Source organism: Callionymus lyra, chromosome 3, assembly GCF_982586985.1.
Source record: "Callionymus lyra chromosome 3, fCalLyr1.hap1.1, whole genome shotgun sequence".
Classification (NCBI taxonomy): Eukaryota; Metazoa; Chordata; class Actinopteri; order Syngnathiformes; family Callionymidae; genus Callionymus; species Callionymus lyra.
In genome coordinates this window covers 39229143-39293212 of record NC_141820.1, presented here as the reverse complement: position 1 = coordinate 39293212, position 64070 = coordinate 39229143, and the positions used below count along the sequence as shown (strand labels likewise).

The following is a 64070-nucleotide window of genomic DNA, read 5'->3' as shown; positions in this document are numbered from 1 at the left end:
CGAGAAGAAACAAACGCATGGATTACAAGCTCCAGATCATGTTCCGACAACATTTTACTAAATTTAGAGATTTTTCTAGTTGTCACCTAGTTTTGTTAACATACAGGATGTACTTAAAGCTAGCATACATGTCTGTTGTTTAAAAGCAGGGAAGGTTATAAGAGAAGTCCATTTTTTATACCACCTGTGCAGGCCATAGACTTTACACTAAACATTATATAGAATTTAATACAGCTTACTTTTTATGTAATCCAAAATCAGAAAAAGAAAAGCTTGGAGGGTTTTTAAATGCTGTAAAGTAAGACAGCTGGGATTCAAATGTTTTCGTCAATGAAACAGATAACTCAATAAAACAGCTTCATGTTTCTTATCCTCCTCGACCATCCTTTCATTATCTTCCCTAAAACACTTGAGAGTTGATAAAGGGATGAGCGAGTCTGGTGCCACATTCTTCCAAATAAAGTTCATTGTGACCAGGACTCTTTCTTCCACCCTCTCGTCTCCTTGTCCCTTCACTGTTTCTTCTCTCACTCTCTTATCAGGCCGGGCAGAAGCCGACAGTGACTTGAATTAAATGTTGGATTGAAGAAGGTGGCGAGCTGCTCAGAGCCGATAACAATACAAATGGATTTTCTCAAACAGAGGAAAACAGCTGTCTCCATTATTTCAATGATTCACCTTTTCCCGTTCCATTAATTGGCTTTTTGATCACAGGCAGAGGTGCACACTTGCTGATAAGAAATAGGTTATTAGTAAAGTAGCCTAGAGGGGCCAGAGGCGATGGGTCGTTGCTGGGCTGCAAGAGATGAGATAAAGGCGTGGTAATGCCTGTGTGAAAAAGTGCCAGTGAATGATAGCACATTGCAGTTTGGACCGCTGGCACCTCTAAGCGAACATGGCTTACTGGCGAGAAGGAAGACACAGCTGCAGCAAGTGGGCTAAAGTAGGACTTGATATCAGGGATAAAAGTGACTGAGTTGAAGACATCTCTCTTTCACACAATATAACATGAGTCATATGGGCTCGAATAGGTTACAAATTAATTCAAAAAAATGTATCTTAAAGAACTTGTTGGTGAAATATTGTTAAATCTACAAAAGTGCTAATTTCTATTCATGGTTTGATGGTATTCCATTTTAATAAAGACACAGTTTTGTCTTAAAATGAAAGATGGTCACGGTGGCATCATTATACTAAACAACATTTAAAATATATGAGACAGATGATAAGTAAGTAAGTAAGCAAGCTTCATTTTTAGAGCGCCTTTCAGAGACAAGGGTCACTATGTGCTTGAACAATAAGATTTGTATCATTTTGTAAATATAATATTGTATACCTTATAAATGTAATCATTTTTGTGTCACCCATCATGAAGGTGTTTTTTTATACCTTAAATAAAATGGTCAAAACCAACTCAGACTATTGTCATACTTCTGACTCGGTCTTCTACTTGTTACATTATCTCATTGGTTTTATGTGGTCAGATTAATGTCTGAATACATTTTTGTTTCCCCTCCAGAACAGCACCTGTTGTTCGTTCGAATTGTCAAATGAGGCATTGACTATTACAAGAACAACAATCCAACATCTATTAAGGAGAGATTGAGCCATCAATTAAGCCATTAGGAGCAAGAGAAGACAAATTCAGAGATTAGTTTTTAGTGGCTTACTGTGTTAACAGCACATAAACTCTACCTTTTCCAAGTTCAATCATAATAGTAAGTAAATTAGAATACAATATTTTGTAACAGGATGCAGCATACATATGTGATCCCATTTTCATATTCACTCAGTTTTGTTTTCTGCAATGATTGGTTTCATTTTAAAACAGTCATCATTCAAATAACTTTTTATCATGTCTGAGTTTCATGTGGCCACCAAACTGCTTTATAACAGTGAGTCAGGGACAGAGATTTGATATGAAGTACTATGAACCTTTTGTAAGGTACCAGACAAGAAACTGACATAACAAGATCCTCTCTCATTTTGTGAACATATGCGCATCCCTAAATGACAGCGACGCAACATAGGTTCCACAACATGACAGTTACACTGTTGGGACACCGGGAGAAGCCAGAATAAATATTTTAAAACTTGCATATTTCTCTCTTTAAAAGCTTTAGCAACAAAAAGTAAAAACTCTGCTCTTTAAAAAGTTGTTTGGCTTAAGAAAACTCACATTTGGTCACAAGTGAGTTGTCAAGGAAGAGACAATGTTGTCCATTTTATCTGCTATGAATCGTGAAAGGAATTCTAATGATCCAGTAGCGCTTTACTACCAGAATCGTCAAGCATAAACATATTGGTTAAAATCAAAATGTCAAGTTAAATAAGTTGATTGGTTCAATTCAGTTTATTGGCAATTCTTTTATTTTTTACGAAATAATTTACACTCGCCGTGTGGTCCAGGGGCAAAAGGCTAAATGAAGATAATTTCCTGCTTTTATGTCCCTATCAGAAAGGTAATGTAAGGGGGATGTAGATTGTGTTGAAGTTTGAAAAAGGTTTGATACTCTGTAATGTATTCCGAGCATTACGGCATTCATGTGCTTGTTGCTTGCCTGTTTCCCAGTCGTAAACAAGGCCTGGAGAAGCAGAAGAGAGCAGTCATTTCTAAGGATAAATTGATGGTCAACTGTTCTATGATCAAGAATTGACCCCATGTTTATTTTGAATTACCAGAACAACAGCTGAAGTTTAAAAACATGACACAAATAATACTGATACTTCAAATACTACCCCCAATTTTGTGTTTATTTGTTGTGTAGAGTTTAGTGTTCACCTTAACACCCCACTCCTCTTCTTTTCATCATACGATGTTTCACCTTTCACCCACTAACACACTTAAACATCCGCACACACATCTGACAGAGAACAACTTAGATTTACTGTTTGATGAATATGATTAGGTCTACTACCTGTAATGTGTGTGTGCTTGGAAATCAGGCAAAAGTCATACAAAAAGATCAACTAACTAAACTAAATCCAGACTCACGGAAACTAACCTGCAGTCATGCATTTGGCAAGTAACTCCAGACAAAGTGGGATAGCAATCGTAATGAATAATACAATTAAATTCACATTTGAAACTTCAATCGCAGAGCCAGCTAGATATGCCATAATCAATATTTCTCTGGAAAATAAACAAAATATGACCATAGTAAGTGACCAAGATCTCTTCCACACTTTATTCTCAAATCTAAATATTCATCCAGCGCTGATCTGATTATAGGAGGTGACTTTAACGCTGTGCTTGATCCAGGACAGAACCAGTTCAGTTACGAATACCAGACCTTTGCTCATCATCGGCAGCTATAAAACAGTACATGGAGGAGTTTGAACTGGCTGATAGCTGGGGACAGAGAAATCAGCATGAGAGAGGATTTTTCCTCCCATCCCGCTCAAGCAGACCTGGCAGTGTCAAAGCACTGGAGGTTATCACTGACACCATCTCAGGTTTGTAACAAAGGGATGCCATTGCTTCGCCTCTTTGTAAAAAAAAAAAAAAACTGTGCTGAGATAGAGAAAGTTTACAAGTTTTTAATAAAAAATCACTAAATTAAAATGAGCTATTTAGGGTAATCTTTTTGCTTACATGTTCATATTTTCTCTTGCATCCAACATTTTCAGGAAAAACATGATAACAAATGTAATTTCCTTTATTTCTGAATCTGAATCTATTATTTCTGTACTCTTACAATGACATTACATTTTAAATCAATGAACTAGTCATTTATGATGGCAAGTGATCGTCAGCAAGTTATCTTGTAAAAGCTTTGTTTTTCCAAATGTAGGCTCACAGTGTTTTATTTTGAAACGGACACTTGCATTTTCCAAACAAGAAAGACACAAGGAAGCAACTTTCCTGAAGGACACTGTACAGGGTACGTCTTTGGCAGGCTGCTAGGGTGAGGGTCTGCTCATCCAGACGGTACTGCACATCGCCGACAGATGTTCAACCAGCCATGCCTGCAGTGCTGCAGGCAGTGTGTGTTCTAGAAAAAGCCGGAGACCAGATGCTCCTACCTGGTGTCCCACCCGCTGCACAGCCATGCTCCAGTGGCCATCGTGTGACCTTAGGAAATACCGTCAATCAGAATGATGGTCATCTACTGTGATGCTTGAAACAGTCATGGCCTTTTGAATCAAGCTGATCATTTATGGAATACGTATGAGACTTTTACATCTAAAGTTGCCAAAGAGTTAAAATGAATCAGTCATCATTTGATGATGATGATGATGACGATAATGATGATGAGTCCATAACTAGTACAAGCAGAGAAGACAGGAAAACTGTTAACCTCAGTGGCAATTGTGATCTTGACTGTGTGGCTCAGTGAGTGGATGATTCATATTTCTGAACATCCAGCTCGTTCCATCACCCACCAGCAGAGGAACACAATGAATCTCCCAGTCTATGCACCACTGCTGTTAGCTCATTTTACTTTTCTTTTCAGGAAAAAGATCAGAAATATTCTACCCAATGAGGTTTATTGAAGCGGTCAATGCAGACAAAGACAGATGCCCACTAAGGGTTACGATAGAGAAGGCTGATACACTCCGTATTGATACATGTTTAATATTTTTTCACATTCCTAAATAAAACAAGTCTCTATTTCCAACATTGTGTCACCATTAAAACTCACTCTATTGACCATGAACTGTTTGGTTGAGCTTTTTAGATATAAGGCTTCAATTAGTTCCTGATATCAAGATGAGAGTTTCTGACCCTAAATATTGTTTGGAGTAATTTTGTATTCATGTGTTCATGCAGACGCCCATCCACTGTGTAATGATCAAGCAGAGAATCACACTGCCTCCTAGTGTTCAGAATGATAAACATCAGTTCCACCACCTGTCCCAAATGAGTGCCTGACAGGGGATTCTTTTATCCGTTTCTCTGCATTTTTATAGAAACATTGGTTTCAATCAGCTTTATTTTTTAGTTTTTCAACAAAGGTGCTAAAGTTCTGATTGTTTTTGGTTGGTCTGATAACACAAACAAACATGTCCTTAACATACTGTATATCTTTATCATATTTCTGACAGGGAATCTTGTTTCTTGACCAAGAGGCCAAGAGTTGTCTTGCTCACTCACTCAAGCTTTTTTAAAGTGAGATTTGCTCCAGAGAATGAAAGTATGACATCAAACATTCAATACTGTTGTAAAGGAAAAACGAATGATCTTGATTGTCAACCGGAGTGAATGTGTTATCATCTCCAGGCTTTCTAAGGAAGGCAGGCCATGGGAGACAGACACTTCCACCGAGGGCGATAGTGTCTCCCAGTAATTATATTAGAGCCAGCCAACGGTTCATTAGCATAAGTGAGGCATGTCGGGAATTTATGAGCTTTTTTTCCAGATGTCTCCTGTCAGAGCACCAGTCTCACCCGTATGGTGTCTCCTCAAAGATGCAGCCCCTTCATTTGCATACACGTCAGTCAAGGGAGCATGTTTACTCTTGACAAAAGGGTTCTTTAATATCTTTTAATTACAACATCTGAGACTGGAATGAAAACAATTCATGAGAAGGGAAATCGATTTTGATAGTGTGTCGACTTTTTGTTTGTTTTCCTTAGACGTTGCTGTGGGGACGTGTAGATAACTGATTGATAAACACCAGACAAGTCCTCCGGCCACCGAGCTGCTGCAGCTCCATCGCTTCAGGACCAAACATCTGCTATGTGCACACGGGCAAATTACCATCAGCCTCTCAACCATAAAGATTTAGAAAAAAAAAGCATGACCCACTTACAGACCAGGCAAACACCTGAATAATACCATGACATTACACTTGGGAGCTGTCTTGTGATATTGCTGATGCTCAAGCATTGTGTTGAACATAACAACGCAGCTGCAAAGGCCTTCAAGACCCTTGACTGACAGAGAATATGGAAACTTATTCAGTCAGAAATTTTCAAACGGTTTTTAATTCCTTGCTATTACAAGTTGTCTAGCTTGGAAACATAATTGATTATGAAAAACTTGAGATAATAACACGCCCATGTATGTATTCAATATCAAATTATATTATTTTATATTTTCTTTTTTTTTTTTTACATTACATTACAACTGGCTTAAATTGCATTTTTTTTTCTCATACCTTCTGTTTGAAAAGCGCCAATCATTAAATCATGTTTTTCAACCTTAAGTCATATATGGCCAATATTACTAAACAAGCACTATAACGCACTACAACAGTCAAAGCGTATACACAAAAATGTTATGGAAGCCAAGGGTTTATATGAAATCATACTATATTCAATTTCAGAAAGTTTTTATTTTAATATTTGAAAGTAACTTAAACATTTGTATTTATTGATCATTTTAAATAGAGTACTCCCCAGTCTGTAACAATCAGTAAGTGGCACCTTAAACCCCCCAGGACACCGATATAGAACTCTAAGATGCTGACGAGCTAATAGCAACCCCGAACAGAAGGCCCAGGTCAAATAAAGCTACGTATTGGCTTGAATTTTTATTTATAAATGTGTTTTATAAGTGTTTTTCATTCTTTCTGTTTCATTCTGTCCTGTCTTGCCAAATAAAAAGTGCTTTGGAAAGGGTTTTCCCCATGGGGGACAATAAAGTCTAAGCCAAAATAATTTATTCTTAATAATGTAGAGGAATATACTGTACTTGGGTAATAAAACAGAATTTCCGTGTAGTGATATTTAATTTTTTATTTGTTACATTGTCGTATAGAATCCGTGTGTATACACATTTAATTAAAAATGTATCGACAATATAAAGTAAAAATGTGAACTAAAGTAGAAAACATTAAATAATATCTTCTCTCTCGCATGACTCACATTTTGTTGGTACATAGAAATTAGTGCATGTTGATTTTTTGGTTTATGTTCCAGGTTAAGTCCTGGAAACGTTTTTTTTATGATGTGTGTGCCGTCTTTCAAAGATAAATAGTAGGCTATATTGAATAAGGGAACTTATTTTCAGAATACGTCGGGTTCACGGGATCGAGTGTCACCATAATGACCTCACGAGAAATGTCTATTTTTGTTAGCATCCTGCTATATTTTTGACCTTTCTTGTTCATTGTTACTGGCTTTTCTCTTTAAGTGCACTTTCGCCCACACCACTTGGAAATGGACTGAAACTAAATGTCACAATTATGCCTTGTAGCTTGCCGCTTCAATTATTCATCAATTAAGGACTAAGCTGATTTTTTTTCTTTTCTCTGAGCTGATTTTTCATTCAGTTTGCAAGAGACGTATAGCTCCCCTGCTGTTAACCAGTCCAAAGTCATTAGTTTCTGGGTTTGCAATTAAACCTGATGCATTATGCATGAGGCTCCGACTCAGTAGACACATGCAGCAGCGTCTGCAGCGGTGAGAGAATAAGCTTGCAGGCTCTAGAGGTGTGGCGGAAATTAATTTGCTAGAAATTAAGTTCTCTTTCTTTTTAATCTCTGTGCATGAACAGATGCCTCCACTGGAGATGGAGGAGGAGATAGGCTTGCTGAAGGATGTGGAGCAGACTCCCAAGATGTTTGTGTGTTGCATCACTCTCTGAGTAAAGCAACAATGACATATAATGAAACAAAAAAAAGGTGAATTTGGAGAAAACACAAATTTCATTTTGTAACAATATAGTTCTTAACTTGATTTAATTAATATTTTAACAATATAATGTAGTTTATCACAGCAGTTCAGAGAAGAAATTAAGAAATACATACATATTATATTAAGACAAACTGTACAGATATTTAAAAATAATTATAAAAACAATAGTAAAATAATAATGATAATACAATAAAAATCATCATGTGAAGATAGTAACAAATACTGTATATCAACAATAAACAGTAGTACACATGCACACACTGCAGAAGTACAAGAGTGTGGGAAGGGGGTTATAAACTCTTATTAAATATATTTCTTAAATGACCCCACCTGCATTGGGCAGAAAATGGGGGGACCTCACCTTCCTGCAGCGCACATGAATAAGTCTGGTACTGAAGAGGGGGACAGGTGCATCATCATCACAGTCCTCCTGTCTCCAACCTCCTGAGTCCAGAGAGCAGCCCTGGACAGAGATTGGCCTCTTCACCAGGTCCTCCATCCTCTATCTGCCTCCGGCAATGGTTCACTCAGACCAGCAGACAATCCCACAGAAGATTGCTGATGTAACAACAGACTCATAGGGTGTTTCATGCAACCAGAATGACCTCAACCTTCTCAACAGGAACAGTCTGCTTTGTCCCTTCTCAAAGAGAGCCTCTATTGCCAGTCCTTTGATCAGGTGAACAGCCATCAACTAATATTTTGCCATCAGTTTCCATACACTGGATGTTCAGTGGGGAAATCCAAGACCATCTTGTTTTACCTGCATTAATCTGAAGGTGGTTTTGTTGACACCAGTCCACAAAGTCCTGCATCAGCTCCCTGAACTAGCTTTTAGCCATCTCCGTTAATAATTGTATACTCCAATTATCTTAATATCATTTTTATTATATTGGAACAATCTTGAAAATGTTCTGTTAAGTTATGCACTGTTCCCTAACAATGTGTGTGGAGTGACAAGCGGTGTGGGTTGTGTCCATAAACAACAACCTGTTAACGTGAGTTTAATTTAATATGTACTGTATAAAATCGCATTTTAATTTGTTTAATGGTCTCTCTTGTTTTTTCATACCCCATGACTATTAGACTGTATATATGAAACATAATTATCTCAAGTAAGTTAAAACACACATTGTGATTCCATCAGGGACGGGCGGTCAGGGGAGGCAGTGCCTCACCTCTAAATGCGCAATCCATAACAAACTGCAATTGACGGGCCCCGGCTGCCGTATCTCTGAATGTCGCCAATATAATGCACACATGCACGTTTATTTGGCTTGATTTTCCAGTCTGGCTAATGCCAATAAAGTTTCATGTTTGTAAGTGTCTTATTTAGTTTTGCTGATCGAACATCTCCAGGCGGAGAGACTTTTAAAACTAAAGGAAATAAGGTGGACTTTTACAACAAAGTAACGGAGGTTTGTGTGGCGAAGGATAGGCGCATCGACTTTATTTACAGGTAAAGGTAAGACAAGAAACGTTTTTAATTTAAATCATATAAAAAACATAAGACTACGAAAAATACGATAGAATATTTAAAAAATACAATCTGGCCTTAAATTAAATATTCTGTTTTCTCACGCTTATATTGACCCATTTACAACTCAATATTTATATTTTCATTATAATAAACTGTAGTCCTTTTGCGTAAATCTAGCCAATCACAGAACGCATTATTAACAATCAGAAGCAACATAAGAATGTCTGTCTTTTATTTCTAGTTAACTCTGACAATAACGTGTGAATGGTTCATCGTAACTTAACATTTGAATACAAATACAGCGCTGATATCATCAGCTAACACTCGCTCGGCCGTCTTCACTCCTGAGCCTAAATAAATGTGCAGAGTTCCCGCTAAACTTTACTTTAATTCCCCTCAGAAGGAGGAAATAAACTCTCAACTTCAGAGCATTGAATGAGCTGCTTCTTCCTTGTAATCCTTTATTATCACAGTCCTACTCTGTACTGTTTAAAATCCACGTTAGCTAATCCTTTTTTAATTTTATTTATCAGTTTATTCATTGTTTCTATATCTATTGATTTTTAAACGAATTTAGATTCATATTTTCAGCTAACTGAAAGGTCTCAGATCATTAAATATGGCAGTTTAAAGATTTTGAATATAGAATTTTAAATAAATCGATAATTGAAACAGAATCTTGTCAATGTCAAAGGTAACCGGTTTATGATGCTATTAATCAATATGTATCCACAATCGATGACTGCAAAAGATCTGGAGGATGTTGACCACAAAATATCACATTAATTCAATATATACTTTTTGAGAACATATTCTTTTTTAAACCATTTCAGACATATGATATTGTCAAAGATGGCTAATGAATGATATGACTTGCATGACGGTGAGGACACCAGTCTAATAAAATCATTTAAATCATATTTTAATAATTTCCGCCAAGACCGTGTGTGTGAGTGTGTGTGCGTTCGTGTGCGTGTTAGAGAAGAATGCTGATGAGCTTTGCAATAACCAGTAACCAATTGAATAAGTTATCCTTTTATGCTTTGGAACTGTGCAGGCTTTTCCCTGATTTTCTGAGACACCTGTGTTTGTCTTATGTGTCTTGGCCTTTTAAAGTATATGTTTTAACTGTGTATTGTATTTGATTGTTAAAGCGCTTTGTGACCCTGGTCTAGTAAGGTGCTTTACAAATAACTATTACCTACTTGCTTACTTTTGGGTTTATATACTTGTAAAACTGAAACTAAATGAGTCAGTGCCTCACCAACCATGAACCTCACTGCATTTCATAGTATTACATAGTTATTAGTGTTGTTAGTGTAAACATAAGATTGTGGAGCATGCAGTTTATATGTATTGGTTCAGTACAGGTTTTTGTACACAACACTTTTCTAAGTGTTTTGTGTGTCGCTGGTAAGGAGTATATAATGGGCCAAGACTGCCACCTATTGACAATTAAGTCAAACACACAAGACTTTGCCATACGTTTCTGCACAAACAGATGCTCACCTAAAAACTATTTCTCAGCAAGTTGTATCCTAAAACACATTGTGTTTCAGAGGGGATGAGCAGGCGTATGGAGACTACAAAGAAGGGAGTTAGTGAGCGGCGTTAGTCAACACTGATAGATCAGCCAGATAACAGAGCAACAGAACCATTACTCTGGAGCAGAGAGCAAGAGTTTTTGTTTATGCACTTGACACATTTATTTTCAAAGGGCTCATGTTCATGGTTCTACAATTGTCATTGAAACTTTTTTTTAATACAAAAATGTCCGAAATAAATGTTTTACTATTTAAAGCTACTTAACCTCTGCACATTAATTTATGGTCATATTGACTAGATCAGCCATACATGGTAAAATAAAAGTTGGTAGAGCCTTCCTCAAGTGTTGAAAACTACCAATTGCACACTTAAGCCACCCATTTGGTTTTGCATTTGAGTTGAGGATAAAACAGATTTAGGCATCACATCTTCAAATTGGACAGTGTGAGTGAGAGATTAAAAGGATTCAATTTTGCTAAAAAAAAAAAAAAAAAAAAAAAAAAAAAGGTAAATTAGGAGGATTAAAAACCCTTACTTAAAGTTTCTTCAAATGTTACACGAAGAGAATTGCTGTACCAGTCAGTGGGAAAAAGGTAGGCAAGTAAGTAAATAAGTAAATTAATGGTTATTTCTAGACCAGGGTCCCATGTAGCATAATCTTTAAAACTTTGTTTCCAGAATTGTAAGGTGATGCAAGTAGATTTACAGTTCAATGACCTTGACTTAATGAATATATCACAAAAACTTTTTTAATGGAATATTTTCATGTTCAGGTTGAGCTTCAAGCCTTTATATTTGTCGTTAAAAAAAAAAAACATTTTGCTGTTGTGATAGTTTCAACAAGGAGGATGTGAGCTCAAATCTGGGCTTATGGTAACCACCTGCATATTTGGGTCAAGATGTCTGTGTTGTCTCCTTCAAACAAATATAATCAGAAGAAAAACAGAAGAAACGCATCCATTCACTCAGGTGGCCCTTGTGTAATTTAATTCCCAAACAGACTTTTTCAAAAAGTCTTCAGGTGGCCTAAAACAGCTGGAGCCTCTTTCAATTCATTATTTTCCTAATTCAGCTCAGTGAGTGAGCAGAACACACAAAGGAGAATAATAAAATTGTGCACCTGCTCGGTGTGTAACATTTCAATTGTTTGCGGCAACGTGATTTTCAACCAAACGCTGTTGAATCCATCTGATTAGACTCTTATACATACCAGACCAACAAGCTGATATTACGCAAATCTGCCTCTTAATATTTAACTAGTCTGTGTGATTGGCTCAATTGATCATGTTCCGATGTTCCAAGTGTTCCGATGCAATTAAAATAATTGTCATGTTAAAATCTATTCTATGTTGGTTTTAATCCGGATCCCTTGGTTTTTATACAAAAAACATTTATGTTGCTTTGCTGTATAGAAAGGTTTGTCTAAGCACTTAGCAAGAGTGGAGTTTTAGTCAACTTTTTGCGTTACCTTTTTATAACAAACTTTTAACCTTGTGCTTTCTGTACACTCACAAGTGTAACTTAAAGAAGGGCAATGGCATTGCCTACTTCTTTCATTTCTTTTAATTTATGCAGTAAACTGTAGTTCATTTTGTTCTATGAAGAGAACACTTGTTCTTGCTTCAGATTCTCACATAAAACACCATTTTATACACTGTCAACTACGATCAGTTCAATTCATTTCAAGCCTTCCATCATTGTTTACTAGAGGGCTAGTTTGATCTAGAATAACCACAATTCATAATAATATTTAATTTAGAAGGCATAAGATGTTTTGCACAAGTAGTGAAAATGAAACTTACATGTTTGTTAAAAGTCAAAGGATGATTTTTTGATAAAGGCTTAAGTATCGTGTACATCAGAGGTCACCATCTTTGCTACCAGCTTGTACTACTTCACAAGCTACTACTATACAACTTTAATAGTTCATGTGGGCTACCTGGTGTGAGTAGGTCCAACATAGGTGACTTCTAGTGTATTGTAGATGCTGGCAGTACAACATATAGTTTAAATTCATTTACATGATCTCCTTTGTAATGATACTGGACGACACTCCTTTTGTTCATGATCTTGTCATTTTGTTCAAGCGACCACAGAATCTTGTCCTGCCATGTCTGGAATTTGTATCTAATTAATTCAAGAGTTCGATAACATTTCTGTTGATGAATAAGAAAAGGTTGACAAGCACAAAGCTGCCGGTCAGCTTTTCTCTTGACAGGCGGACTCCTTTAATGGCTCCACAGAGTTGTAGTGCTCTCCAAGACCAAAGGCATGATGCATGTATCTGCAATGACACACGTGTTTAGTTTTAGCTTATATCATATCACATCACATCACTTGATCACTAGATTTCTCTTTCAAATATAGAAAAAATGTAAGAAATAAATGTTCCTACACAAGGACAATGGGGTCGTTGTCATATTCTTCTCCTATTTTGATATTGGAGGAATCTGCCTGTATCACCTCAATAGGTGATTGAAGAACATGTGTCAAAGCCCTCAGCTGTAAAAGAAATAAACGCATTAGACCCATATGTGACAACATCATATGTGACATTAACATGAAAGGAATTTACTTCCAGCTGGCCGCCCCAAGCGACTGTAAACTCCACATCATTGCAGTATTTCTCAAACTCATCTGGTGAGGCATAAACAAAGAAACCGTTAATTTCATTTAATAAGCATTTTGCAAACAAATACTTAACTATTTTTTTCTGCCTTATGCTGAGCATGCACAATCAGGCTCATTTCTAGTTTGCAACACTTACATGATCTGTAATGAGCAGTTACCTGTAGTGAACATGTCACCAGTGTTTGGATTGATTAGAAATGGCAGGAAGGCATCAGCATGACTCCTTATGTGTTTGGCAGTGTGGCACCTCAGCTCTGTCACCCGCATCTGTGACTGGAATTTTAAAAAAAAACAACTTTCTCACACAATTTTTGAATCTGAGCTTTGTCAGAAAAAAACAGGGGTTCTCCTGGCCCTTGATGTTAGTCTAGCTGAATTGAGTATGATTAATTGGCTTTAAAAATGTGGAAAGGCATGTGTCTACAGTATACAAGAGCTTGAAGATCACAATGCATATCCAAAAAACAAAGTCACATAGATAGTTATCTGTAAAAACAAATAACGTATTTTTAAAAAAGCTTTTTTAGGAGTGAGAGGGAATTTCCAACAGAGCTAATGACACTTTGTACCAACATGAAACATGTATATTACCAAAAAGCTTTCACCCCAGCGGAATGTGTCCGGGGTACAAGTGACGACGACACCGATTGGCTGAACAGTGTCACATGCAGCTTATTAAACTAACAAGTAATCAATACATTTTTCAACAGTTTTCGTTTTATAATCAGAACATATATCTATTAGGCAATGTCCATCACTCATTTTAATGTTTATATTGCATTGTACGGTTAAAAGTGTACTATATTAGTCAAACATGTTTCAGCAAACCAGCGGCGCTGAAACTTCTGGACCAGACACATTCCGCTGGTGTGAAAGTCATGTATGTTGTCAGACCAAGAAGTGACAGACGGACAAATGCTTCTAAAATGATCCAGTTAACAAAGATGGTTAACATACATGTTTTATGTGCAGTACAAAGTGTGCTTCAATCGCTCAGTGTGAAATCTGTTCACTCATTTTAAAGACGTTTGCGTTTCAAATCTTCAATTCCAATATTTTCCAATTGATAGCCTTTCAACAAGACGCGAGTGAATTTGACACCTGAAAATAGCTTTCCATCAACATTCAAAATCTAACCCGATTTATCAAAAAGGTCTGCACTGTTGTGTTGTTTTTCCTTGAAAGCTTACTAGTGGAAAAATAACTTTAACTTTAATACTTAAAACTTTAATAACTAACTAACTGTATTTAATGACTGGAATATACTGAAGAGTGAAAAATACTGAATACTTTCTTGAAGCAGATATACACTTTCACACTGATGGGTTCACAATTCCAAAACATACCTTTGAACGCTGTGCAAGTTGATCTTCGATGGCTCGGTACATACAATGGCCATCTGGTGGGATTTCCTTCATCTGGAGCTGAAGTTGGGACAGCTTTTGGGCCAACTTTAAACCTTCCTGGTGCCTAACACCCTGAAGGTTCAGCACCTCTGCCTCTGCTATTCTGAGTTCTCGCTCCTGCTCCTGAGCAGCCTTTTTGTCCTTAAAAAGACAAAGTAATAAGAAATGTGTTTGGTACCATTGTAAAAGCATCCGCCCAGTTTGAAGAAAAAAGATCACCCACTCTTCTCTTCTGAGCCTTGGTCACACGGGGCTGTTGGACGTCCGCTGGTTCCTCGCTCTCAACATTTAATGTTGCTACTCCATTTACCACCTCCTGCAAAAAAAAAAAAGGACTGCTTAAAGTAACTGAGCATTTCATTAAATATTAGTGTAGGAGAGTATAAATATAATTTGACAAAAATAAACATCAATATCATCCAGTGTCTTATTTCTGAAACCGATTATATGTAACTTGTATAATTTCATTCATGAAAATGGACATATTACATTGTATCTCACTAACTTCAAAGGGCAACTAATGTTTGATTTAAGTGTCTCTTAAATTGATTTTGGACCTCTCAATGTCTGTTTGAACAAAACTTCCTTTTAATTGAAATATTTAAATTGGAAAATGTGCTAAAGCCCCACCTACTGAATTTGCTTGGTTTTTCTTGGGCTAAAATTGTGTTTACCAAAACCACACTCACTCTGCTGTGATTGGTCAAACTCAAGGTTTGTCACACAGCGACATCAAGACCATCATAACGGGGCTCCATCCTCGTAACTTCTCGTTCCCTGAGATTTACTTAATAAAGCAATAACTTCAAAACAGTGCATCTTCATGATGAGGGACTTACTGAATCTTTCTGAGGAAGACTTCAACATTTAAAACATGTGAGTACGTCAGGAGAGTTGGGTTTTGTCATTTCTGACCCACTGTGTACATTTGATACCATCTCCAGCTAGAAGAAGATGGGGAAACCCTCTCTTTTCTGGAGCGATATATTTATATATGGTTAAAGGGTGAGATGAAGTGGTTCACCTGTATGCCTGTAGAATGGAGCTGCTGGAGCTCCTCCTCATGTTTTGTATTCAGGTCACCCTCTAGCTTGGAAATCTCCTCTGTCAACTGCTTTCTCCTTTTTTTGTCATTCTTGGGGAAAGCATTTTTCATGCTCTGGATTTTAGCTATGAAAAGAGAAAACAAATTAAAGTTCACCTTGGTCGTGACATTAATAAAACAACTAATATACATTTAATTACATTTCGTTGTTTAATCCCACAGAGAGCAGAGTACCATCAAAAGCTACGTACACCTAACACATGTGTTAACAAGTTGAGATAGTTATTATCAGTAAAAGGAAGTGATACAAGTATATGTATAGTAACACGAGATAGTTGATATGGTCTATATACAACATTTTTTATAAGAACTTCAATACATTAAATACCTTGCAAGTCCTTTTTTTCTTTGCGGTGCTGCTTCAGTAGAAGCTGCTCTGGTGTTTCTTCGTCCATATTTGAACGAAGAGTATGTCTGGCTAACTTGATCGAATCCCAGCACGTATTGACCAAAATAGCAGATTCAATGCCGGTGTCAAAACGGAAGTGAAGAACTTCTTCGTGTCCATGTCTGTCGAGCGCCATCTGTCGATCAGTGTCTATCGCTACAGCCATAATGGAGAAACCATTTTTTCAACCAAATTAAACAAGACAAGAAAAAATGTAGTTTTACATTTTATATTTGCATATAGAAGTATGTGGGATGGCTGAAAAACTACGACACATATTTTTGTAGTACTGAACAAGATTATTATAATGTGTTTTCATTATAGTCCATTGTTTATTGCAATTGGCGTGTAATAATAATAATAATAATAACAATAATAATAATTGAAAGATATGTAAGAATAATATAATAATAATAATAAGTATTATTATTTGTAGCAGTAGCATGCGGAATATAAGCATGAACTGAGCGTCAGCTGGTGTCGTGTGACGTGGCGTGTCCAGGAAGAGATGTTTTTGTTTTGGTTCCAGGGGGAAGTTGCGAGGAGAAAGAAAGGAGGCGACAGGACGGGATTGTCGGGACAATTGTACTTCTTTCACGACACTGGTGCCTATTGACAGTCCAGCCGTGCTAGAGCACCGTCGCCGGGCACCGAGGTAACGTAGTGGCGTGAAGTTTCTGTTAGCTCAGTGGCTAATGTTAGTATCAAGTTAGCTGTTTAGCTAACTGTCCTCAGCGAGCCCCGCTGGTGTTTTCATGTCTCTGGTCTCCTGAAGAGAGCTAGACTCGGGTTCTAGACCTGCACTCTTATCACAAGGACTGGATGATCGATGCTATTGCTGCGTTCCGTTTGATGACTTCATCTTAATGTTCTCCATTGCTTGTGCAGAGGCGAATAGTTTGACAGAATATATTTAGTAAATTATTTCACGTTACGACAACTAATAATGGACCTGGTCACTTGGCAAGAATGTCACGTGACTTCTGACCTGTCCAAGAAAAAGCTGGAAATCCAGTGTTAAGGTGAGTGTTGATGGAGTCGGACTTGTATGGGCGTTCCGTACTATTTCAGAATCGGCAGCAGATACTTTTATTATTGTAAACACAACATAGATCACTGGTAAGGCATATTTCCGCCAAATGGATAGCAGAATTCAAAATACGTTTTTAGATTTATAATACAGCACTGTAATTTGTACATATACTTTTACCATTTTTATTTGTTGACTACATTTAAAAAAGTCAATTTAGTTGACATGTGTTAAACTCAAGGGCATGGGACCAAATCCAACCAATTTGTATTATATTTTATACTGCACAATAGGGGCACATTGGCAAGAATCTGGCAATAAAAGGAAAACAACGCATGATAAAGCGATATATTGCGATACTGTAGGGAAATGGATATATATGTAGTGCTACCCAAGTACAGGACTCTGGTGTTGCAGAATTTACAGACAGCATGACTCAAAGTCGTAACTGCCTTCATTTGTTTGAAAACTGAAATAAGTCCAAATATCTACCTTAAAAGCTGTATCATCTCATGCTCAGTCATTACCAGGATTTGCAGGACTTCATTGTTTCTTCAGCTGCGGAGGATGTAATGAATTCTGCCAAATGGCGATAAAGTTTAATTGCAACACAAAAAAAAAAAAAAGGCTATTTCGATTTGAACGGTAAATGAAAAAATTGAATTATTGAACTGTAAACCATTAGAGATAGGTGCCGAAGAATGACCGATTTGATGCCTAGTTCTTTTTTTTATTTTGTTTATTTTGTGTGTTTTATTTCTCATTTCATTCTTTAATCTCTACCATAAATAGTAAGTGAGAAATAGTTATTGTAAAGCGCCTTTCTAGACCAGGGTCACAAAGCGCTTCAGCAACCAAAAGCAATACACAAAATGCCTACAGATTTAAAAACTTCTAATGACCAAGACAATATAGAGACAAAAACAAGAGTCCCGGAAGATTAGGAAAAAAGTCTGCACAAATAAAACTCCATCAAACAATAAGACATGGAGTCTTATGAACGCTGAGGTAGAGGAAGATCGTACAATACTATACTATACTATACTATACTATACTATGTTGTGTTTACAACACTGGCATTAAAATTATCTGATTCTGATTCTGGACTATGGTAAACAATAAAATATGATTCGTAGCTAAAAAAAATTTTTTTTTTTAAATGCCGATCAATCCCTGTATCAATACTTTCCTTCTACACATATACATTTGACGAAACCTGGGCAGAAGTTTTTGCATATAATTCAATCGTGAAAAGAATACCTTGAGGCGATCTGCAGAAAGTCATGGGTTTTGCAGAATTTATAAGAAGGTAGGATGAATTGTGTCTGTTAATCTGATTCAACTATGCATTTTCTAAACCTGTCAAATCAATTTAATTTATATGTTTAAACGTATTGTTCAAAATGATTTTAAGATGTTATAAATGCATTGTTTGCTCCCTCAGTGACAAATGGTGTTACTGCAATGTTGTGGCTCCTCTGTTGTGCACTTGCCACATAATGCATATGCATTTGTTTACTAAACAAGGAAAGGGATGTTGTTGGCTCTGTTGCCCTGAAATGTTGCTTAGAGCATTGTTACATTACATCATGAATATTTAAAATAAAAAATTTAATTACAAAACAATAAAAAAACAGTAAAATATTTATTTATGTATGTTTGGTCGTGCTGCTTTAAGAAAATCTAGAAAACTACAAATGTGTTGCAGACTTGTGCTTAGCCAGTAACTTTATAATGCATTGCATTATGTGTGGTATTTATTGTCTATATCTGCCACTTTTTTCCAGAACAATAGGATAAAGCTGCTTATGTTGTGTCTTATTGCTTCACAGTGTTTTGAGTCTGTTTCTATTGTGTATGTAGATGGTTTCATTTTAAATAGCTTCAAGCACAGTTTTAAGTAAAGGATCTGGTTGATAACTTTTCAAGTGTCTTATCTAGCCAAAAAGCAAACTTATGTTTAATCCTGCATTATCTTCTCTATCTGTTGTCAGTTGTCCTTGTCCACACATTATTATATTTGGGACGGAAGTCTAATCTGATTGTCAGTCTTTCTTTATGAATCTGGCCTCATCCTGATTCTGTATGGCTTTATTAGATTATGGTTACTAGTGCCTTTATTGTCTTTGTTTATTTCACTTGACTTTCAAATATCTTCCTGCGTGCCGTCCCAGTTAAAGTTAAAGTATATATATGTATGTATGTGTATATATACAACTAATGCCATACTTTTCAGTGGCGTTTAAAACATTTTCAATGTCTGTAATTCAGGCAACCTTTCCTGAAATAATAATAATAATATAATAATAATAATAATCTCTATTTATATAGCGCCTTTCTACAACATTTACTTTAGTGGGCAGGCTTACATCTACCACAGGGTGAGTTTCATCGCAGTACTTTGGCAATGAAATACGTTTCTGGCACCCCCTACTGTAACAACGGTCTATTTGCAAATTATTGGAAAAACTTGGTAATATCTAAATACGCCCCAACAATACACGTTTGCATTTGACTTCAACATTCTCTCCTGACTTCAACCAAGATGTGAATCAATGGAAACAAACACTATATCCCACTGCCATAAAACTCCCATGCTCTCTCAGTGCCTCTACCAGTCAAAGTTGTTTTGAAGAGACATATTAAATTATGTTTAGGAAACCACATAGACTTTGGACTTAAGACTTTAGACTTTAGACTTTCTTTAAAATACGAAAAATAAATATTTAATGTAAAAGTCTTATCTAGTTCTTAACTGAAGATGTTTAATGTTTTTCTTAATTTAAGACTCTGGTATTAAACGTGTCTAGTGTGGTGTATTTGCAATTGGCTAAAATCATGATCCTTGACAATACTCAATTACATGATAACCTCACCACTGTCAGTGAGATAAAACAGAAATATTCAATTGAAAACCCTCATTTGGGGTTTCACGGATTTGTGTCAATACAAACAATTATACTTCTTTGTCTGTTGCTATTTCCTTTAGGTTTTCACAGCAGGAAGGAATCATCTTATTGCCATCCCATTCTCTAGAGATGAAACCGACTCTGTTTTGACTAAAGTTTACCAGTGGGACTTGTGAGGGAATGAAGCTGTTCATTAGTCTGCTTGTTAAACGCTGGATTCGCTAAAGCATCTCCCCAGAAGAAGAGTGAAAAAGAGTGCATGTGCAGAGGTTTTGTGGACTCTTGTGGTGGCTCCTCTTCTGCATCTGCAGCTCTAAATGTGCATCAGGGGGGGTGAAGCTCCTGATAACCCTTTTTTTTGCCTTGTGGAGAGTCTTGTGCTGCCATGCCACAAACAAATCAAACAAAAATCCTTTATTCCGTTTGTAGTAGCCACTCTGAACAATAGAAAATTAACACTGAGACACTAAACTGCTTTTTACCCCCCACACCTCCTCTTTTTTAGCATGATTGCAAAACATTTTTGTCGAGCCTGTCAAAAGACAATGTTCTGTCACTCATGACGGACAAGTTTATCCATCAATCTATCTATCCAAATATGTGTGTGTATATATATGTATATATATATTTATATATATATATATATACTATTATATTATAAGTGGGCCAAAATACAGCAAATAAAATCATCAATTCAGAAACAAACATGCAAAAGTTCGGCCCTTTTCTGGACCAGTTTGACACCCCTGTCCTAAATGAAATAATGCATACTGTGCATAGATGCATGCAACTCAATTGTTATTTCCTTGAAAAAGAGGAAAAATTGAATTTAAGTTTATCCTAAGAAGAATATTTGTTTGAAGCAATCAGGTGATTGTTCAATGAAAGTAAAAAAAAAAAATTATTATATTCCTTTCAAACATGGGATTTCTGTGAGCTGTTCAAAAATGTTTTATTAAATCATCACCTTTCACTACTGTCTTGCAGAACCCACCCTATTGTGTCGTCACATACACAGTCGGAACCAACTAGGTCATGGCCAATCGGACAGCAGCTTCCAGACCAAGTGGACCCAGTGCAGGGAACAAGATCTGTCAGTTCAAGCTGGTGTTGTTGGGAGAATCTGCTGTGGGGAAGTCCAGTTTAGTGCTTCGCTTTGTAAAGGGACAGTTTCATGAATTCCAGGAGAGCACAATCGGAGGCAAGTTCAAAATGTAGATGGTTTCATCTTTTTTTTTTATAAACTGAAATTGTGCTACTTTCTATTTTAAATACATTTGAGTTGTTTTATGCTGTTACTCTAGAGTTTGACTTTCTACTTGCACTGTAGCTCATACTACTTACATCATAATGTTGCATCAGAGATTTAATCTCTTTTTTGCAACACTTCCATCATATCCATATGGACTGCAGATATTTCATCTTTATGATCACATTTAAAGAGTGACAGTGATGTGAGGCTCTATAAAATACTTTTTGTTTTGAAGAAACGCAAGACTGATTCTGTTTTCATATTTCTTTCACCCTGTTCTTCCAGCTGCCTTCCTAACTCAGACAATATCAGTTGATGACAGGACGGTAAAGTTTGAAATCTGGGACACTGCTGGTCAGGAACGTTACCACAGTTTGGCCCCAATGTACTACAGAGGGGCCCAAGCTGCTATTGTTGTGTATGACATCACAAACGAGGTTTGTATGTGAACCTTAAAGTGTAAATACTTCAATTATTGATTTCTTGTAATACTTTCCCAGGAGTCATTTGCACGGGCACAGAACTGGGTGAAAGAGCTTCAAAGACAAGCAAGCCCTAATATAATCATTGCTTTATCTGGAAACAAAGCTGATCTTGCCAACAAAAGAAATGTGGATGCACAGGTGAGACGAAAAAGCTACTCCTCGTTACCTCTTTGCACGTCATGTGATTACACTTGATTACACAAAGATTTTACATTTTTAATGGACACCATTATTAAAAGGTCGACCTCAACTATGAAGGATATGCTAGGTGTGGTTAATATTGAGATAAAAGTGTTTAAGGGGATTATTTTCTGTGAGCTATAGACAAAATTAAGTGACTGCTGAGGAGTTTGTCTGCATTAAAAATCATTGCAGCTGACTCGGATGTTGCCTTTGTCATTAAAAGGATGCCCAGTCCTATGCAGATGACAACAGCTTGCTTTTCATGGAAACCTCAGCAAAGACATCGATGAACGTCAACGATCTATTTATGGCTATAGGTAAGTTTCCCTGTCGTTTCAGCCAAAATTTCGGGGTGGCCCGGAAACACAAGAACCAAAGTCCTCTTATTGATTTGTTTCCTTTTTCCACAGCGGAAAAGTTGCCGACAAATGACCCGCAATCCGGAGGAGTGAACAGTGGAAGAGGCAGAGGGGTTGACTTGACGGAAGCAGCCCAGCCGGCAAAAGCTCCATGCTGTAATATCTAGCATGAAGGACAACTGAGCACTACACCTGTAGAGCAGTTTCATGTAGATGTCCTCTCAAATTCCACTGTTGTTATTGATATGGAAGTCCTGTCTGTTAATTATCTTATCTTAACAGAGATAAGATGGCCTTTGCCTCTCTTTCTTCTACCTTTGTGCTGCTACTCAGTGAGGCATCTTTTTTTTCATTTTTCACTTATTTAACACATATTTCACTATTTTGTCTGAGGACATGGTCAGTTTTCTCTTTTGGACATTTAAAGATAACCTTCAGATGTTGTTTTCTGTCAGTTTCAGTGAATTTTATTTTTTTCTATGAAATTATTGTGGATACACATGAGTTTAGATCTTGATCATGTATATATGTGCTAGCTTATGGGTGACTTGCAATATGTCTATTTGCTATATAATCACTAAAATGATAAATTGACCTAACATGGAAGTGCTTTACAGATCCCTGACCAACGATTGCTCCATCTACTGTTTCTAATGCGGCTTCTGTCATTTAATGGTTAGATATACTCTAGCCATTACACCTACACCCTTATACTCATTTGATTACAGGTAATATTTTGAACACTGATCTCTAATTCCTCTGAAACACTACCATGACTATTTCCTGCTGGTATTTGTGTATTTATTGAAATGCATCAGCTGTAATGTGGCTATTCTCACTATGCATTATTGCAGAAAATTGTGCACTTGTTGCACACAATGTTGAATTAACACCTTAGAGAATTCTTCTTCGCTTTCTGGAGACCAAATATAATCGTCATCCTTACGTAATGTAAAAGTAAATAAAGTTTAAAGGGCAGACGACCATTATATCTCTCTTACATATTGAGTGCCTAATTTTACTTCTTACCATCTTGTATCCTGAAAAACATTGACAGTTTCGTATCCTTACTTACGTGTTTTTTGGGCAATTTAAGTATGCACAAATGATTGCTATATTCATTCAAGATTATGATATTGATGCTGTCATATATATATATATATATATATATAAGATTTTTGTCTTGTTTCCGCTGTCCGCCTATGCAGGGCCTGTCATCATCATCATTAATGTCATATAAGTCACATACCTAGTTTGAAATTATTCATTTATTTTCACACATTAACACATTAAGTAAACACATTATTAGAAGCTCACACACTGCTCCCCAGGTGAATGCTTTATCGTTGTATTCATGCCGCACACTTGTGATGCTTGTTTATATACATTTATATTACCATAAATATGGTGTTGCTGTCGAATCTTTATGTATTCAACAGCCAGGTTATTATCTTATAGTTTCATGTACAAATGCAGGGAAACGTTGAAAAAAAATCTTATCTGAACCTGTTACTTGATCTGACTAGAATAGAGAACTACCTACTTGAGATATATTCAATGTCTTGCCCAGCCTTAATAGTGTTATGACAAAGGCATGCATATATTTGGTTATATTGTAATATCAACCATGAAAGTTTCTTCATTAAATGATTATTTTATTGTGGCATCCACAGGTAATGCTTTGCCTTGTAAGTATAGATAAAGTTTCAGTAAACTATTGAAATCCAATCTAATTTCCATTGTTTGTTCTCTTAAAACGGGTCAATAGTACTGATGTTTAAAGTGTAGTTATGTTGAACATTTTCAGGGCTACTGAGATAATTGTTTGTTTGTTGTGTCAAATTGCTTGGTTAAACAATAGTCTGGAATATCCAGTCGGCAAAAGAGAAAATGTGTGCAATAATATAAAGTCAATTGCATTGTTTAGACTTTTGTGAAAGAGCAAAAAGCACATAATGTATCTTATTTGGAAAAGGTGGAGTCAAAGTTAGGATGACCTGATTAGATTATACTAAGAATGAGGTCTGATTCAGAGGCTAACTTGCTGTGACGAACCCCTCCCTGAAGAAAGATGCACGGGACTAAAGAAATGTTGCAAATTCAAGTTTATACTTGGATCATATATCTCAACAAAAAAAAAGAAGACACGTTTTGTTCATATTCATCATGTATGTATGGGGTTTAATGGGGAGAAACAACTTGATTGATCGTGGGCCCTTGAGCAAGGGACAAGTTCTGGCTAAATGGCGCCTAAAAATGCCGTCAATGTGACCGTTATGGAAAGGTAAAGAAGAATACCTTTTACAGAGAGAATGCTACTCGGCTCATCACTTGGCTTACACAGATTGTGTTCTTGAACCGAGACTTGCTGGCATCATTTAAAGATGGTTTTATTTTTAGTGACCTGAAGTAACTATGTGTCTGTCAATTCTTGCAATAATGCAGTGGGCCCCGTGTCCTGGTGCTGGTCAACGAGGAGTTTGTTACTGGGCCACACACACACACACACACACACACTCACACAGTATTCCATTTCATTTGTATTGATTATTACTGTCTTAAAGGATTCAATATGGGAAAAGACTATTTTAATGTCATGTCAAGATGATTGTGTTCGTAAAAAAAAAATAAGTGAAAAGAATAAGTAAAACACATTTTTGTTGTAAATAAATCACTTTTAATGTATTCAGCGTTTAGCTGTAATGGCTATTTTATTTTTCCTTTTTTATTCACTTTAATATGTACAATATCCTGTTAATCAAGTGATTGTGACTGAATGTAGATGATTGATTACAGTCAAATTGAAATGTTCCCCTAAAAGTTAGCAATACTTTGCTGTTTGTGACCTCTGGTAAATCGAGGCTCCACTACTTGAGCCCCCTAGTGGCGGGAAATGGAGCCACAGTGAGAAATAGAAAATAATAATGAGCGCCATGTCTGCTCCTCCGCTGCTGGAGTAGAGCGGGGCAGCAACGCAGACATTTCCCGGGCGGGAGTTCCCGTCGGGGGTTCTTCATTGAATCATGGCCGACAGCGCGGGGATTCAACAAGGTTCCCCGGCCATCGGCGCCGCCGGCCTGGTCCCGGCTGCTCCCGGGGCAGCGGGGACGGAAGGCTCCGGCGCGGCTGGAGGATCCGCGAGAATCGCAGCGAAGAAGGAACAACTTCGATCCTCGCCTCGGCCGAAGAAGCTGGAGAAGCTCGGAGTGTACTCGTCCTGCAAAGTATGCCATGTTTAATCGTCAGTGGAAAACATTAGAATCGGCAGTGTTTGGACTGCAGGATGCAATAGTTTGTAGAATGCAAGCGCAGCAGAGGAAGCCATTGCAGCGCTTAAAGCTTTCATTTTGCATCGACAGAAGCAAACACTGATCGACTGATCGAATGCATCATGTTGGACGGGACATGTCAACAAGGGAGGTAGTTTGGATGCCTGGAGCGTCCGGGCTGTTTATCGTGACAGTGTCTGCCTGGTGGGGGGTGGGTGAGCGTAAACACTGGTGCTGCTGGAGGAGAGCAGCTTCAGTGCCGTGCGTGTGCGTGCATGTGCTCGGGCTTCAACAGCAGCTCGACATTGACGTCTCGTATGAAGGTTTTGTGCAGTATTTCATCCGCAGACAGGGACGGGGTCTTTGTTTTGACAGGGTGACAGCTGCTCGAGGGGTGGAGTTTGTTGTTGTTCCAATGCGCATGCTCAGAGGAGCAGCTGGCCCTGACAGGCCGCAGACCCCGAACTGCTGAGGTCAAGTTGATGGGGTCTATGATGGGAATATGATCACTGAAAGTGGATCAGATTAAACATTAAACCCAAAGGAAGACCACTGATCATCAATGTTATAGTCATATTGTATTATAATTTCAATTTTTGGCTGAAAGAAATGGTTTTATATTAATGAAACATTATTAATAGGGAATAATAATAATACATACGTTTTGTATAGCGCTTTTCTGGGTACCCAAAGACGCTTTACAAAGACACAGAACAAGAAGGATACAGAGGGACAATACAGTACATACAATACAGACATGTATACAGACAGATATGCAAAAAGAACAATACAAAGAGAAGATAAGGGGGGGGGGGGGGGGGAGTGGTTTTTCAGGTGATTTGGCAGGTGTTGTAAGTGATGTTGAAAAGATTGGTTTTTAGGTGATTTTGGAATGTTCTTATAACGGTGGAAGGATGTTAAATTATATTGGAATGTTATGTAAAATAATGATAGCAACCACACTTCTTAAGAAATTATAAACCTGTAACCATGATTTTAACTATTTTAGAAACATGTTTCATTTTCTGGATCCTCATTGAGATCAATGTTATTCAACAGCCACAAAGGACGGGTCATTTGAAAAAACATCATTGCAACATCAGTGATTGATTGCTTATAGTACTTTTTGAAGTAACTTTTTTTTTTAATGCAATTTCAGGCAGAAGGAGCCTGCAAGTGTAATGGCTGGAAAAGTCAGAACCCCCCTCCAACGCCCCCCAGAACAGATCAGCAGTCCAATGCAGTTAATCTGCAGGAACCCTGTCGGAGCTGCTCTCACACTTTAAGTATGCGCTGTACTGATGTTATTTGATGTGCCATTGTGTGAGTAAGCAGAAGCCCATATCTTTGTTTCTCAGGTGATCATGTGACCCATTTGGAAAACATTTCAGAGGATGAAATGAACAGACTACTGGGTATTGTGCTAGATGTGGAGTATCTCTACACATGTGTTCACAAAGAGGAGGATGCTGACACAAAACAGGTCTACTTTTCCCTTTTTAAGGTAAGTGTTTGCTCATTCATATACATATATAGTTGATACTGCTTATATTCACCAAATATCAAGAATCGAATATAAACAGTGTTATATTATTTATTCATTCTTTTTTAAGTTTTCTACTGCCACCACAGAAAATCCTATGTTGTGTTTACAACACTGGCAATACATGTTTCTGATTCTGGTACAACTAATACATTCCTTTTATAACATTTTGATAAATTAACTTAACGATACACAAGAATAACAACTCATGAACTAAGGTGTTCTTCCACAACAGAATAGCTTCAAGTATACACATTAGTGATGTCTTTTGAATCATCATTGTTACATTTTTTGTGTCATTCAAAAAGTCAGTTCTACATCATGATGCGAGACCCTCCAGCCAGGCTTTGCTTGTGGTTTATACCTCGGGGCTCTGTCCCACCACTAAGGAAAGACAATTTACCCGCCACCCAGAAGGTAGCAGTGTCCCCTTACCTATAAAAAGGAAATGCTCCTATGACGCCACAAAGGTCTACTTGTTTCTACCATAGACTTATTAGACACCGCGTCGACTGCTGCCGCTCACTAGAACGGTGTGCTGTAGGGCGGCCATCTTGGTACAGTGCCACTCGCTCCAGTGCATTACGTCTATAGAGGAATGACGTGTTTACACTATAAAAGTGAGCATAAATCGCTCTTTTGCCAAGCTTTTTTCATGTGGTTTGTTTTTCAAACCTCAGACCAGATAGACAGACATTATTAGAAGGAATATTTTACTATATAAAAAAAACATTTTGAAGAGATAGATGAAACAAATATGAAAGGTATGAGGATAATGTCATGGTATTACATAATGTTTTAAAATGAAATATTCTTTTGAGAAAATGCGGGATAAAATTATGATTAGGATCACTGCAATGTAATAACAAGTGCAGCGTACAAATGACAGATTGTTGATACTACCTCAGTAATAGATTTTTAAATAAAACCCTCTAAGAAATTAAACTAATTTGACAGAAGTTACTTCTTCTGATGCAACTGGAATTGGGACAATAGATTTACAGAAACAATTTATTACAAAAGAGCTAAACATTAATAATAATGATTAATTTAATAATAACCTGCCCATACTATGTTATCCCTTAATTATATTTTACCTGTGAAAAGTGATCCCACAAGATCAAGTACAATATTCCGCTCATTAGATCATCCATAAGGGTTTCTTTCTTCCATTGCGATGTAGCAGGATCCCCATTGGGGTAAATTGACTTTTCTCAGTGGCGGGCAGAGCCCCGAGGTATAAAGCACATGCGAAGCCTGTCTGGAGGCCCTCCCATTTATTCTTAGAAATGTGGTTACGTTAGGTAACTCGGGTTAACAGTATACAAGCCGTAATTCTCACATACAGTATTGTTGTTCTGCTCGTAATGTTTCATTTGTCTTTGTTTATCCAGCTACTACGGAAGTCTATTTTACAAATGGGTAAGCCGGCATTAGAAGCACAGGATAGTCCTCCTTTTGAAAAGCCCAGCATTGAACAGGTATTTAAATGTCAACAAATTCACATTTCAGGACAGCGAGCAGCAGATCTTTTTTAATCCATGTTGATTTTCTTTAGGGTGTCAACAATTTTGTCCAGTACAAGTTCAGTCATCTTCCATGTAAAGAACGTCAAACCATAATGGAATTGGCCAAAATGTTTCTCAACCAGATAAACTACTGGCAGCTGGAGACACCATCTCAACGACGCCAACGGTTGACCAATGATGATGTTGCAGGATACAAAGCCAACTACACACGGTACTAGAACTAATAAATAACATTACATAAAGGTGACTTTCTTTTCAAGGAAAACTCGAAAGTCCATACCACAACAACTCAACCTTTATTTTAAAAACAGGAAAGATAAACATTTAACAAAGAACCCAAAGAAAAATAAAAAAAATAAAATTATCATAATCTTCTGTTTTTGTGTTTAAAGTTGTGTTTTCGAAAATGGCCTACCGAGTAGACAAATTTAAGGCCATTTGACGAATATTTAATACTATTTAATACATATGTATAAAAGATGTGTTTACAACCATAGCCAAACAAACTTACACTGTCACCTTGAAGTCATAGAATATTACACAAATACCATCAATCTATGTAAAAGTCCATTGTGACACCTTCATTTTGGTTAATCAACAGATGGCTGTGCTACTGCAATGTGCCTCAGTTCTGTGACAGTCTGCCCCGATACGAAACTGCGCAGATCTTTGGCCGAACTCTGTTGAGATCTGTGTTCACTGTGATGAGGAAGCAACTGTTGGAGCAGGCCAGACAGGAGAAAGACAAGCTTCCACCCGAGAAACGTACACTCATTCTAACACACTTTCCCAAGTGAGTTAAAAATCTATTGTCAATGTCTGTAAAACACCCACATATCCAAGGATACTGGTTATTCTTATACTTGTGCTTTTTCGCCCAGGTTCTTGTCAATGTTGGAAGAGGAGGTGTACGGCCACAATTCTCCTATCTGGAGTCAAGAATTCTTAGTAGCAGCTTCTGGAGGGCAGATTCCAATTCACACAGGTCAATTGCTCACTACAAAAATGTGATCCAGTCTTACACCAAGTAACGTGAAAATGATCAACACATGATTTTTTTTTGCCCATTTAAAGTGGTAACTGGACTCCCTGTGACCAGAACTTTGCACTATAGCACCAGCCCTGCATCAATGGAACCAGCAAACTGTGGCAGCAACAGCCCTCCCAGGAAAACAGCACCCGTACTTGAAGCTACCCCAGGTAAGACAAACTGTAGCCAATATCAACTTTGATTGAGACTGCGTTGTAAATGTGGCAAATATCAGATCAATTAATTAAAAATATTCTTCTCTTTTTTTACTTCTAAGTAGGGGAGAAGCGCAAACCATCAGAACCTCTTTACCACAAAGAAAAGAAGCGACCAAGAGTGGTTGGCGACATCCCCATGGAGCTTATCACTGAAGTCATGGCAACCATCACAGACCCAACTGCCATTCCAGAGGTAACATGATACAGACAAATTTAGTAAATTCATATCAACAAAAGTGCTGCCGTTATGAAACAGATGCATAGATAAATAAAGCATCATGAATTTACTTTACCTTTTTTTACCACTTCTGCAGACCAGTCTGCTAACGGCACACTCAGCACGTGACGAGGCAGCCAGGATAGAGGAGCGAAGGGGAGTTATTGAATTCCATGTGATTGGGAATTCTTTAAACCAGAAGCCTAATAAGAGGATCCTAATGTGGCTCGTGGGGCTACAGAATGTGTTTTCCCATCAGCTTCCCAGAATGCCTAAAGAGTACATCACACGGCTGGTCTTTGATCCGTATGTATGGATGGTAATGCATTTCCTCTTGGAGTTCGTTTTTTTAAGTTGAATACTGTTCTGCAGGAAGCATAAGACGCTCTCACTAATCAAGGATGGGCGTGTTATTGGAGGGATCTGCTTTCGGATGTTTCCTTCGCAGGGATTTACAGAAATTGTTTTCTGCGCCGTCACGTCAAACGAACAAGTAAAGGTAAGATCGGAGTCCTTTTAACATGTGATGTATCTTTGAATTTCAAAATCTTGATGACTGGATGTCCGTGATTAATTGTTACTATGTTTTTGTAGGGATATGGCACTCATCTGATGAACCACCTGAAAGAGTATCACATTAAGCACGAAATCCTCAACTTCTTAACCTATGCTGATGAGTATGCCATCGGGTACTTCAAAAAACAAGTATATTATCTTTATTATTTTACTCCTATTACAATACCAACATATTCACTAACTGTTGGAGAATATTGGTGATACATTGCTCTCATCTTTTTAGGGCTTTTCGAAAGACATTAAAGTTCCCAAAGCCAAATATGTGGGTTACATTAAGGACTATGAAGGGGCGACACTAATGGGCTGTGAACTAAATCCCAGCATTCCTTACACAGAGTTTTCCATAATCATCAAGAAGCAGAAGGAGGTGGGTTATTCTTAAAGCTGAACACAAATGTGTTCTTATGTAATTCAATTTATTTTACAGCTGAACACAGATAAATATAATACAAATATCCAAATGACAAATGGAAACATCAACATATTTTTGGTTTCAGTTATTTTGTGACTTGCCTTCCATCGATTCACGTTTGATTAGTGTCGATATTACAGATACATTTTAACTGACTGTAAATCGGCAACTAATATGAATGAAAATAAAAAATAAATAACATTGCTTTAGGAATTGTATTATTGTATATATTTGTATGTGTCTTGATGTTTTAATAGTGTTGGATTTGTAGATACCTAAAGAAAATGCCTGGTTGCTTTGTTGAAACATGTTTTTTTAAGATAGATTCTTGTTTGAAATGTATTCAATATTCCAATAATTTCGTCCCAGATCATAAAGAAACTGATCGAGAGGAAGCAGGCTCAGATCAGAAAAGTCTACCCAGGGCTTTCCTGTTTTAAGGAAGGAGTACGGCAGATACCCATAGAGAGCATTCCTGGAATACGTAAGCACCGTGCACTGAATAAAGCTCAGCAACACTCAATGTTGAAATACTCACACTGTTGTAACCTCTGTATTTAAAGGGGAAACTGGCTGGAAACCTTTAAGCAAGGGGTAAGTCTGATCTAATGTTATATTTTCTACATTGACAATAACACTATGTTGCGATCTCTTCCTGCTCTGGAGCTCCTTGTCCTTTGTGTGGTCCCTGGGTCAAGGAGAAAACAAATTAGTTTTTTAGGTATTCCTTGTGGTACCTCTAGATCAAGGAAATACATGTGCAGAGGCTCATCCAGAGGTCGCATATATACCACAAACACATTTGTTTGCAGTCTTTGGGTCAAGGCGACCCAGAGGCTGCACAAGAGTTAAGAAGAGGAAGAAACTTCCAATAAACATACCAGTAATGAAAAAATAAAGCAAAATACACAAGAATCATATGTTGCAATTTAAACACTGAAATCTAGTATTAATGTTTTATTTTCTAACAGGAAGGAACTGAGAGACCCAGATCAACTGTATAGCACTTTGAAGACCATTCTTCAACATGTCAAGGTACTATGTTCATAAATGACTTCTCAAGCACACTTGATGACATTCTCGTAAACTCCCAGAGTCATCCGAACGCTTGGCCTTTTATGGAACCTGTAAAGAAAACTGATGCGCCTGGATATTATCAGGTCATCCGCTTTCCAATGGGTATGTAGTCTCTTTTACATCTTCCATATTTCATCTACCACCACAAAGCCACTTATTGAAGAACATCTTATTTCTCATACAGACCTCAAGACTATGAGTGAGCGACTGAAAAGCAGGTATTACACAACACGGAAGTTGTTCATGGCTGACATGCAACGGATTTTCACCAACTGTCGTGAATACAATCCTCCTGAGAGCGAGTACTACAAGTGTGCCAACTTGCTGGAGAAGTTCTTCTACACAAAGATAAAAGAAGCTGGGCTAATAGATAAATAGTTGAAAGATAAATGCATCCATCAAAAGAAATGATGTAATGGGCATGCATAATGCAAGTAGGATCTACAGAAAACAGAGAATGTTACAATTGGTACTGGAGATAAGAGTTTTCGGAAAAGTCTTAATGGGGTTGTTAAACATAAAGATGGAGCACTACAGGTCTCTCTGAAGGAACTATGTCTAAGAACTTATGTTTAATGAACAGATGTTCTGGTTGATGACAATAGTGCAGCAAGGTTAAACATTAATTCCCACAATTACAAAGGTAGACAGCAGACTTTTGCAAAATTCTGAATTTTAATTTTTGGGTATTACATAATATTTTTTTATATTTCATATATTATTACTGTGAACTTTGTTTTCACATTGTTTTCTAATATAATTAGAGCAGATACTGTTCATTGAATGAATTAGGATTATATACCCAAGACAAAAAAGGGCAAAAAATCTGTCAAGTATTTTTTTATATTTACGCTACTTGGCAATATTTTATTTCTCTGTGTATCTGTATCACAACCTTCTTAATTTATTAATTTGCTTTAACTGAGTTGAAACAAATTAATCTCAAATTCCATCCAAAACTGGATTTTATGATCCATTCCTGTAACCACAAAAGCACATTGTCTACAATTTCAGAAATCTGCAATTGCCAACAAGAAAGATTGAGCAGCAATGTTCCCAAATCTTGGTAGTAGCACCGATTATTTTATGGTTCCATTCAAGAGCATACCTTCTGCACTAAAACACACCATTCTTATTGCCCCAGTTATTCTGTGCACTAATATTACCCAAAGATGAGGAAATTCTGATGAATCTATGTGTCCCTTTCTGCAAGTGTAAGCTGACTCAGGTACTGACAATAATGAGCAGTCTGTTAAGTCATTCTCTTATCAAGTGTTACCATCCAAAAGTGACCGCAAACGTGAAGTCAAAATTCTTTTTAAAAGAGTAAATAAGCTCAAAGTTTGTTGAGTTCATCCTGCCAAAAAGGATTCTGTACATTCAATTTGTACAGATTTTATCTATTTCAAAAGATTTATATCTATTATAAACTGTATTTTAGATGTGTATAAGCTGTATTTTTGTTTCATAAATTGAAAAATAATATTTTCCTTGATAAGTGAAATAGGGCAGTTTTACAATGCACTTTTATTAGTAGTATTTACTACCATCGATAAAATAATTTCCCCTAGATTTTGTTTGGCAAATCAATGACTGCTGTTGAATAAGGACTAAATTAAGTATCGAGAGAGTATTCTTATTTATGTGCTGTGAGTAAAGATAAATATGAAAAAAATGACAATGTCTTAATTTATTCTCTTACATTTGCCCTGCAGATGGACATTGATAACTTTATACTTTGGAGATGAATTAATAGATTGTGCAATACTAAGTAGTTTTGCCATTTTGTAAAAAGCTGTTTGTACTTTTCAGACTCAAACGAAATAAATTTTGTAAATGTCTGGTGGTTTCTTAATACCTGTGTCACTACTTCATTGAATATCAGGTTCCATGATGGTGTTGTGAAACATCTGTTAATAGATATATAGAATATTTGTATATAGCTGTTGTATAGGTTTAGAGCACCACAAAACAATTGTTCTGGAGGAACAATAGCAAGGGTTCTAAGAGGGATAATCTGTCATTCGTAAAATTACACATGGAGGAATTTAGCATGGCAGAAGACATTCAGTCTCAAGTCACAAAAGCATCATGGGCGATATCTTCATCATGACTGAATGAGGGAAAAAAACAAAACATGCTAAAACACTGTGCAGCTAAATATTCACATCACCATGACCTGATCATATATGGAGACAGGATAGCAATATCAGCAGCTTGTGAGGGCCACAGTTCGGTAAGCAGCAGTTTAAAGCAGGGGTCACCAACCTACACCCAACAGCTACTCCAAGGGCACCGTGTGACCCGAAGGGCTACCATCAGTTTTATACACACTTCTGAAGTATCTAAATCTATATTTTTATGGATGATGAATGATGTTTCTTTAACACCTTAATACAGTATTGATTTTTCAATAATTACCTATGGAGAGAAAAGAAAAGTAAACACAAAATCAAACATAATAAGAGTTTGGCATCACAGAATCACGCCACTACGACCCCTGCTGGCAGGACATATGGGGAGGCCCCTTCACATGTCTGAAGTTACAGTCTCAAGATAGAGTTCTCCAATGTGTTAAAAGTTTCTCCAAAGCTGGCAGGCGTTGGCTCTGTACTCTGAGGACCCTGACTAATCCCCACGTTCCATCCGAGGTAGAGGGACATCTGGAGAGGTGTGGGATGTCCAATTTTCCTGATCACCGAAGAACAGATCAAAACTCCAGCAGAGTCGAAGAATGTAAGTAAGTAAGTAAGTAAGTAAGTAATATTTATTTATATAGCGCTTTTCCAGACCAGGGTCACAAAGCGCTTAAACAATGAAAACAATACTCAAAAAAGTATATACTTTAAAGATCAAGATAATACTGAGAACAACACAGGAGTTCCAGAAAATCAAGGAAAAGCCTGAACAAATAGAAACGTCTTAAGATTTTCCTTAAAGGAGTCAGTAGACTCCATCAAGCGCAAAGAGAGAGGAAGATTGTTCCAAAGCTTAGGAGCAACAGCCTGAAAAGCTTTCTCTCCTCTGGTCCTGAACCGTGAGCGTGGAACCATAAGTAGATTCTGATCCACAGACCTCAGAGCCTGAGCTGGGGTGTAAGGCTGGATCAGATCAGTGATGTAAGGAGGAGCCTGACAATGAATAGCTCTGAAAGTAACCAGAATTTTAAAGTTGATCCTGAAAGAAACTGGAAGCCAGTGAAGAGTTTTAAGGATCGGAGAAATGTGAGTTCTTCTACTTGAGCGGGTCAGAATTCTCGCTGCAGAGTTCTGAATCAACTGCAGGCGAGACAGCTCCTTCTTGTTAAGACATGAAAACAAACTGTTACAATAGTCCAGACGAGAAGAAACAAACGCATGGATTACAAGCTCCAGATCATGTTCCGACAACATTTTCCTAAGTTTAGAGATTTTTCTCAGTTACTGTGCTCTATTTTGATGATGTAGATGGAGGTCGGAAGCCTGGAAGTAATGCCTCTGTCTTTCTCGACTGTGTTCACTTCAAACAAGGTGGCTGCCAGGTTAGGGTAGTCAGTCCTCAGTGTGAGCTGGCCTTGAAGCCTCTTGATCAGCTCCGAATGGAAATTTTAAGTTGTATGTCAAGTGTGTTTATTGGAGGTGTACAGTCATTTGTGTCCTTATGCCTGATACAGCGTTTCGTTAGAAGTTCACCCCATGCCTAACTTGGACCCAGACCAGGAACATATCCATCTGTTGTGTCCAGTGAGGGCACATGCCTGTTCTTGCAGGTGGTGGCTGTGTTTCAGATGCTGTAAAGCGTTGCTGATGTTCTTGTTCTCACGAGGTCAGGTCATCTGCCATTTTCCGGGCCTACCAGGACCACCCGCGCTGTGGCTTCTTCAGTGGCCCTTCTGCAGGTTGTTGAAGCAGAGGACATCTGCTTTCCCCTCGACATTGACCATGGCACAAAGGACCACATGATAATTGATAAATTGTTAAAGAAAATTTCATTTTAATTTTCTTGCAGAAAAAATATTCTACTGCAACTGAAAAAGAAACCACAGAAAGAGCAAAGCAACATGTTCCTTTTTTTTATCCATGTGAATTTTTCATCTTTCATCTGTCATTTTTCTTTAACACAGAAGCCAGCCAGAGATATCCGATATTTGACATCTCTCCATGTCTCAATTGACAGACCTGGAAGCTTGTGGCAGGTGGTAAGAATGACTTCTCTAAATACAGGTAGGATCAACTCATATGGGAAAACATCTTAAATCTTAAACTATATTATTATAGGGGATACAGATTGCGAAAATTAAATAGGCCTTGGATTGGACACATATATAATTCTAAATTGAACATGAAGACATGGGTTGCTATATAGATCAAAGTCGCACGTTAGTGTCAGTATCAGGACCAGAATGGCAGCAAATTATCGGGTATTGTTTTGATTGTTTTAGCACTTTGTGACCCTGGTCTAGAAAAGCACTCTACAAATATTACTTACTTACTTACTATGTGTTCGTGTCGGGAACCTTGGACCAGAAACCCGTCTTTCTAGCAACTATCTATAAACCCAACTGGGATGACCAGACATTCATGAAATATTTATTAGCAGTTATACCAAATCTTTATACTCAGTGGATTATGGGAGGATGGCTACATAGACTCCTGGAGGTTCAAATACCTGCACACTAAAAAAATGTATTTTTCTCTCAAGTTCATTTACAAGACTGTATTACTTCATTCTAGTATCATCTCATTACTCATTAGTTTTAGATCTAAATTGTATTAAGAAACCCCAAGAACTTTAAGTATGGTGCATTGAACCCATACTTAATGGATCATGCTGATTTGTATAAACAAATTAGAGATGCTATTGATTTATTTCTACTGAGACTAACACAAGTGATGAGACCACAGCTTTCCTCTTATGGGACACTTTGAAAGCGGTTATAAGGGGAAATATCATTCCATACTCAACTCACAAAAATAAGAGGGAGTGAATGATCCATTTAGAGAAATAGATCAGCAAGCAATAAACGATCAACCTCCTGCAAACAAAACTAAAGGCTAGGATAGCTCACAACCAAATACAGGATGAAACTGGTCAGATCGAAATTACCTTTCTAGAATAAACCGTGTATATTTTTTTAATTCTGATTTAATCCGGCGGGTTAAAAAATAATTAATTACTCTAAATGTGTATAAGAAGTATGGTCAGTTGTTACTATTAATAATCTTTCTGTTTGACCTTTTATGGTCTTTTGTTGATGTTGGCTCTATATTCCAGTCGGATGTTAGAAATTACAATAAGATCTAGTAAAAGATCTCATTGATGTGATTAAAAAAAATAATTAAAGTGATTATCTCTTTAATCATGCATGAAGGAAAAAAACATCAAATCAGTTTAGCTCTCAGCTCAAGGTTTATTAAAAAAATTAAAAAACTGTAAATGTACACAAGAAAATGTACATATACGAAGGAAACGTGTAAATATCTGCATTTATCCATAACTTTTAATTTTGTAGACAAATTCAAAGAAAAGTTTCATCTCCTCAAAGAAGGTGCCAGAGTTCTCACCAGGACCTTTTCACAGTGTAGCGGGACCTGCACGATGCAATACTTTAATTAACCACTAAATATTTACATGGATGCATTTTTTCTCCGAAAAGGAAACCTGACAAATTTTTGGTCTGTGAAACTGTCGCCTCTTCTGAGTTTCCTGTAACAATGACAGACATATGTATGAGAGAAATAAGATGTTTTCAAACACTACAAAAGTCAGGTTTTACATGAATCATTAATTATGGGAAACTTTGCATCAACTTACGCCTTTAATGATGGTTCTGCGTAGCTCACCACATCTGTATGACGACGTTTTGGAAAAGGTCGATCTAAGACGAAGTGAAAAGGAATTCTATTACATAGATGTGCAGAGAAAACACCCATTATTTAATACAAGATTAACTGATTATAATCACCTCTGTTATATTGGTTTGTAGATATTGAAGACTTCTGTTGGGGAAAAATGGGGTCTAAATGAAAGGAACAATAGGTTAGAACCACAATCACCTAATATTATTAAAGGCTGTGAAAAACAAATCTCACTCGAATTTTCCTTTTGCTCAGGTGGGTCGTTAACAGGTTCCTTATTTTCAAATGAGTCAAATTTATCATCCACTGTAGGCCGAGTCCTATTGTTGACGGAAGAAAACATGTTTGCAAAGAACCTCAACATACCTCAAGTCGTTATTGCAATTACTTCATTTCTGCCATTACTAGATTTATGACAATCAACACAGACGGACTGATTGAAATCCAGGGTGTCCAGATGAAAATACAAAAGGGAAGCTACCTTAGAGATCTGTCATTTGTGTGTGATTCCAAAGGAGCAACTGGTGCTGTGTTCTGAAAAGGAAAATATGAAATGACTTGTGCAACAATTAAATTACTTCACTAATATTGGTCATGCGTCTCATACCTTTTCTTCTGACCTCTGCCCTCTCTTAAGCATGACAATTTGCCAGAACATCAAGGCATTTTCTTTCTTTAGCTGGTAGATCTGATCAGTTGCAAGTTTCAAAGTATTCCTCTCTGCTTGCAAAGCTTCAGCCAGATCCGTATTGTTTTGCTGCAAAGTCTGAAGGAGAGATGTTTTGGATAAAGCTGTGGAAAGAAACATTGAAATTGAGGTTAAATGCATGAAAAGAAACATACTGTTAGTCAAACTAATAGATCGAAAGGTGGTTCGGTGATATGAAAAATGTTTTTAAATGAACTCACCAGTGTGTTGAGGGTGGTGTTTCTTTCGAGGTGTAACTTTGGATAACCGCTGAGCCCGTTTTTCCTTGATCCTCTCTTTAAGCATTTCCAGGCTCTGCTTGCAGGACTTCTTTTGCACCCCTTGTCTCCCCATGTTTCAAGACCTACAAAAAATAATTTATATAAATGTAGGTTTAATGAAATTACCAAGTATGACTATAATAGTTAGATTAGATAAGCTAAGGAACATTAAATTCATTTACATGGATATACAAACAAATTATTTATTCAACACATTCGTCGACGCGTCATGTTCACTTCCCTCGACTTCCCGACGTTTTAGTTTAAAACAGCCAACGTGTCTAAGTAGCACCTCGAGAAAACACCGCGTATGTTTACGTACACAATTACTTTAAAAACTCCTCACCCGGGGTTAGTCCAAATAGAGTATGGGCGGCATCCAGATCCAAGCAAACAACATCAACAACATAAATGGCAGCTCAGGAGTTTGAAAGTCGAGCCTTTCCGCTCTTGAGTGGGCGTGGCGATTACGTCATTTCCTCTTTGAACAACTGCTTTTGAACGCTGTTCCCGACGTTATTCACGAAACAGCAGTCATACAACAATATATTCGATCATGTTTAATATTTTATATAATGTTTTGAATCGTCGCATTAACTTAAAATAAAAAACCGTACTTCTCAGCCATTAAGTGCGCATTCGAGAAATGACCACAAGATGTCGCCAATTTTAAGGGAAGCAATCTCCTCAGCTGTGAGCTCAAACTTACCCAAAACAAAACTTAAATATTGTAGCGTTTCACACCGAGAGAGACAGTGTACATTTTAAAAACTTTATTAATAAAATGCCAAAAACAACGAACACTTTTCTTGCTCCGTCTCATCTCAACAACAAGCTGTGCGTCTTCCTCTAGCACAAGGGTTCCCAAACTTTTCAACCCGCGACCCCCAAAACCCCTGAGTTATCTATCATAACCTCAGGTTCTACGAGTTGGTGCGAAGCCCTCCAACAGCTTCGCTATGGGTTTACCCCGAGGCACCGCCTCGTCTCTGAGAAAGCTTAATGAACTCGCCACCCAGCAGGGGGCAGTACCTTCCTATAAAGGCGGGAAGCACCCGCCGCACTTTCTCCAACTGAAAACTCAGCGAGAAGGGCGGCCGCTGGGCGACGAGGTTGGAGGGCTTCGCACCAACTCGTAGAACCTGAGGTTATGATAGATAACTCAGGGGTTCTACGTCATTGGTGCTCCGCCCTCCAACGGCTTCGCTATGGGTTTACCCAAAAGGCGAAGCATGACGGGATAAATGTACCCCCAGCTGGACGCCGCTCCTGGAGCAGCATCACTAGGGCCCCGCCGGCCCAGGGTCCAAACCCACTTGAGCCGTGGGCCCTGAGGGGGGCACAACAGCGCTCAAAACAGTATGAGCTACTGATCCCGCCGTTACGTCGAGGAGATAGGCCTTAGCGAAGGTAGACGTGGACGCCCAAGAGGCAGCAGAGCAGATATCCTCTGCTGCCACACCCCGCAAAAGAGCCACTGAGGCTGCCACGCCACGGGTGGAATGTGCCCTCAGACCGCTAGGAGCGGATCCACCCGCTGCTCGGTAGGCCCGGATAATGGCCGATCTCACCCAATGAGAGAACCTCTGGGGGGAGACCGCCTCTCCCCGCCGGCATCTACCGTGGCAGACAAAAAGGGCATCAGAGCGCCTAAACTCGGCCACCCGCCGCAAGTAACAGGCCAACGCCCTCACTGGACACAACAGGTGGAGACGTTCCTGACCCGGGTCCGAGTGAGGCGGCGGGTGAAAGGCCCGCAGCGTGAAGGTCGTCGCCCGGAACAAGGAACTCAGAATCTTCGGGCGGAACGCTGGGTTAGGACGCAAAGACACCGAAGACTCCTCGACGCCAAAGGAAAGACACTCAGGGCTAATGGAGAGGGCACAAAGCTCGATTGCTCTCTTCGTGGTTGTTAGGGCCAGAAGGAGCGATATCTTGAAAGACAAGATATCCAGTGGGACTTGGTCAAGAGGCTCGAAGGTCGGGCCTGTGAGAGAGTCCAGTACCAACTGGAGATCCCACTGAGGGCTGGAAGGCCTTGCAGGAGGTCGAAGCCTGCAGGCACCCCGCAGGAAACGCGCCACCAAGGGGTGGGCGCGAACCGAAGCACCCTCAAAACTGACATGCCTCGTCGCTATGGCTGATGCGAACACTCTCAGTGTCGCCACAGTCCGCCCGTTATCCAGCAAATGTTGCAGGAAAGACAGGATAGCGGAGACCAAACAAGAGCTGGGGTCCAAGGACCTGTCTGAACACCAGCGGGAGAATATCCCCCACTTTGAGGCATAAAGCCTACGTGTCGATGGGGCCCGGGCGTTCTCCAGCGTGTGGAGAACGTCCGGGTCCAAGGTCCCGATCAGCTCGTCCCATGCAGGATCCACACCTTGAGAGGCCGGCCCAGCACCGGGGGCGCTGTCAGAGTCCCCCCCGCCTGACACAGGGAAGCGGGGCCCCAAGGGATGGCCCACGGGGCCCCGACCGCCATGCGCACCAGCTCTGGGAACCAGAGCGCCCCCGGGGAGTCTGGTGCCACTAGAATTGACCTCAGCCCCCCCCGCCTCGTCCTCCGAATCAAGGGGAGAAGGAGCCGCGGAGGAGGGAAGGCGAACAGCAGACCGACCGGCCACCTCGAATGGGCTAAAGCGTCCACGCCTAGTGGGGGGCGATCCGAAGCCCTGAGGGAGAACCAAAGAGGGCATTTGAAGTTCTCCTTGCTGGCGAAGAGGTCTGCAACCGGGTGACCGAATCGAGACCAGATCTCGCTTGCCACTGCCTCGGACAGACCCCATTCGTCCTGGACGGCCCCCCTCGACAGTCTGTCCGCTACTGCATTCAGCTCGCCCGGGACGTGCTGGGCTCTGAGCGAAAGCAGGTGACAGTCCGCCCACAGCCAAATCTTCCTTGCCACACACAGAAGGGCTGGGGATCTGACTCCACCTTGGCGATTTACGTACGCCACGGCGGTGGAGCTGTCTGAAAATACTAGGACGTTGGACCGTGACAGTTGGGGAGAGAGGTGAAGCAGGACATTGTGAATCGCCTTCAGCTCTAGCCAGTTTATGTGTCTGAGCACCGGACTGCTCCAGACCCCACTGGCGTAGGCCTGACCCGAGGTGCCTCCCCAACCTGTCAGGGAAGCGTCTGTAAACACTTGAGTGTAACGAAGGACGCAACCCAATGGAACTCTCCCCCTGAGGTTGGCGTGAGAGTTCCAAAACTGGATGTCCTGCAAAACCCGAGCGGGAAGGCGCACTTTCCGACCTCTTTCCCGCTTGAGGTCTAGCTTGAGACGACCAAACCATCTCTGAAGCTCCCTCATGTGCAGCAAGCCCAGCCGAACAACCGTGTGGGCTGCCGCCATGAGCCCCAGGAGGGACATAACAGTGCCTGCTGTTGTCACGTGACACCGAGCTTCCAGCAACTGTGTTGTCAGTCGGAGGATGGGCTGGATACGCACGTCCGGGAGGCGCGCGTATCCTTCCTCCGAGTTCAACAGTACCCCCAGGTAAACTAACTGTTGAACTGGAGTCAGAGCGCTCTTGCTGAGGTTCACTGTGAACCCCAGGGTGGCAATATGGCTCAACACCTTCTGTGTGTGAGCGTAACTTTCTGCCTCTGACCTGGCAAGGATCAACCAGTCGTCCAGATAGGTCAAGATCCTTACCCCACTCACTCTCAAAGGCTCCACTGCCGCTTCCACACACTTGGTGAAGGTCCTGGGTGCCAGAGAGTAGCCGAACGGGAGTCGAGTGTACTGAAACACCCGACCCTCGAGGGCGAAACGCAAGTACTTTCGATGTCTCTTGACTATCGGTATGTGAAAGTACGCGTCGGTCAGGTCGATAGATGTCATCCAATCTCCTGGACATACACCTGAAAGCAGTTTCTTGACCGTCAACATGCGAAACGGGCGGGTAGCTATGAACTTGTTCAAATAGCTGAGGTCCAAAATGGGCCTCCAACCCCCGGTCTTCTTCGCCACGAGGAAGTACCGGGAGTAAAACCCTGTCATCATCTCGGCTGCAGGGACCAGTTCTACGGCCTCCTTCTGCAGCAGAGTAGACACCTCGTTTCTCAAACAGGATAGTTTCTCCTGCTCCGCCATACGCGTCCAGAGAATCCCTGAAAAACGCGGGGGTTGACGGGCAAACTGTAGCGCATAGCCCCGCCTGATTACTCCCCCCAGCCAAGTGGGTCCTAGAAGTAAAACCAGGCGACTCCAAGCCGAATAATGTTCTGTCAGAAGCGCAGCCCTGGCGAACCTTGGGTAGTCCTCCGGCCCGCCCCCCAAGGACGGGCCGTAGACGAAAGGGCATCACACAAGCCGCGTCTCTATCTCTTGAATCCACAGAGCATGTACTCGAGTTGGATTCACTAGAACCCCCACTCTCATACATAAAAGCCGGCTCTGTGGGAGAAGCGCGCAAGTGCGCGTGAGACACCTCAGATGCGCGTCGTGCGTGTTCCCTTCCCCCCCCGGAAGTCTTCCCAACTCCCTGAGCACTTCTTAGTGTCACCGGAGCTGACAAAACCCGCGATGTGGAGGAATGCGCTGGAGAATTAACCCGGAGCTGAAGTGAGTTAGGTCGCGCGCGCGTCGGCACCGCATCACTCACCCGGTCCCGTACATTCTCCAGCGCCGCTGGCGGTCCCGACCTGTTCGTCACTCGTGAGATCCGACCGCCACGCACCTCTCCAGTTGATCGACCAGACGGGACGGAAGTTCCTCGCCCTCACCTGGTCTCAGAACGGCGAAAAAACTCGCGCGTAAAAGCACCAGGTTGCGTCAGTTCCATGGCGCTTCTCCGCCGCCAAACGTGACGTCCTCCACGGTGCCAGTGATTGTAGACAGCGCTGTGGGGGAAGGAACAACCTCCGGTTAACATAGACATGTCCGGACAAGTTCCACTCACCTCATCAGCTGTCACGCTCTGTCGGGCACAAGCGCTGGTCGACGCGGAAGTAAACACAGCTGATTCAGCCGGTCTCGCGGACCTCTGCTCGTCTGTAAACAAAACACATGTGGTTGGAGTCTGCCCCTCATTCGTGTGGACAGACTCCGTTATTGCAGTCTCGGTATGACCCGGACGAAGGGGTTTAAAACCTCCTTCGGACTGTGTTATGAGAGGAAAATCACGCCGTCTATGACCGGCGGAGCATGTTAGCTTAGCATTAGCGGCGAAAGTTTCTAATGACGCCTGTGAATACGTCACACTCACAGGCGGAAACACATGCACGCTACCAACATCTCTCTCAGAACGAACCACAGAAACGTCATACGTTATTTTGTTTTTATTTACATAGAGCCCTTTGAAAGAGTAGGGGGGAGGAGGGCTCCCCCGAGACGAAGCCTCGACGCCCCTGCGTCCTCGCCGCTGTGGGTCCCTACTCCGCTGGCTCCGCTGCGGCTGCTGGCTCCGCTGCTGGCTCCCCGGCTCCTGCTGCGGAACCCGGCGACGCTCGCTCGTCGCCCGCCGCGGCTGTTGCCGTTGCTGCTGGTGCTGCTGGGGCGGCTGGCTCTGGTGACGCTTTCCCCCCGCACCAGCTGATGGGGCCGACGAACGGGCTCTCCGTCTCCGAGCGCCGGACCCCCGTCGCGCCTCGTCCTCACGCCCATGCAGGTGATGGCGGAGCTGCGCCGACTCCTGCTGCGCTGCCTCCTGCCGGGCCACGACATTCCGGAGCTCCGGACCGAACAGGGAGTTCTCCGTTATTGGTCCGTCCAGGAGGAGCCTCCGGTCTCTCTCCGGCAGCGCTGTGGCCAGGTCTAGCCACAGGTGCCGGTGGCCCAGCTGTCCAGCGTCGCGTAGACCCCCTCCCAGGATCGCGTACGCCTGCGACATCCGGAGGAGCGCAGCCACCGAGTCCTTGACTTCCTCCAACTCCGAAGGTCCAAGGTCGTCTCGGTCCACGGTGAGCCTGTCGAGCGCACCGCACAGGAGAGCCATGTTGTTCGCGAGGGAGACCACCTGCGTCCCCCCCTTGTAGGATCGGTTGAACAACATTGCCGTCAACCTGTCTTCAGCTCTAGGCAGAGCTACAGGGCGGCCTGGCCACAGTCGAGCCCCCGGGTCGAGGGCGGCACGTACCGTATAGAATAGAAAAGCTTTATTCATCCCCAGAGGGGAAACGCACTTTCACAACAGCGCAGTTGAAAAAAATAAAGTGCAAGGAAAAAAGAAATAATAAAGAGATAATACAAAATAAAAACGATCTTAAGAATATACAAATTATTTACAAAATTAGAAATTTGACACTATTAACAAAATACAATAGAATAAAAATAAAATAAAATAGAATAAAAAACGGAAAAAAAAATATGATAAAAAGCACACGAGAAGAAAAACACACTACGGATTAGCATCAGGATATTTAAAGTAGAGAGTTAAATATCCTGACACCAGTTGGGATGAAGGACCTTCTATAACGCTCCGTCCTACACTGGGGGTGCCTGAGCCTGCCACTGAAGGAGCTGGCCAGCTCCTCCACGGTCAGGTGCAGTGGGTGAAGAGCGTTGTCCCTGATGGAGGATAGTCTGGAGAGTGTCCTCCTCTCTCCCACCTCCTCCACCGAGTCCAGCGAGCGGCCCAGGACAGAGCCGGCCCTCGTGACCAGCCTGTTCAGTCTCTTCCTGTCCCGGTCCGTGCTGCCTGCTCCCCAGCAGACCACAGCGTAGTGGATAGCAGAGGCTACCACAGAGTCATAAAAGGTCCTTAAAAGTGGTCTGCACACTCCGAAGGACCTCAGTCTCCCCAGGAGGTGGAGGCGACTTTGGCCCTTCTTATACACGGCGTTGATGTGTGTGGACCAGTTCAGTTTATTGTTGAGGTGAACACCCAGGTATTTGAAGCTGTCCACCAGCTCAATGTCCGAGCCCTGGATGCTCACCGGTTGATGTGGTGGGGACTTTTTCCTGAAGTCAATCACCATCTCCCTTGTCTTACCGGTGTTTAAGCAAAGGTAGTTGCTCTCACACCAGTCAACAAAGTCCTTGATGACTGACCTGTACTCCAGCTCGCCCCCCCCAGACACGCAGCCCACAATGGCCGAGTCGTCAGAAAACTTCTGGAGGTGACAGCTGCTGGAGTCATAGGTAAAGTCCGCCGTGTAGAGGGAAAAAAGGAAAGGTGACAGCACTGTCCCTTGAGGCACCCCGGTGCTGCAGATGGTCACCTCAGACCTGCAGTCCTGCAGCCTCACATACTGCGGCCTGTTGGTGAGGTAGTCCATCGTCCATGCTGCCAGCTGTGTCCCAACTCCTGCGTCCGTCCTTCTTCCTTAGCAGCGCCGGCTGGATGGTGTTGAAAGCACTTGAGAAGTCAAAAAACATGACTCTCACAGTGCTACCGGCGGCTTCCAGGTGAGTCAGTGCCCGGTGCTGCAGGTAGATGACGGCGTCGTCCACCCCCATCTTTGGCCTGTAGGCGAACTGCAGCGGATCCAACGCAGAGCTCACCGTCGAGCGTAGCTCGCGGAGTACCAGCCTCTCCAAGGTCTTCATCAGATGGGAGGTCAGGGCGACTGGTCTGAAGTGGCTCGGCTCCTTCGCGTGTACCGCCTTGGGAACCGGAACCACACAGGAGGTCTTCCACTGGACCGGGACCTTCTCCAGTTTGAGGCTCAGGTTGAAGATGTGTGTGACCAACTCACAAAGTTGATCAGCACAGTCCCTGAGCAGTCTGGGGCTGAGTCCATCTGGTCCAGCAGCTTTCCTGATCTTCAGTCGCCTTAATTCTCTCCTCACCTGTTCAGATGTAACAGAGAGAGGTGGCTGTGGGGGGTTGGGCAGCTGAGGCAGTAGGGCGTGTTGGGGGGGAGAAAGGTGGCTTGGAGGTGAGAACAGTTGGGGGGAGAGGGCTGAAGCAGGGGGAAAACAGCTTTGTGAGGAGTGAGGGGCAGAGGTGGAGGGGGGAGGGGGGCCCTGATCAAACCGGTTGAAATACTGGTTCAGTTCAGTGGCCCATCTTTGGTCTCCCCCTGCTGTGGCTCTGGCTCCACTCTGGCCATGACCTGAGATGTTCTTCAGGCCTTTCCACACATCCCTTGTGTTGCCCTGCGCCAGTTGCTCCTCCAGTTTCCTCTTATATTCGTCCTTGGCCATCCTGATCGCCTTCTTGAGTTCACGCTGGACCTCCTTAAGCTCCTCTCTGCTCCCTGAAGCAAACACCCTCTTCTTCTTGTTCAGCAGAACTTGAAGTTGAGGGCTCCGGGACACCGCGCCGCCAGTCCACCCCGTCCACACGGCAATAGGGTCCGTAGGATCCTACGGGAGGCCCTGAAGCCATGGGAGAGGCAGACCCTCGCCGCGCGTAGCCCCAGATTTCGTCCAGCTTAGGACAAATAACCCCCGGAACAGCAGGCCTGCGCGCTTCGTTCCGCCCGACCTTCACTCCGCATGTAAACGGTGGTGGCGCGAGTGGAGGTACGGGGGGGAGCTCGACCTCCATGCGGTTCGCCGCGGCGGTGAATATGCGCGGCAGGACGTCAAGCGGGTAGCGAGGAACCGGCCCGGCTCCCCCGACCGCTTCGACGTCCCCCGGCTCGGAACCGAACAGGGTGCTCGGATCCGCCTCATAACCACGCCGGTCGTCCTCCTCGTCGTAGTCGGCCCATGACCTGGCTGGAGGACGCGGCGTGCGCCGACGGGCCTCGTATGCTCCCCGTCTCTTCCGGACCTCCTCGGGAAGCATACGGCAGGCCCCACAATCCGCAAACGCGTGATCTGGGCCTAGACAGACGAAGCAGAGAGCGTGTGTGTCCCCCCTCCCCAGGGGGGTGTCACACGTTAAGCACAAAGACACATCTACTTCCACGTTCATGCTCACGTCCGCCATGCTGTATCCAGGAGCTTTCTCGCTGAGTTGAAAATGGAGAAAGTGCGGCGGGTGCTTCCCGCCTTTATAGGAAGGTACTGCCCCCTGCTGGGTGGCGAGTTCATTAAGCTTTCTCAGAGACGAGGCGGTGCCTCGGGGTAAACCCATAGCGAAGCCGTTGGAGGGCGGAGCACCAATGACGTAGAACAACGGTGCCAGAGAATGTCGACCCCCAATATCCCCGGATGTGACAAAAAAAATGTAAAAAATAAAAAGGGAGGCACAGGCCATACGCACTAGGCTTATCCAAACACTGGCTTAATCACAAAACAGAGCAACTTTGAACAGAAAAATAAGAGGAAGAAGAAGAACATCTCAGCCAGTTAATATCCACAAACGTAAACATATTTACATTGTTGCTGCGAAAATTTACATTTTGGCAACTTTTTATTTTTCTGTGTTAATCTCATCCAATGAGATGGATGAACACAGCAAGTCCATTCTGTGTTTAATTGTAGAGACGGCCACACAGAGATCATTCTCCACATTCAGACGCGAGCTGTATTTATTTTCAATTAATGTCGGTTCAGAAAAAGTCTTTTTGCACAGGTATGTGTTAAAGAATTTATGTTGCTTATAGTTTTATCACAATAAACATGTGGTCATGCTTCCTGCGACTCACAATGAGCTGGAAGGAATGTGCCCAGTTATAGTTTCGTTTCCCGAGAAATGACAGTTTGTGCATTAAGACAGTGACCTTCAGCAAGATAAGGGAGCTGAACTCAGCATGCAGGAGGTGATAATGCGCTGGCTGCGTCCAGCAACAAATGAACAGACTGTTGGTACTCAAGTGTGTCGTCATCTGAAATAAAAAGCCAGCACGGAGAGGTTCTTCAGTGGTTTGGGTTGAGCCGTGCCAAGCGCCTCTCCACTCCTTGTTGGTGGTAAAAAATGGATTCTGACTCTGTTTGTTATTCTAACTTCTGATTGTCCGGGATAAATTCCCTGACAGTGTGTGGAGCCAAACTGCGTCAGTTTTTAAAGTGCGGTCACATGACAGCTCAACCAGTTCGTCCTCCATGCCGGCTGACAGATGACCGACTATAATATTATCTTTATTTTCCGACACTGTAATCCCATTGCACATTTACTGTCACACACAACTGTAAACTCAGCTGCTTCTCATATACACTCTTTCTATTGCTCGCCCGTTCATTCATTCACTCTCACCCGGCATCGCCTTCTCTCTCTTGTTTCGCAACTCGCTACGCAAACACCTTACGCACTGCCTCATTCACAACCAGTGTTAATATATTCTCATAACGCTATCGATACAGGTACAGGTGTAGGTAGATCAGTTCAGTGATGTAAGGAGGAGCTTGACCATGAATAGTTCTGAAAGTAAGAACCAGAATTTTAAAGTTGATCCTGAAAGAAACTGGGAGCCAGTGAAGAGTTTTAAGGATCAGAGAAATGTGAGTTCTTCTACTTGAGCGGCTCAGAAGTCTCGCTGCAGAGTTCTGACTCAACTGCAGGCGAGACAGCTCCTTCTTGTTAAGACATGAAAACAAACTGTTGCAATAGTCCAGACGAGAAGACACAACCGCATGGAATACGTAATACGTACAATGCTAAAGTTAAGTCTGTTTATTAACACTGCAACACAACACAAATATTTTTGTTATTTGAAAAGCAGATTATTTCGGAACTTGAATGTTTGTATTACGTTGTACAGTTCAGCGGCTCTGCACATGTAGCGCGGGCACTTCTGTTGGTGTCAAATGCTGTGTCTCAAATCGCATACTTCTCTTAGTATACGAGAAGTAAGTATGTATCAGGATAGTGTACGTACTAACTAGTACGCAAATTCTCAACAGATAGTATTTCTCAAATACAAAACACTGCCGCTACGCACTAACCGGAAATGACGCGACAGCTTCTTCTTCTACTTCTATTTAACGATGGTTTCAACCAACTGTTGGAATGCTATCGCCGAAACCTGCTGGCAGTACGTTTTGCAAGTTTGGAAAAAGAAATAAAGAAAAAATATGAGAATCGAAATATTCGCGAGATATTTAAGCTGGTATCAGCACCTAAGACGTGTCATCCTTCTACTGCTGCTGAAAATGCACCTGTAAGTATATCAATATATGACGTAACATCCGTTTACAAGGTCACTAAAATGGCAGCTGTTTAGGGTAGATAGTGTCCATCGAACCATACTCAGTTTTGTGGGCGTTTTAGTACGCCAATTTAGTGTGCATGGCGCACTAAATTTCGCATACTAAGGATTTTGATACACTTACGCACTAAAAATACTAACTTTGAGTACGCAAGTATGCGATTTGAGACACAACAACGGTCATGGGTATCGTCAGACCAGGAAATGAAAGAACAAAAAGTGATTATGGTTGACGAAGATTGTCTTTTTGTCAATATAAATGTTTTATGTGTGGTAAAAGTATCATGCAAACGTTCTATTGACGGAGAACTGTCTTCACTGAAAATGAAGGGGAGACTGAAAATGTACCTACACCTGTATTTGTCTGTTGCCAGTATGCACGGGATTTAAACCAGGTGCGCTCTATAGCCCGGAATGTATGGTACCATGTTTTTTTTTTTAATTTAATTTCGGCGTCCCGTGACCCCCACTTTGGGGACCCTGCTCAAGCAGACTCAAGAAGCGGACCTCTGAAAAAATCTGAACCTAAACCAAACACTTTGAACCCCGCCGTTACAGTATTAATGTAAAAATATAAAGAGTAAAATATCCCATGCAGTATATTTGTAATTTAATACAACCCAGGATGACGTTTGATCTCAACTCTTAATGCATATTTAATCGTTCCATTTAATATCTGACATGCTTGCTGAAAATGCTGCGATTCTCTAAGTGCCTAGTCATGATATCATCATAACCTTTCTACAGTCAAAGTCAAACTGTCAAGTCTTATTTGGCAGTTTGTGGTGAATAACAGACCACTTTCTCTGCAAGGTCTTGCAGCTATAATAACATGAATCTGGACCTCAGATTAGTGAAGGTCCAACAAAGTGTCCACAATATTTACTCTTAATGATGTAGGTTCGAAATATGACAACTGCAATGATGTGATACACAAAAAAAACGAAAAGGATTCCAAGATATACAGTATATATATATATATATATATACAGTATATATATATATAATATATAAAAACAACATTAGGTGGGTCTTTCTGTTTGTCTGTGTGTGTGCCTGTATCATAGACTATCTAACCAATCGACAAAATGTCTTGAAAATGATCATATAGACTGCTCAAACACTGCTTAAATGAATGTGCCTTTAATAACAAGACCATCTTTATTTCAGAAAATATGGAATAAACGACAAAGAAGAATCAAAGTCAACACAAAATAGCAATCAAAGGGATCCATGGTAATGAAAAAAGTACAATACAAAGTTGAGCCATGTAAAAAGCAGAAGAAATGTGACAAGACAGAGATGGAAGGAGGAAAAAAAGGCCAGCTTCCAATGATGAGCTAGAATAAAACAACATATAATCATACTGTCTTTATTTTCATTATAAAAACCTAGTGCCAGTCTTAATGACTGCGATGAGAGACAGGATGGGAAAAGTTCTAGCCGTCAGCAAAGTAGCACATGTGCAAACTTGATTAGAGCTTGTCAAGGTAATCATTATTTTATGAGAAAAATGAAAATATAAATTCATATAAATATATGAAAATCCTAATGTAGGTCAAAAGTGCAGTATTACTACCATCTTTCTCCAGACCAGACCAAAAGACTCTTGTGGTCTACTTAATGGTGTTACGCCCTCTAACCAATCTTCGTACTATTCACACAACCTGAAGTTATGAATAGATAACATGGGTTTTCTCTGCTTCTACTGGATTTAGCATTTTGCAACTTTGCCCTAGTGCCTGAGTTTTTTAAGTTGATTGTTTGAGAGTGTTTCAACCTGTGTATTTTCGTGTTTTCAGATTCCCTGTTCTGGTTTTCTTCCCATTCTATTTTCTTCCCCAAGTTAGTGGATGTCATGGTTTTTTGACACTTCCTCCGAGATTCTGGACTCCTATTTATGTATATGGTTTTGGACTTAAGTTGTGTTATGAGGTTTGGACTCTTGCTTGTTTTTGAATATGGACTTTGCTGACTTAAATTATACATTTGTAGTACAACACCTATGTTCTGCTTGAGACTCTCACTCGGGTTACGCTCCATACAGTTGGTGACAGATACACCTTTATTCGTCCTGCATTGGGGAAATTTGAGTAGGTGGAGCAATTCATAAAAAAGCTACAATATATTTACATATTATGTGAAGACATACCATATACATACTAAAAATAAAAAAGTATGAAAATATATATTTAATAGGAATGAACAACAATAAAAGCATTTATAATAAATCATTATAATAATAGCTTGTAGGTTTGGTATGACAAACAGTTTTTATCACATTATGTCTTTTGATAACCTCAACTATGTTACTTGTGTTCCTAAAATGACATTAAGTCTGTGTGATGTTTTTAAAGCTCAGAAACCAGTTTTTTATTAACCTTTAGGTCATGCTGGGTGTGCTGCCCTTACATGCCACTTAACCCTTTATATTTTCTCTGTTTGTGGGGTTTGGATGTTTATGTCTGGATTCTTTGCCATGCTCCTCTGTGCTTGTGCAGAAATGATTCTGGCACTGCTGACAAATTCTCCCCCTCAATTGATTGATGGAGGACATATTCTGCAATTTTCTGGTTACTATTTAGTTTGTGCGTGCAGAAGGTGATCCTGATCTAAATCAGAGTCACGTTGTTGAAATCACTATTTTCACCGGCGATGAAGGTAGGCAGAAAATACCATGCGAATATAAGTAGGAATTGATTTAAGTAAGGATTTATTGTGTTTTTTGCTTCTTACAAAATCCTTAAGTAGAACCGGAAAAGTCTAGATGACGCTTTTATTGACATTAAAAAAGTGTGACTACTGGTCCAGGTGCTGACAGTTGCTGGCCAGTACTCAAAAATGTCCTTTCTATGCCTTACAACAGTTGAATGGACATTGGCAGCATTTAACATCCATCTGGCCGATTGAATGGGTCCCAGCAGGTCTTTCCTGGACGGATGTGTTGTGTGTCTTGCTAATAGAAACCAGTACAGATATAGTGAGGAGGCATAGCAGGGCCATAACTAGTTAAGATGGGGGAAAAGCGGAAATCAAAAAATTTAATTCATTAATTTTTTTATACTGCACAATCCCTTATTATTATTACCCAGTTTCTTCGGACGAGAGCCAGGGACAACCCTGGAAGGACACCAGACTGTCGCAGGGCACACAAAGACACACAACCATTCACACACACTCATACCTACAGAACATTTTTCCAATCTACCTCTGTATTTTTTTGGACTGTTGAAAGAAACTGGAGTACCCGGATTAAGCCCACGCAACACGGTGGGAACATTCAAACTCCGCACAGAAGTCACAAGTTGGCTCCCTCCAAACCTAGAAGCAAACCAGCAACTTTCTAGCTAACTACTGCACCACTGTGTGCCCTAAATGAGAATTATATGTTATATATACACATATACATTTGGAAATATGGAAATAATAAACATAGAAAGAAACAAGGACATAAATATAAAGTATATATAAATAAGTAACTGTTTGGATTAATATGTATTGGATCAGGAGTTTGCAAGTTCTCTGCATGTCCTGCCCAATTTCTTCACACAGCCATAAACGTACATGTTGAGCACCCTAGATTATCCAGCGGTGGACGTGTGAATACATGGGATTTGGAAACACAAAGTTGCTTGTATCTAAATTGTTTTCCGACATTAATTGTATCTATGCAAAATATAACATTTTAGCATTTGAATTCAAGTTGCCATCTTATAATAGTAATAAAACCTGTAATTTATGTGACGTCTTGTCTCACTTTCTGTTCTTATTGTAAAGTCCTGATCCCTGTGTGTTTATCTTGTCAACCTCTTCTTGTGCTCCTGACCTGATTGCCTTGTTTGTGTCTAACTTTCAATGCAAATATATATTCTGTTCTGGACTGTCAATTTGTTGAGTCGCAGAAAGAAGGAAGCACGACGATCGTGAAGGAAGCTTGTATTTCTTTTGCCTGGAAGTGGTAAATAAACGACCTGAACATACTCTGGATTGTTCCTTTTTCTCTACAAAACGGAGTACAAGATCCAGGTGGAAGTTACCGGTGTCTGTGCGCAGACGTCGTGTTTGACTTTAATATATATAAATCCATATAAGTAGAAAGAACAACATTTGAAAATTGAAACATATGAAATGTGAAAGTAAAACATTGGTAAAATTAAGATACAGTATATAAGATTAGGGAAACAAATACATGTATATGTATCTGAAATCCACAACAAAATGTTAATTTTAATAATTGTTAACTATATTTACAATGCATTTCAACCACAGTGTTAAATACTTTATTGAGCTTAGTATCAAATTATGAGCAGACTTCATTTTAAAATGAATGAGTGCATTGGCCACAAAATAATTCAGCCGGCACATTTTAATTAAAAAAAATGATATTCCACGTCAGGCATTTAAGTTAATCAAAGTTAAGTCATACGTTGAGTTCAAAAGAAGCATCATGCTGCCTTATATAGGAAGTCCATCCAATCTTATCCGCTTCTCTTTGTTGCAGGGATTTTCATCACTGATGTCAGGTCCAGTTTTCATTTGTTTTGGTTTTGAACATGAGAATCCTTATTTGAAGGTGGTCCATCTATTTCACTTATTCATTATGCATTTTCAAAGTCTTCAAATCATCAGTGTATGCGAATATGTGATCTGGTATCTGAAACACGCAGCCAAAAATACCATCAGATAAAATACAAAATGACAACTTTCAAAAATACAGAGGCATTTCAGGTTTATTCATTGATGAGTCAAGCATATATCCACCCTTGTATCATTGGAGAGATGCATCAGTAGTGGGGAAATACTGGTGTGTGCATGTAGCAAAGACGTATAGGGGAAGCATGGAGAACTGTTGGGGTAAGCGATGAACCCTGGAAAAATGTAGGGTTAGACTTGTAAGAATGCCTGCATGGATAGTTGGACAGTGACATCATGGCTGATGCAGCAGCTACTGAGAGAGGATGCTGGAGGAAGCAGGGAACGAAGGACGGCTTCGGTCTCTTCGTTGGAGTTTGATGAACCTAAGGAGGATGTAGATATATTTGATTCAGATTAAATGAAAGGTGTTAAATTTAAAGAAAATACCAAAAATGCAAAGCCATCATTTTTCATTGTATTGTAATGTAATGACTAGTAAGTAAGTTAATAAGTAAGTAAGTAAGCTTTATTTGTAGACTCAACCACCAAGTCTGGTAAGCTGCTGGTTTCATTCGTTTCAAGCAATTGTTTAAACCCCAATAACAGTGTTGATTCTATTGGCCAATGTTATTATTCTGTGCTTTGACTATTGGTTGCTAAGAATAATTATGGAAGTTTCTGATGTACTTGCATTTATTCTCATCATTCATTTTGCCTTCATTAGTGTGCAACTCAACCAAGGGGGGCAACAGTCTAAGCGGAACAAATAAAACTTAACAAAATAAAAATGAACTAATTAAGTAAAGTAGCAGCTTTGGCTTTCGCTCCTCGTTGGACTTCTTTGACTACTCGATTCTGGATTATCCTTGCGTTGCCAGCGTTTTTTGTTGTTTGTTTTCATTGTGTTTGATTTTTGGTTTTCAGCTCTTTCAGAGCTCCAGAGGCGGACTCAGCCTGGCTTCCCTCCTCTGCCCCGTTCGTGTTTTTGTTTCCCGTTCTTCGTCAACAAGGTTTTAGAGTTTACCCCTGTCTCGTTTTGGAACCTTTGTGGATTTATTTTTGAAAGAACTATTCTATTAAAAGACTTGAACTTGAAAACCCCTGAGTTATGTTCTATAACAACAGGTTCTACGAAAAGTGTGAAGCCCTCTAACGGAGCTTCGCTATTAGTTGATCCTCGTCTCTGAGAAAGCTCAATCAGCTCGTCACCCAGTTGTGTGCAGTCACCTGCCCTTACTGCACCATCCTGAGGAGGGTCGCCACTGAGTCCTGGACCTACACTTCAGCCAACTCTGTCCGGCGGAAGGTGAGACTGTCAGGTGCCGCGCACAGTATGGCCATATTATTTGTGAGCGACACCGTCCGCATGTTAACCTGGGTGGCGCAGCTGGAGGCAGGGCAGGGTTGGGCTTGATCTCCATGGGGGCAAGCGTGGCGGTGAAGACAAGACGAAGGATATCTTATTCCGCTTTTCCGTTTCTCTCTCTCGTGATGCACGCTGTCACGAGATTTCTGGCTGGGATGAAAAGAAGGAATTGTGGCCAGTATTCCCGACCCTATAAGGGCAGGTGACTGCCCCCAGCTGGGTGACGAGTTCATTTAGCGTTCTCAGAGAAGAGGCAGGGTCTCGAGGAAGCGCCTTGTGACCCTGGTCTAGAAAGGCGCTTTACAAGCAACTATTACTCACTTACTTAATATTAGAACTAATAGAGATTAGAGTCAAGCCAAAGACAATTAATGTGCCTGTCGTGAGCCAGTCAGACTTTAGCTGAACAGCAGTTCTAATTTGAAATTGTCAACAGAACTTGGCAGGACGGAATAATTATCCAACCTAATATATTAATGGTCCAAACAGAACTGCAACCTCCCATGATGCATGATGGATTTCTATTTCCTGTGGATAAGCTATTTCCTGTGAACATTTAAATTATTTATATGTATATAATTTTGTTTGCATAAATGTTCAATTATGACTACCAGTGGATACATTTAAAAAACATTTTATATTTGGGTTGCTGTCTTCAGTCACTCACTTGCGAGAAGCTCTGTTGGTGTTGTGCCATGCTATAGTGGTTGAATTTGGGCTTGTCTGGTTTTCCTGCAGCTCTGTCCTTGTGTCTCCGACTGCTGATGTGCTGGAGCAGAAAACAGAGAGAGAAATGATGGAGTGTAATGTGAAGATTTTTTTAATGTAAAGAAGCAGGAGATTATTTGGCCTGAATTACCAAATAAACATGAGCACCTGTTTTTTGAACAGCGAGGCTCATAACAGAAGATAGTAAAGTAAAATACATAGCTTTGGGTAATTTATTCTCCCTTTAGGGATTTAACCAGGATTGGCAGAATTGACAAAATGCTATCCTCCTTTCCGGACCCTGTATGACCACATGTTTCTGAAGAGGGGGCTTGAACATACCCCCTTTCTTCAGTGTGTTCATTTTCTGTGTTGGTTCTTGACCTATGATGGAATATGATGCACAGTAGGATGATTCCGTCCACACTCTTTACAAGTCAAGCAGCCAAAACACATCCTTGTTTATTTTAAAAAGACAACTTTGTCTCGATGCTTCTTTCCTTCAGCTTTGGACATTCCTCCAATGTATGTGACTGGGAGCAACAGACACAGGCTTTCTTGGACCGTTCCACTGAGTCCTGCCTCTGTGGGTCTGCAACATTAACTGCAACATTAACTGTGGTGGCGAAGCTATTACCTCTGGATCTGCTGAACTTGGGCTGAGACATAAACTTGTTTTCACTCCTTAATGTAGGTGAACAAACTGTCGTATCCTGGATGTCAACAAAGATTGGATCAGAGATTATCTTAACTTACATTGAAGGAATGAAACAAGATGTTCTATGTTCTATGTAAGCTTCTGCAATCCTATATTCGTTTCAAAAGTGTTCAAAAGTAAAAGTTCTTTTGCCAGTCGTTTGCCAAACGATGTGGGACGTTGATGGTCGAAAAACTGTGTGCTTGTCCCATCAGCAGCACACCTGTGCTTGATTGCCTGTGGCCTTTTTAAATCTTCACACAAAGTACAGTGCGCCACCTACTGTGGACTTTGAAAATAACAAAAAGAAGAAAACTAACAAAACCCATAAAATGGCCCTTACAGATAGTATCCTTTTAAAATAATCCCCAATTCTTAATATGTAAACTTTTTTCAGCACTGCATATACATGTATTTTAAACATTCAATGGTTGGAGACTTCCACTACTTCTTTATAAATAAATAAAAAACTGCCTGTCTCTCTGCTTGTCTCTCTGCCTGTCTGCATGTGTGCATTTGCCTGAGGGCAGCATAATCTATTCAGAGGAAAGGTGGCAAAGAATATCACAAATGAGAATTCAAATACATGTTGATGAAAACAAAATAGCTTAAGAATAATCATGAAGACTAATGATCTCTCAGTAAAAGTTTCAGGTCAAGTTAAAGGATACACAAGAGCCCCATTGAGATTTGGATATGAAATGTAAACTATATTTAACATACTAAGCAAAGAAAACTTCCAGAATTTTATCTAAATTTGTTAAATGGTTGGTTCACCCAAATTCAAATTTCACTCATTTTCTACTCACCCCTATTTCCTGAGAGGTGAGGTCATTTTCAGAGTAATAATGAATAATTCATGTAGCTAACTGGGCTCAGTTGTCTTTGTCCAAAAAAATACACAAAAACATCCAAATACCTCCATGCTGCTCGCCTGTAATGTCTCTCTTGTATTGAAGATCTACCATAAGAATGTGTTGCCATTGTCAAGGTAAAACGATCACCAAGAATTACCTGTTTTAGTTGAGTCTCTGAGTTGATGTGAACATCACAGGTTTCACAGTGGAACGTTTTATCCTGGAGTCCAGTTGATGGTTTGTATGAGGCTGCCAGCTTTGCTTTGACCCCTGGCCTTGGAAAAGACTTGATGGCACCGTCCCCACTCAGGGCCTCCAGCATCGTTTTATGCTTGCTACCTAAAAACACACAAATGAATGCACAGTATTGTAAAAAAAACTTCATCAACCACCACTGTACAATGCTGAGACCCTCACCACTGTTGTGAGCCTGGAGCTGTGCGGCTGAGTTGACCGAGACTTTACAGAGGGAACAGTAAAGAAATCGGAGGGCATTTTCTTCCGCAGACTCTCCTGCAGGTTCCTCTACATCTTGCTCAGTCGATCCTGAACATGACTGTTTTTTTGATTGATTCTCCTCCGATGGGACGTTTTCTGTTTCCAGAGATTCTGAAAATAGGGACTGCTTAGGTGACACACACTAGACCACAAGGGGAACACATGCACACACTTCAACAAATGAGTTTATACCTCTTGCAAGTACAATATGTGTAAATATTTTTTGTGTGGTAATAATTGAAAGTAGTGGCAAGTTTTGTTGAATCTGAAGAATGATTTCTCCACACTCAGGACTTTGTTAAAGAACAATAAGCGTCTTTTTTCAGCTTTTCTCCAATGATGCTGATTTAGGAATTCATTCTTTCCCCGTAACAAGGGTTATGGTAGCCTGAGCGAATGACTTCATCAGTGGCTATTCTGTAAGATAGATGAAGCTGTTTGCTTCAAATGACTCTATGCAAAAGCATTGTTTGTTCTTCATCTGATTCAACAATCCAACCATGACCCTTCTGTTTTCAAACAGCTACTCCAGAAACAGGCTCAACATATTTCACTTGTTCGGATCTTAGGGGGATTATGAATGAAGACAATGATGAAGCGAAAGTATTGGCCCAGTGAATGACACATTAGTTCAAAGACTTTCAAAGAACCGTCACGGTGAGAAGACCAGTGCGCTGCTATAAGTGACACTGTCACACTTCTACATACTTGCACCTTGAAACAAATGTGCTCTGTAGCAGCACACACCTCCTTCTGCTTTGTCGAAGCTGGAAACCAGCGAGAAGATCTGCAATGTTGTTCCGTTGACAACTGGTTCAGGTGTCTTGGAATCTGTAGACTCCGATCTTTTGGAATATTTGGGTCCTTGATGGTGTAAGGAGACCTGATTCTGTTTTAACAGGACAAACAAGATTGAATAAAAAACTTCAGTTGAAAAGGAGATGATAATCGCTATCATGTCAAATCTGAAAATGCTCACTGTATGTTCCCCTTACCCTCGCTCACTTTTTTAATAATAATTAATAATAATTTATTAATAATTTAAAAAAGCAGTTTAAGAGAGCAGTACATTTATAAAAAACATTTCATGCAAGTGTTAAATTAATATAGGCAGCAGTAAATTGTGTGCATGTGTATGTGTGTGTGTGTATGTGTGCGTGCGTGCGTGCATGCGTGCTCGGTGTGCTTCAAGACCCCACACACCTCAGAGTCACACTTCAATTGACAGTTTTCACTGGAGCTGTACTTTCTCTTGAGTGTTGATCTGAATCCAAGCCGTCGCCACATGAGCGCTTTATGGGTCTGCAAAAAAAACAACGTTGACATTGACAACTAAATTAAGTGTTAGTACACATTAGTACATGTAAAACTTTGCAAAATTGTATTTTCAAACTCCAACTTCCTGACCCTCAAAACTAAACTAGAGATATATTTTTTGGGGAAGTTAAGCATTAGAAGATCATATGTTTGAATCGTGTGTTTTTTTGTGTGTGTGGTTGCTCTGTCTTCGATCATCCCTCTAGGCAGCTGCACTGGATTTTATCTGAGTCATCATCGACTTCTTTTCTCCCTCCAGGTGTTAGCAAAATGAGCCTACACATTACAAGTCTTTTTGGTGCATCTGGTTAATGCTGTCAACACTCTCTTCAAAGTGGTTTGAAAAATGGGGGAAAGCCCCCTCTACACTTCAACTATTAAGACATCTCCATCTCAACCCTACAAGGCATCTGTTTATCTGTTTATTAAAGTCCCCTTCTTGTCTCCCTGTAGACTTACTGACTCTTCTTCCACATTCTCTAAGCTCCTGGAGATGCTGACAGACTGAGATCAAAATCTAAAAAGTCTCTCGGATGAAAGGCGGAACATCTTCTTAGAACTCTACACAGTCCAGTGGACTCGCCTTTTAACTACTTGTATAACCTTGGCCTGGATATATAAGGAACCTTCAAGGACAGACAGGCTCAGATCTATACTTTTCAGGAAACATCTCCATACTTTCCCCAAAAAGCCTTGCTTCCGTCTGCTCTCAAACTCAATGTCGTGTCAATCAAATGTACATAACTGCTTGACGAGTGATGGTAGGTCCATGTTTGCCGCCACTCTAAGGTTAAATGATGTCAGAGCATGTGTCGGTACACATTTCTCACTGTCACAGTATCTCATGCCCTCAGGACCATGATAACAAGGACAAAGTACTTTAAAAATCGTTGGTAAAACTGGTCGAAATAACAAGCGATCTCCTCACAGCAGCTAACTCAGGCCTTCTCACTATTCTCACTCTCCTTGACCTCAGTGCTTCCTTTGATACTATCTCTCACGCAATTCTATTCTATATCAATGTTTGGCTAGCACTGGCGTCAAAGCCACTGCTTTAAAATGGTTCATCTCTTATCTCACTGACATAAAACAGCTGTTACAGGTCAAAGACATCCAATCAGCACCATCACCAGTATGCCATGGAGTAGCCCAAGGTTTAGTGTTGGGTCCACTTCTGTTTCTAAATTACATACTTACCCTTGGCAATATTTTCTGTCACTTCAGTATTCAGTTTCATTGCTATGCTGATGAGACTCAACTTTTTCTAAAAAACCTGTTTCAACTTGTCAAACTGCCCCACTCTGAACTGCCCCTGTCCTGGATTTCAGACTATCTTACTGATCGACCACAGTATGTCAGGCTGAAGGACATCACGTCTGACACTGTTGTATGCAGTACAGGAGCACCTCAGGGGACAGTACTGGCCCCTCTTCTCTTCACCATGTACACCTCAGACTTCTGCTACAACTCAGAGCTGAGTCTTGTCCAGAAGTACGCTGACGACACTGCCATTGTTGGATGCATCAGGGACAACAGCGAAGACGAGTATAGGAGTCTAATACGTGACTTTGTGGACTGGAGTGAGAGGATCCACTTGCAGCTGAACACCTCAAAGACCAACTCGAGGTGGAGATAGTAGACAACTACTGTATAGTGCCTTGGTGTGTGGCTGGACAGTAAACTGGACTGGTCCTGCAATACAGACCATGTATATAAGAAAGTTCAGAGTAGACTGTACTTCCTGACAGTGGCGAGCCGTCAGGGCCAGCAAGGCTCTCTGACACATAATCAGAAGATAAATTTAAATTTTTAATAAAAAATAAAAAAAAGGTTTATTTTTTTATTGTTTATTTTTCATACATATGTATTAAAATATTCCTCATAGTCTTTTCTCTTCATTTCATTTCTTTCCTCTTGCTTGCCCAAGTTGCGCACTGCTTCCAGGATTCTACCTTCATGTGAGAGCTTTCATCCAATCATATTTGAGCAGCCGGTCATGTGTTTCCGAGGCCTTCAGTCGCTTCAGAGCTGGCCCTTGCCCATTGAAATCAACGGCAGCCGAAGGATTGTGTTAACCAATCAGATTCAAGTTAACGACACAACGTCAGCGCTTAGGAAGCTACACGCGTCATAGCTTCCATGACGCTGGACGCGTTGAATAGGTGACACGTTCATGTCCTCTGATTGAGACTCGTCTTTTCAAGAAAAGCTGGCCGTTGTTAAGAAAGTTATGTTAACTCCGAGACGAGTCTTTCACAAGTTTAAAAGGATTTATTTATTTCCTCCATGAACTACGTGAGTAAATGAATTTTTTTTCTTAATAATTTTGCGCTTTATGAGATCAATAGTGGTGCTTGTGTGTGTGTGTGTGTGTGTGTGTGTGTGTGTGTGTGTGTGTGTGTGTGTGTGTGTGTGTGTGTGTGTGTGTGTGTGTGTGTGTGTGTGTGTGTGTGTGTGTGTGTGTGTGTGTGTGTGTGTGTGTCACTTTAGCGTATGTGTGTTTGTCGCTGAAGCGCGTAGTGTGTGTGTGTGTGTATGTTTTGGGGGGGTAGGTGGGTACTGGCAGAGTGTGTGTGTCGTGGCCATGGAAACCACACAGACTAGTGGGAGTGATATTTTGATTACATTTCTTATAATGCACTGATGTTCATTTGATGATAAACGTCTTATTGACCTATAACAGTACACGCTCAGATCCCTGTTGTGTATAAAGAGGCCTATGAGTGAAATGGAAGGCCCGCCACTGCTTTGAGGCTTCGATCATTTAACATCTGCAGGAAGCCCTTCAGCATGTTCTACCAGTCTGTGGTGGCCAGTGTCCTGTTCTATGCTGTGGTATGTTGGGGTGGGAATGTGTCCAGGAGGAGTGTCAACAGGTTGGACAGGTTGATCATTAGGGCTGGTTCTGTGGTTGGAATGAAGCTGGACTCACTGGTGACAGTTGCTGAGAGGAGATCACTGGACAAACTACTATCCATCATGGATGATGACAGTCATCCTCTGAACACTGTCATCAGTGAGCAGAGAAGTAGATGGAGCACGAATGCTCCTTCCCAGATGCAACACTAATGGACTCAGGGACTCCTCGTGCTATTGGGCTGTTTAATTCTGAGTTGGGGGCAGGAGTGGAGCGAAAGCATAAAGTATCATGACATTCTATTCTATGTTAATCTTTGTATCCTTTGTCTTTGATTTATGTTCTTTATCTTTAGACTTAGATTGTGTCATCTTGTACTTTCTTTTTATAGAAACTTTTTTCTTGTTCTTATTTTTAAATGTATGAATTATCGTCTGTATTGCTATGTGCTAATTGGAAAAACACTCAAGATCAATAAAGTTGTATCTATCTATCTATCTTTCTATCTAAATCTCCAACCCTCAGAATGAGTGTCCCATCTCTTCACATGTGAAAGGTTTAGGTGTCTTACTGGACTCCACTCTTTTATTTACAGCTCACATCAACAATACCACCCACCTATATTTCTCAACTCTGCCCATCTCTGACCCAACACTCCACACAGGTTCTAGTTCATGCATTTGCTACTTCACGTCTGGACTACTGTAATTATCTCCTCACTGGTTTACCCAAAAAACACAAACACCTCCAACATGTCCATAACTCAGCTGCTAGGATCATGAGCCGTAAAAGATCTACAGATCACATCACTCCGGTCCTCATCCAACTCCACTGGCTCCCCATACAGCACAGAATCCAGTTCCTCCTTCTCATATTTAAGGCACTCCATAACCTCCCCCCCCCCTACCCCCATACCTGAGTGAGATGCTCCTCCCATCCACGCTGTCCCAGACTCTCCGCTCCTCATCTGCTGCTCACCTCACAGTTCCCACGGTCAAAATGGCGACAATGGGGTCCAGAACAGTCAGCCACTGTGACCCCAAACTCTGGAACACTATATCCATTCATCTGCAACATTTGGACTCTAGGCATTTTCAAATAGAAAC

At 40.6% G+C, this 64070-nt stretch overlaps 5 protein-coding genes across 8 annotated transcripts; 2 read left to right on the top strand and 3 right to left on the bottom strand.

The window, feature by feature from the left end:
- Window positions 1-11201: 11201 nt before the first annotated feature.
- Window positions 11202-16217, bottom strand: otud6b (OTU deubiquitinase 6B). The gene is made up of 8 exons (XM_087786021.1): window positions 16080-16217; window positions 15671-15816; window positions 14870-14962; window positions 14587-14787; window positions 13399-13513; window positions 13185-13246; window positions 13005-13111; window positions 11202-12893 (listed from the first exon to the last, which is right to left on the bottom strand). Exons 1-8 carry the CDS (start codon window positions 16144-16146, stop codon window positions 12809-12811), a joined length of 876 nt encoding a protein of 291 aa, XP_087642147.1. The 5' UTR covers window positions 16147-16217; the 3' UTR covers window positions 11202-12808.
- Window positions 16218-16634: 417 nt separating this feature from the next.
- LOC148084932 (ras-related protein Rab-5A-like) lies at window positions 16635-24085 on the top strand. Of its 2 annotated transcripts, none has more exons than XM_087787916.1 (6): window positions 16635-16794; window positions 21066-21279; window positions 21616-21767; window positions 21831-21953; window positions 22222-22315; window positions 22409-24085. In XM_087787916.1, the coding sequence occupies exons 2-6, from the start codon at window positions 21114-21116 to the stop codon at window positions 22522-22524; spliced, it is 651 nt and encodes a 216-aa protein (XP_087644042.1). In that variant the 5' UTR covers window positions 16635-16794; window positions 21066-21113; the 3' UTR covers window positions 22525-24085. The 2 variants fall into 2 exon arrangements, with proteins under 2 accessions (XP_087644042.1, XP_087644043.1); XM_087787917.1 differs by lacking the exon at window positions 16635-16794 and adding an exon at window positions 19470-19550.
- Window positions 24086-25255: 1170 nt separating this feature from the next.
- kat2b (K(lysine) acetyltransferase 2B) lies at window positions 25256-34068 on the top strand. Its single transcript, XM_087787923.1, has 18 exons — window positions 25256-25581; window positions 26786-26912; window positions 26985-27130; window positions 28564-28650; window positions 28728-28909; window positions 29300-29491; window positions 29580-29683; window positions 29773-29898; window positions 30006-30139; window positions 30261-30469; window positions 30536-30662; window positions 30758-30868; window positions 30963-31106; window positions 31521-31635; window positions 31715-31745; window positions 32123-32186; window positions 32246-32330; window positions 32413-34068. Exons 1-18 carry the CDS (start codon window positions 25381-25383, stop codon window positions 32604-32606), a joined length of 2379 nt encoding a protein of 792 aa, XP_087644049.1. The 5' UTR covers window positions 25256-25380; the 3' UTR covers window positions 32607-34068.
- Window positions 34069-37689: 3621 nt separating this feature from the next.
- On the bottom strand, window positions 37690-43860 carry sgo1 (shugoshin 1). 3 transcript variants are annotated; one of them, XM_087786020.1, is made up of 8 exons: window positions 43772-43860; window positions 38975-39117; window positions 38673-38857; window positions 38547-38599; window positions 38300-38385; window positions 38173-38226; window positions 38022-38085; window positions 37690-37913 (listed from the first exon to the last, which is right to left on the bottom strand). In XM_087786020.1, the coding sequence occupies exons 2-8, from the start codon at window positions 39105-39107 to the stop codon at window positions 37835-37837; spliced, it is 654 nt and encodes a 217-aa protein (XP_087642146.1). In that variant the 5' UTR covers window positions 39108-39117; window positions 43772-43860; the 3' UTR covers window positions 37690-37834. The 3 variants fall into 3 exon arrangements, with proteins under 3 accessions (XP_087642146.1, XP_087642145.1, XP_087642144.1); XM_087786019.1 differs by having other exon boundaries at window positions 43651-43850; XM_087786018.1 differs by lacking the exon at window positions 43772-43860 and adding an exon at window positions 39381-39454.
- A 10953-nt stretch (window positions 43861-54813) lies between these two features.
- On the bottom strand, window positions 54814-63853 carry LOC148084929 (zinc finger protein 385D-like). The gene is made up of 7 exons (XM_087786081.1): window positions 63770-63853; window positions 59994-60092; window positions 59538-59679; window positions 58710-58901; window positions 58450-58631; window positions 56698-56799; window positions 54814-55047 (listed from the first exon to the last, which is right to left on the bottom strand). The coding sequence occupies exons 1-7, from the start codon at window positions 63851-63853 to the stop codon at window positions 54814-54816; spliced, it is 1035 nt and encodes a 344-aa protein (XP_087642207.1).
- Window positions 63854-64070: the final 217 nt, after the last annotated feature.

Coding starts and splice junctions, on each gene's coding strand:
- sgo1 (XM_087786020.1), bottom strand. CDS start 39,107: ATGGGGAGACAAGGGGTGCAAAAGAAGTCCTGCAAGCAGAGCCTGGAA. Junction 38,386..38,546: donor ACAAATGACAGATCTCTAAG/GTAGCTTCCCTT, acceptor CGTCAACAATAG/GACTCGGCCTACAGTGGATG. Junction 37,914..38,021: donor GCAGAACCATCATTAAAGGC/GTAAGTTGATGC, acceptor TCATTGTTACAG/GAAACTCAGAAGAGGCGACA.
- otud6b (XM_087786021.1), bottom strand. CDS start 16,146: ATGGACGAAGAAACACCAGAGCAGCTTCTACTGAAGCAGCACCGCAAA. Junction 14,788..14,869: donor CCAAGGCTCAGAAGAGAAGA/GTGGGTGATCTT, acceptor TGTCTTTTTAAG/GACAAAAAGGCTGCTCAGGA. Junction 13,514..14,586: donor AACTTGCACAGCGTTCAAAG/GTATGTTTTGGA, acceptor TTAAAATTCCAG/TCACAGATGCGGGTGACAGA.
- kat2b (XM_087787923.1), top strand. CDS start 25,381: ATGGCCGACAGCGCGGGGATTCAACAAGGTTCCCCGGCCATCGGCGCC. Junction 30,663..30,757: donor CGTCAAACGAACAAGTAAAG/GTAAGATCGGAG, acceptor ATGTTTTTGTAG/GGATATGGCACTCATCTGAT. Junction 32,187..32,245: donor CCATTCTTCAACATGTCAAG/GTACTATGTTCA, acceptor GTAAACTCCCAG/AGTCATCCGAACGCTTGGCC.
- LOC148084932 (XM_087787916.1), top strand. CDS start 21,114: ATGGCCAATCGGACAGCAGCTTCCAGACCAAGTGGACCCAGTGCAGGG. Junction 21,280..21,615: donor CCAGGAGAGCACAATCGGAG/GCAAGTTCAAAA, acceptor CTGTTCTTCCAG/CTGCCTTCCTAACTCAGACA. Junction 21,954..22,221: donor AAAGAAATGTGGATGCACAG/GTGAGACGAAAA, acceptor TGTCATTAAAAG/GATGCCCAGTCCTATGCAGA.
- LOC148084929 (XM_087786081.1), bottom strand. CDS start 63,853: ATGGAGTGCCTTAAATATGAGAAGGAGGAACTGGATTCTGTGCTGTAT. Junction 59,680..59,993: donor AATTGAAGTGTGACTCTGAG/GTGTGTGGGGTC, acceptor CTGTTAAAACAG/AATCAGGTCTCCTTACACCA. Junction 56,800..58,449: donor CAGAGACTCAACTAAAACAG/GTAATTCTTGGT, acceptor TTTCTGCTCCAG/CACATCAGCAGTCGGAGACA.